This window comes from Ornithodoros turicata, chromosome 3 (assembly GCF_037126465.1).
Source record: "Ornithodoros turicata isolate Travis chromosome 3, ASM3712646v1, whole genome shotgun sequence".
NCBI classification, from domain to species: Eukaryota; Metazoa; Arthropoda; class Arachnida; order Ixodida; family Argasidae; genus Ornithodoros; species Ornithodoros turicata.
In genome coordinates, this window is record NC_088203.1 from 26237274 (window position 1) to 26305278 (window position 68005).

The following is a 68005-nucleotide window of genomic DNA, read 5'->3' on the forward strand; positions in this document are numbered from 1 at the left end:
AACCCTGATGCGCCCATGGCCTTCAAAGGGATGACGCCGACATAAATTATGTAAAAATAAAACGTTCAAACACAAACCTCTTAAAATTTGAACGTGAAAAATAAACTCTGTGATGTAAATTATGAGAAAATCCACAATGTCGAAGTAAATTTCGAAAAATAAACTCTGACGAATAAACGCTTCGGAATAAATCTTTTAAAATCCACCGCCCCTGATTCGTGGACAGCCGACGGATCTATGACCGCCGCGGAAAATAGTGCGCTCATCGCGCTCGGGGCTAGCCAGGATTAGAACTGTGAACGAGGATTTGCAAAGGAAGGATGGATTTGCAAACTGTGAACGAGGATAGTGCAAAGGGGACCCGGGTCACCGTTGCACTACAAAACCCCGGAGGCAGGCGTAAAAATTCGGATTCGAAGCGCTGTCTCCTAGCCTCAACTCTCGTTGTCACCACTTTAAATTCTGCTACGTGTAACAGATAGCTTGCATAACACCGTCACATAAAACCGTCACATTGTAAACATAACGGATGACCGTCGCCACGCAATGCGTCCACAACACCGCCATAGCCATCTTCCCTCCCTCCCCCCACAAGTCAAGGGTCAAGAGTGCGTATTCATACCGGAACCGTCCTGATCACTTTTAAACTGGATATGTCGAAATCCAACGTTGTTATTTGAAGAAATGTAATTGATAATTGATAACAGTACAAACATGAGTAAGATCCGCCGAAAAGAACATCGTGTCGTCCATACGGAACATTACCTTCCTAAGCATAACCATTTATTTTAACAGCGTTTGTTTTAAAGGAGCGTATCTTCGAGCGGTTTATTTCAGAGAATGGAATGGCTTTTGAAGGGTGGAACTTTAAGCATGCATTTTTTATTGTTTTAATCTAAAAGATTTATTTCGGCTACAGCCCCTTCAAATATGCGACCCAGACACGACTTCCCTCAAGGCGCTTCACGGACTAAGTCCCAGTATTATCGTAATACGCATTCGCTGAGACTTTACGGCCGGTCCGAAGGAGATGGAACGGCGAAGGGGCATTCTTTGTTGATCTCCAAAGGGCTCACACAATAGATAGCTTTGCCACATTGAGTGCTTACTATAAAAATGATACTAAAGAGAACCAACAATGAACACTTCTTCTTTAAAGGAGTACAGAGGGTCATCAAAAAAAAAAAATTCAGATAAAGACGTCTGATGAAAGTGTGTGTGTCATTTTACCGCATAGCACGAAAAAGTTTGATGCGTGCAGTTTGTTTTCGTTTGTTTCTGGACCTTCCTAAGATCTGTGACGAACATACCTGATTTTAAAGACACCATGACGTCAAAGAGATGCACTGATGTCCTAGAATAATTGCACCGGAATTTAATACTGTCGTGAAATGAATCGAAATGTTAAAAAAAGCTGTTGTAAGGATGATTCACTGCCTGACCACAAAAGGAAAATATCATCAATGAATCTGAGAAAGACGAGCGGAGGAGGAGGAAAAGACTCAAATGCTGCATTCTCAAAATGGCCCATGAATATGTTGGCGTACGTGGGGGTGCACGTGAACCCATGGCAGCTCCATGGATTTGAAAATAATGTTTGTCATTAAACACGAAATCGTTACAACTGAGAACCAATTCTAAAGGGGGGATAATGGCGGAGTCGTGTAGGATATCGGAGGGGCATGCGTTCAGAAATGAAAGGACTGCGATGAGGCCGTCTTCATGAGGAATGTTGGTGTAAAGCGAGATGACATCCATTGTAACAAAAAAAAAATCCGTTTCTGTCCGTTAGTGTAGCGTTAATACTGTTGATTTTAGACTGTAAATCGTTGTAGGATGGGTGGAGAGGGGGTATACAGGGTGTCCCAGAAAACGTGTCATTGAAGTATAATAAAAAAAAACTACGCCACCTAGAATAATGCGGTCAACGGCATTTGTTCTTACTAGATTTTTGCCAACTCCTGATGTGGATGCCATGTATCTTAAGTTTAATTATGTAAATATTTGCGATCTGTACTCGGAAATTTGCCAAGTAAAGGTCACTTTTTTACCCCACTAATATGAAGAGCGTGCCGAATTCACTTGAGTTAATGATAATTGACGGTGATATTCATGAGCTATCCCATTGGAAAAAAATAGCCGAACATCATGCTTTTCGTAGCACCGAACCATAACGCGCGACGACTTTTTGAGCGCGATCGCTCTCAATCCGACGAAAGGAGGTTCGAAACCCAGCCCACAGAGTGATAGTAGAAAAAGTGACAGTTCCTGAAATTGGGAGAGGGAAAGTGCGATACCACCGAAAGTCGGACGAGATAAGCCTTGGCTGTGTTCTCTCTTTATGCGATGCCGGGGTGGGCTGGGTTTCCAACCTCCTTTCGTCGGGCTGACAAATATTTCGCTGAAAAATTCATGGTGCGCTATCCTGTGGGAGCTCTGAGGAGCATGATGTTGGACCATTTTTTCTGATGGGATAGCCCCTGAATATCCCTGTTAATTATCATTAATTTGAGTAAATTAGACACGCTCTTCACATTGGTGGGGTAAAAAAGTGACCTTTACTTGGCAAATTTCCGACTTCAGTTCGCAAAAACTTACATAATTAAACTTACGTTACACGACATTCACATCAGAAGGGGGCAAAAACATAGTAAGAACAAATGCCGTTGACCGCATGATTCTAGGTGGTGTAGTTTTTTTATTATAATTCAATGACACGTTTTCTGAGACACCCTGTATGTTTTATGCAGAGGTCAACCACTAGAGACAACTTTTCTATATTTATACCAGAAATAATGGGCCTTCCAGGATTGCTTTGTTTATGAACTTTCATAAGCAGATAGAAGGAGCCGGGCAAAACATTTTTAGGTCGAAAACATTTGGAATTGTGTTCTGGAATATTTTTAGAGAGTTCATTAATTCTACTATTGATTACACGACGAAACGAAGATGTACGGTCTCAAGGGCTTTATAGAACATTGCATCGAATCGTCAAGCTGTCTAAGTGCCTCCGAGATGTACTCAGATGTATTCTTGACAACTATGCCACCTCCCTTGTCTGCAGGTCTAATGATGTCGTCATTGCGCGTCTTGATGTCTTTTAAGGCTTCTGTTTCTTCTCTAGAAAGATTGGAACAGCGAGAGTTACTGGGATTAGCTAGAATACTTTTGATGTATCATCATCTTTGGATGTTTTGCGGCATAATCGCCACTACCTAGTTCAGGCCATACATCAGAGGTCGTGCTCCTCTTACTCACAAGCTCTCCAAACACAGTGTGGTACTATACCCCGACATAGGCGGCTCAGGTCACCGCTTCCTGTCTGGAGTATGGGGATCCTGAGGGTGAGGCTAACGGTTCCGAATCTCTCTGTGAAGAAATAAATGCCTATCTGTGTCCAGCGGCAGCTGGCTGCCGACCTCATATATGTAACATCCGGGACCGAGTGGTAGTATACACAGATGGTTCCACTACAACGACTGGATCGTGCCTTCGTCATACCCGCCTGTGGTTTTGAAAGCGGAGTGCGTTTGTCCCATGCGACATCGTCGAGATCAGGGGGGGGTATGTTTACTGAAACAAATGGAGGAAAGGTTAGTCAGGCGTAGGTCGACTTGCTATTCCTTCATTAAAAAAGAAAAGGAAGAAAGAAAAGAAACACACGCACACACCCAAAAGGCCTTAGAGGCTGGTCGAGAGGCCGGTGGCACGGAGAAAGCTCAAGAGGGTAGTCGTAACCGCCCCCTGGTTGTGCAGGACCTTGCCGAGCAGGGTGGCCAAAGTGACGTTAGGGTAGCCAAGTTGTCGCAAGTGGCGTTGGACGATGAGACTTTGTGAGAGGTACCGGTTGCAGGATGGGAGGCAGTGCTCCATGTCGGCTTCCACACAACAAGTTGCGCAGTTGGAGGAGTTCAAAAAGGTTAAAAAGCGATAAAAACCGGGCTGTTTGGTGGTACATCTAAAAGCGATAAAACCCCGGTGCAGGGGACACAAAGAGACAACACAGACGAAGCACTGAGTCAGTGCTTCGTCTGTGTTGTCTCTTTGTGTCCCCTGCACCGGGGTTTTATCGCTTTTGGAGGAGTTCGTCTGGCGCATTTTATGCAGGAGTGAGGGTGTCCGTGCAACATTCATTCGAAGACGATGGAGGAGTGATTCTTCAGCTCTATTGCAACGGCAGGAAATAGTAAAGTCCTGCAGGGGGTCAAGGAGACGTACGAAATGATGATATGAGGTAGAGTCCGCTCGGAACAGCGGGGTACGGACACAGCGCCACCGGCGAATGTGCAGGGAACAGGCAGAGGTCGTTAGGGGTAGAGGGGTAGCAATGAGAGCTCTGGTAGATGTTGCGTGTCTTGCTAATTGTGTCTGCGCTGGTGTTACCAAGAAGGCCTACGTGTCCCAGGATCCACTGAAGCGTCACAGAATGGCCAATAGCCGCGAGTTGTGTCAGTGCTTGCAGAATGAGCGCGTGGAGAGTGCATATTGTGCTGGGGCGAAAAGAGAGCAGCAGATCCAGAGAAGCCTTGCTGTCAGTCAGAATAACCCACTGTGCAGCCGGCAGACCGAGCAATGCTGTACAGCCGACAGGGTGCCGAGGAGTCCTGCTTCCATAGAGGACATTGGGTAAGGGAGGGCAAATGCTTGCTGAAAGTCACTATCAGGGATATAAAATGCAGCACCCGAGCTGTCTGCCGTGACTCAGCCGTCCGTGTATACCTGGCCATGGTTCTGATACGGAAAATCGAGAGCGAGTTGGAGGGCTAAGGTGCGGGAGTGTCACGCTTGCGCTGAAGACCGGGGATCGTGGAGCAGATATCAGGACGTGCAAAGGTTCACATTGCTGGCGCATAAGAGGGCGTGGTTGAGGAGGAAGGAAGACTATCCTTCAGGCGGGCGATGGCCTTGCCGAAAGCTGAGTCAGGGCAGTCGTCGTCAATATGCCGAAGATAGTGGTGAGGGTGACGGGTGAGATAGCGAGATAGATATACTCGAAGGGTATCAGCATCCCGTAGAAGGGGAACAGGCGTCTCCCGTGCTTCAGCGAGAGTACAGTAAGTCTCTGATGTTCGTTGTACTCCCAGACAAATGCGAAGGCCGCGGGCCTGGGTGTTAAGTATGTCGCGTTCCTGTGTTTGGCTGAGGGCATGCAAGACAGGGAGGCTGTAGCGCAGTGTCCCCAACACGAGGGCCTGGTGGACGCGACGAAGATCAGAGCAGGACGGGCCCCATAACGCACCAGCGATACGTCTGTAGAGGTCTCCGCCGACGATGAAGAAGCGAGCTCCCGCCCACGCTCTCCACCACGCGGGAGTCATTCCATCTGCGGCTATCGGCCAATAAACATATCTGCACTCCGCGCTACGCTCCTGACCTTTCTCTTTTAGCCGCGCTCACAAACACCCCCCCCCCCCCCTGTGAGACGAATGTAGAGGACGATGGTATTCCTCTGCATGAGTCCCGACCGGCGAGGATGGTACGCCACGGAGAGGCGTGGCTGACGGTGGCCTGTCGCCATGGCCGCGCCGGTGGAACTGAAGCCGGTGCTCCAGGCGCGCGGCCATCTTCGTCGTTGTCCACGGCCCGCAACAGTGTCCCCCCCCCCCCCCCAGACGCGGAGCGGCGAAAAAGAAGAACGGTGAACTACGTCTACACCGGATTAAGAGAGCAAGAGCGACCGTGGATGACGCGCACTGCTGGACATGTCCACAGCACGGCACATCACCCGTTGCGTGAAACGGTCGATGAGTGGGGAGGAAGCTGCAGAGATGAGGCTGCTGCGACTGCCGAAACCGGTAGGCGAGCACATTGCTCTGGCCGGCAGAGGATGAGCGTCGAGATGCATGAAATGAAGCGGTGGGTCGTGAGTGTGAGTGTGCCGGAGGCCGTGGATAGCGCAGGTCGGTCCTTGGAAGCCGTGAAGCGATGGTCGGTGGGCGGATGCGATGATCAGTGAGCGGTCCGGTCGTTGCTGGTCGGCGGGTCGGTCGGTCGTCGACAGAAGCAGTCGGCGTGTCGGGCGGGAGGTGAAGGGCGTTCGGGATGTGATCGTGATGAGCCGAGTAGTGATGATGGCTCCAGGTATAGCGTGCCGTGGTAGTGCTCGTCGATGATGTGGTCAGAAATTTGCGAAGGTGAAAGGCCGAATTGTGCCGCACTTGATGTTCATCGTTCGGGTCACCAAATGTAGAGGACGATGGTATTCCTCTACATGTGTACCGACCGGCGATGATGGTATGCCACGGAGAGGCGATGACGGTGGCCTGTCTCCATGGCCGCGCCGGTGGAACTGAAGCCGGTGCTCCAGGCGTGTGGCCATCTTCGTCGTTGTCCACGGCCCGCCACACGTCTGAGGACGTGAACTGAGGCAGCCGGCTTTGTAGTAATCATCTTCACATTGCGGGACCATGTTAGGTCGCGATCAAGTATTAGACCTAGGTATCGGCACGACGTGGCAATTAACTCAGAGGGGAACCGTCAAGGTAGAGCGGATAGCTGCGGAAGCATTTGCGCGAGAACGCCATTGCAACAGTCTTCGCCGGGGAGTTAGGCCACGGGAGGCAAGGTAGGTGGTAACCACATGTAGAGGCAGTTGCAGTCGGCGCTGGATCGTATCTCGGCTGGTTGCAGAAGTCCAGATACAGATGTCGTCGGCGTGTATCGTGATGGATGTATGAGCAGGGAGCAACGGGGTAAGGGAGGCCATGATAAGATTAAAGGGACCATGAAATGATTTTCGAGAATTCCGAGTACTCTGCAGGAAACCGTTCTCATGATCTATCACTATCGTACACACATCGACTTTTAACCGTATTCAGTACAACGGGGGCGCAGTTATCAGACAAAAATAGCAGGGCGTGACCGCTGGATATATGCCTTCGAAGTGGGCTTACGTCATCGCCATCCAATCCTCTCAGCCAACTGTGAACGACGAGGAGGACACACCCCGCCGGACCACGTGAGTGCATGGTTACGGTTTGGACAACAACGACGTTGTACATCTCCCGTCGAAATCACTTGAAATATGGCGAAAGACAAATTATCAGCAATGGAGGAAGAGGTTATGTGACACATACAGCGTCTATGGATCGTTCGGTACGCAGCAGCTCGTAGAATGTCACAAACGAAGGTATGTTCTGACGAAGAAGAAGTTCAAAGAGGAAAACGTGCTCCGGTAACCATGCTGACAGTCAACGGCTATATTACATTTCTCGTAGGATTCTGTGTCAACGGTTAGTTACAATCTTGTCTCCAAGTCAAATTAAAACATATTTCATGACAAAGTATGCAAGCTTGTTTGAAAATTTTACACTTTGCTCGCAAAAGCCCGTCCGCGAATCGGCAACATGTTCTGTGTATGATGTCACGGCCAGTTCGCCTCGGAGGCGGGCCGTAGCAGCTGCCGTTCACGCCTGTGGTAAATATACAATATTTTCGCTATTTGTACGATTTTCAACTTCATATTTCACAGAGTGAATACTTTAGTACAGGGGAACTAATTAACAATGATCATGGGTTTGTCAAATATCTTTTCGTGGTCCCTTTAAAGAGGAGGGGGCTAAGGACACTGCCCTGCGGGACCACACGGGTCACGTGGTGCTTGGTGGTATCATCATCAGCGGTGCGCACGAAGAGATAGCGGCCTGATAAAAAGTATTGTATCCACCGCAGAGGGCAGCCGCCAACTTGAGCCGTAGCAAGAGCGTCAAGGATGGCGACATGGTAAACGCTGTCGTAGGCTTTCTTTACATCGCGGCAGGAACACAGCGGCAGTCAATAATCCCTCTGCTTTGGCTTGTTGTACCTGGCTGACTAGGGTGACCACACAGTCCAGCGCTGAGCGGCCCGCCATCCCACTTCCCGCCATCCCACTTCCCGCCATCACTTCCGGGAAATACACAGCAGTCTCAAGAAACCAACTGAGACGTGTGGAAATCATGCGTTCAAGTGTCTTCACTATACAGCTGGTGAGGGCAATGGGACGGAAAGAGTCAGTGTGGTGCGGCGATTGGCCCGGTTTGAGGATAGGAACCACCACGGCCGTCTTCCACTCGTCAGGAACTTGTCCGGTGCACCAACTCTCATTGAGAAGTCGCAGGAGGTGCAAGCGACCCAACAGGGGAAGGTGCCAAATGGCTTTATAGGTAACTTGATCTGCCCCAGGTGAGGTGTGCGGAGGGGGGTGTCAGGGGGGGGGTGAAGAGCGTGTCCAGGACCGGATGACTTGGCGCGTGGATTGGGACTGCAGGTGTCGCTGAGCTGGGGGTGCTGGTGGTAAGTCTTGCGCAAAAATCTTCGGCAATTTGTAGCTCAGACTGTGATGTACAGAGGGACAGGGAGCGGAACGGATTCCGCTGAGATACAGGGGAAGAGAGGCCTCGTAGTACTCCCGATATCCGGGAGAGTGGCGTACGAGGGGACAAAGAGGACGTGAACCTGCGCCAATGGTTCCGCGCAAGGTGACGTAGATGGCGCCCGATAGCTTTATGAACCCGCCGAGCTTCGAGGTGTTCGGGAGCGTGGCCGGTGCGTCGGGCACGGCGTTCCGCGCGACGACGAAGAGCACGAAGCTGCTCGTACTTAGCATCGACTGCAGGGTGGCACACCGGGACACGGAAGCAGCTAGTAGCAGCCTGCGCAGCACCTGCCACAGGACGGGGAAAATCCTGCTGGTTTCCCAGTGCATTGATTGACGAAGCCGACTCCAGTGCGCCAACTGTGGTGGACAGCATACCGCGACCTACCGTGCTTGTAGAGTTACCAAGGCCGCAGTCGCTGCGAACCGACGACATGTCCTGAACAGTAAGTCAAGTGCAGTAACCTTACCTTCGCGGCGTCCTCCCCCTGGAGAAGCCCACTTCCCACGGCTTCCCTGTAGCACCGAGCAGCCGACGCACCGTCCCCCGAGACCGTTAAAGACCTTTGCATCTGCTGTCAAGACTCCAGAGCCAGCTGGAAAATCGGCGCCTCAAGACAGCCCCCCCCCCCACCCCGCGATGTCCTAAGCCGTCCCAAGCTCGACCGGAGAAAGAGGATCACTCCATTGGTGCAATAATAGCTATGACGTTCACTGCCCTGCGCGCCATTGTCCAACAAATACCTGCTTCGGGAGATCTACCGGCTGTTTAAGCAGTACTAGCGCTTGAGCCTCTTCTGCGTCATCTTCCCTCTTCACCTGTGAATGGCTAATCATCGGCCTTATACCACAACCGCCAACAGCCCCTTATCACCACATGACTATCGTTCAATGGAATGCTCGAAGTCTCCAGTCGAAGACGCCTGATTTTCGCCAGTTCACATGGCGGCACAACTTCCCCTTGCTCTGCGTATCCGAATGCGGTATCACAGAAGATTTTCGGTTCTCGAATTACCTTACCTTCCTTTCTGAACCCCGAGGACGAACAAGTCGTGTCGCGCTTTTTGTCCGGTCTGACATTCCTGTAGTCCGCCGGACAGTGCGCACGCCGGGGACTGGTGACTACGTGGCCTGTTCTGTTCGTCTAGGCTCCCTTGATCTCACGGTTGTCTCCCTTTATTTGCCTCCTGGTGTTCCCTACGACATTGCTGAATTGGACACACTTATTGCCAGCCTCCCGTCGCCAATTGTGCTTTGTGGCGATTTCAACGCGCATAATGCCGTCTGGGGTAGCACACGCACCGACGCAAGAGGACAGCGCCTTGCGGACCTCTTCGCCGACAGAGCTCTAAGTATATTAAACGACGGTTCCCCAACATATCTTCAAGGCACATACCTCTCCTCATGTCTTGATCTTACCGCTGTGTCAACATCAGTGGCCCGTCTTTTCACATGGGGAGTAGATGCTGACACCCTTGGAAGCGACCACTTGCCCGTTCTTATCGACATCCGACGATCGCGTCAGCCGGCTACGTCACGTTCCGTCAAGCGAACCAACTGGCAGCTCTATCAGGCCACAATGGAGTAGGCTTCGTCAAACGATGCTGCAGGATTTTGCTCGAACTGTAGCAGGTGCTGCGCAGGCTGCTACTAGCTGCTTCCGTGTCCCGGTGTGCTTCTCTGCCGTCGATGCTAAGTACGAGTGGCTTCGTGCTCTTCGTCGTCGCGCGGAACGCCGTGCCCGATGCACAGGTCACGCTCCTGACCGCCTCGAAGCCGGCGGGTTCAGAAAGCTATTGGGCGCCATCTGCGTCAGCTTGCGCGGGACCATTGGCGCAGGTTCACGTCCTCTTTATGCCCTCGTACACCACTCTCCCGGATATGTGGAGTACTACGAGGCCTTTCCTCCCCTGTATCTCAGCGGAATCCGTTCCGCTCCTGTCCCTTTGTACATCACAGCCTGAACTACAAATTGCCGAAGACTTTTGCGTCAGACTTACCACCAGCAACCCCAGCTCAGTGACGCCTGCAGTCCCAGTCTACGCACCAAGTCATCCTGTCCTGGACAAGCTCTTCACCCTCTATGAACTCGAAACTGCACTTGCAGCCGCTCCCCTGCACACCTCACCTGGGGCAGATCAGGTTACCTATAAGGCCTTTTGGCACCTTCCCCTATCGGGCCGCTTGCACCTCCTGCGGCTTCTCAATGAGAGTTGGTGCACCGGACAAGTTCCGAAGAATTGGAAGACGGCCATGGTGGTTCCTATAACTGAAACCGGGCCAATCGCCGAACCACATTGATCCTTTCCGTCCCCTTGCCCTCACCAGCTGTATAGGGAAGGCATTTGAACGCATGATTTTCACACGTCTCAGCTGGTTCCTTGAGACTACTGAGTATTTTCCGGAAGTGACGGTGGGTTTCCGCTCGGGCCGATCAGCGCTGGACTGTGTCATCAACCTAGTCAGTTGGGTACAACAAGCCAAAGCAGAGGGATTATTGACTGCCGCTGTGTTCCTCGACGTAAAGAAAACCTACGACAGTGTTTACCATGCTGCCATCCTTGACGCTCTTACTGCGGCTCAAGTTGACGGCTGCCCTCTGCGGTGGATACAATACTTTTTTACCGCTGATGATGACACCACCAAGCACCACGTGACCCGTGGGGTCGCGCAGGGCAGTGTCCTTAGCCCCCTCCTCTTTAATCTTATAATGGCTTCCCTTACCCCGTTGCATACATCCATCACAATATACGCTGACGACATCTGCATCTGAACTTCTGCAACACGTCGAGATAGGATCCAGCACCGACTGCAAAGCTCTCTGCATGTGATTACCACTTATCTTGCCTCCCGTGGCCTAACAGTGTCACCGACGAAGACTGTTGCAATGGCGTTCTCGCGCAAGTGCTTCCGCAGGTATCCGCTCTACCTTGACGGCTCCCCTCTGACTTTCGCCACTTCATGCCGATACCTAGGTATAATCCTTGATCGCGACCTAACTTAGTCCCGCCATGTGAAGATGGCTACAAAGGCGGCTGCCTCAGTTCACGTCCTCAGACGTATCGCTGGTGCGTCCTGGGGCCCGTCCTGCTCTGATCTTCATCGCGTCCATCAGGGCCTCGTGTTGGGGACACTACGCTGCAGCCTCCCTATATTGCATGCCCTAAGCCAAACACAGGAGCGCGAGCTACTTAACATCCAAGCCCGCGGCCTTCGCATTTGTCTGGGAGTACCACGAACATCAGAGACTTACGGCACTCTTGCTGAAGCACGGGAGACTCCTGTCCCTATTCTGCGGGATGCTGATACACTTCGAGTATATTCTCGCTATCTCACCAGTCACCCTCACCACTATCTTTGCCATATTGACGACGAATGCCCTGACTCAGCTTTCGGCAAGACCATCGCCCGCCTGAAGGATCATCTTCCTTCCTCCTCAACCACTCTCAATTATGCGCCAGCAATGTGGACCCTTGCGCGTCCTGATATCTGCTCCACCATCCCCGGTCTTCAGCGCAAGCGTGACACTCCCGCACCTGTAGCCCTCCAACTCGCTCTCCATTTTTTGCACTCCACGTATCAGAACCATCGCCAGGTATACATGGACGGCTCAGTTACGGCAGACAGCTCGGGCGCTGCATTTTATATCCCCGATAGCGACTTTCAGCAAGCCTTTGTCCTCCCATACCCAATGTCTTCTATGTAAGCAGAACTTCTCGGCATCATCTCTGCTCTACAGCACCTGCTCGGTCTGCCGGCTGCACACTGGGTTGTTCTGACTTACAGCAAGGCTTCACTGGATTTGCTGCTCTCGTTTCGCCCCAGCACCATATGCACTCTCCACACGCTCATACTACAAGCTCTGACACAACTTGCGGCAACTGGCCATTTTGTGACGCTTTAATGGATCCCGGGACACGTAGGCCTCCTTGGTAACACCCGCGCAGACACAATAGCAAGAAACAGAACATCTAACAGACCCTTCCCTGCCACCCCTCTGCCCCTAACGATCTCTGTCTGCTCCCTGCACATTCGCCGGTGGCGTTGTGTCCGTACCCGGCAGTTCCGAGCGGACTCTACCTCATATCATCATTTCGTACGTCTCATTGACCCCATGCAGGACTTCACTATTGCCTGCCGCTGCAATACAGCTGAAGAATCACTCCTCCACCGTCTTCGAATGAATGTTGCACGGACACCCTCCACTCCTCTAAAAAATGCGCCAGACTAACACCCCCAATTGCACAACTTGTTGTGTGGAAGCCGACATCGAGCACTACCTCCTATCCTGTAACCGGTACCTCTCAGAAAGACTCGTCCTCCAACGCCACTTGCAACACCTTGGCTACCCTAACGTCACTTTGACCACCCTGCTCGGCCCGGTCCTGCACAATCAGGGGGCAGTTACGACTTCCCTCTTGAGCTTTCTCCGTGCCATCGGTCTCTCGACCAGCCTCTAAGGCCCTTTTGTGTATCTGTCTGTGTGTATGTGCGTGTGTGTGTGTGTTTTCGTTTTCTTTCCTTTTTTCGTTTTCTTTCTGTTTTTCTCGTTTCCTTTCTTTTTTTTTCGTTTTCTTTTTTTTTTGTTTCTTTCCTTTTTTTCGTTTTCTTTTTCGTTCCTTTTTATGAAAGGATAGCAACTTGGTCTTTGCCTGACTAACCTTTCCTTGCTTTTTTTTCCTCAATAAACATACCCCCCCCCCTCCAGTGTTGTCTGATAAAGCTGCCAGTTGGTTCGCTTGATGGAACGTGATGTAGCATGCTGACGCGATCGTCGGATGCCGACTAGAACGGGCAAATGATCGCTTCCAAAGGTGTCGGCATCTTGTCGGTTGCAGCTGAATTTTTCAAGCGCGTAATTGGGGAGGGGTGAGGAGGAAAGCTAATGTGCAACCTAGCGTTTAAGGGGAGGGCGCCACTGATCAGAGTGTATGTCTCAGAGGCGATTTTGTCAAGCGCTCCCTCTCAGGGTGCAACAGGAGAAACAGGATACGCCTTAGCACCATGATTAAAAGGATTTCGCACGTTTCAAAGGGCTCTGCTGTCCGCCATTTCCGAACGTTGCGGTCGCCTCAGTTACAATCCCAGTTGAAGGGCGTAGCATAGCCGTTGATAATATCTCTTTGGCACCATGATACAGGTCGTTCCGGTCGCTTTGAACATCATTGATTTTATTTTTATTTTACACCATATTAAGCGGAACAATCGATGAAATTCGCCATTTGACCCTGACGAGCGCAGTTTTGCAAAGGATTTAGTCAAACGCGACCTCTCAGAGTGCAACAGGGGAAAGAGGTACGGCAGGGGCTCTCACGCTGTGACCTTAATTTCACATGTACTTGTTACAAAATCAGCTTAGGCCATTTTTAATATTTTTATATCAAATGATATTGTCGTAGCTCTCTCATGATGAAGTCAGATGGAATATATCAGCTTTTACCCCGTTGCGCACCTCGTATCAGCACCAAAGAGCAACAGCAATTTCTTCGTTGTCATTGTTGTTGAGGCTGGCGCTGCACTAGCTTTTCTTTTTCCGATTCGGCGTTAGCGCCGCGAAGCAGCTGTGGCTATGAGCGGCGCACAGATGTGGACCAGACGGAGAGAGGACAGCAGGAAGGAGTGGGGGGCAGGGGGCTAGCTTTACATGCAAATCCGGTTTGCCCCACAGACGTCTTTAACTTTTCGTTCCTTCATCGCGCACAGTCCGCGATTGGAACAATCTTCCTGCTAACGTTGCTAATGAACAAACTGCCTCTGGTTTTGGGACTCTGACCAGAAACTGTGGGAGCTCTTTCGTACTTGTAGTCGATAAAGCACCCAACAAGGACTCTCCATGCGAAAATTTACGCATTAAAACCCCACGGTTTCTCTAAACTCGAATTTTAAACATTCGACTTCATCCGAGTGCAGCACGCCTAGCGTCAAACCGAGAAAACATACGTTTGTATAGAATATCCACCCCGGCCCACCATCAAGATGACGTCAACACGGGGGCCACTCGCAACACCCACAATTGGCTCAAACGCGTCACGTGGTCACGCAATATCTGTCAATTTCCTTCATGAAATGGCATTTCTACGTTAATATGTTTTTGTTACAGAGCCTCAAAAAGAAAAATATACCCTGCGTTTATCACCTGCAACAGTTTCTACGATTTTCTTTTCAATCTGTACACGGCGTTCGATATATGCTTCCGTATCCGGTCAGCTGTAATGGATGCCGTATGCCGAGCTTGCGAACTGCGAACTTGTGTGACTCCCGGTTCATCCTCTTTGTTCGGGTCATTGGGTTGGTGTTGGTCACCATATTCTGAACGTTTCACCTATCGTTGCGGTGTACTGTTCTTGATCTGCTGCGAAGCGACGAACCGCAACGGCAGTCACTCGCCTCAGCGAACTTCTGTCTGCTGCATCTCAAAAAAAGCATGGGGACCTGATAATACCTTCAACTAAAGAAACCAAATGTGCTCTCGTGTGGTCCTGACGGAAAAGTAGTATCAACAAGGTTAGCACATTTATTTTTCAGTTCCAAGTCTAGGTACTGAAAACCATGCAGGTGCAGTCGGTCATTCTCGTAGCTGTTGTGTAACGCGTATGCTTTCTTACCTATCCCACAGAACCCTCCACTTTTTCAACCAAGTTATCTTTATGAGATCCTTCTGATGGCTTCTTACTAGGCTATGCCGCTCCGAAGCATTGAGATGATTTGATGATTTGATTGAGATGATTGAGATGCCTTTTCTTCAATTGCTTATTTTTATCATATCATGTTTTTGTCTATATCTCAATTTACCAACCAACAAAGTATATTATTTTAGTATAATCGTCTGATATTTAACAAGTCACAGTTTTATCATGGTTTTGGCGCACTATAGCCCGAGTTGCTTATGCGTCATTAAATTGAATGATCATCATCTTCAACTGCCATTATTCAGTTGAAGTGCCAGGTGGATATAATGATATGGCGAGATATATTTCTTGCTGTCATCCTGGAATTGCTCATTTCATAGTCACCGTGAAGTTTGTTTTCGTTTTCAGAAACATTAAGAGGACTAAAACCAAACACTTTTCTTTCAGAGCATCCCTTATGCACCTGCATTTCAATTCCAATCTGTATTACAAGAATGACAGACCACTCAACAGAGATGAACATCTGAAAGTGAAAGAGCTGGAATGAAGATACGTTAATCTGTGTCAAAGGTTCTTAGTATGTGTGCGAGTCGAGGACATAGGTCTCAAGCTTATTCCTGTCTTCAGAAGAGGTGACAACTATGCTCCTTCTATCTATTAACCAGCTCCACTTTTTAGGGTTCCCTGTAAACTAATGGAGGACATCATGTACTACCATGTCGATTTCTTTTTTTAAATTCCAGCATGGCTTTAGAAAAGGGTATTCAGGCAAAACTAACGTAGTGGAATTCATTCACAGCATTTCAAACTGTCTTGATTTCTGGGTCCACGTAGGTATACTATTCTTTTTATTTTGTAAGGGCTTTTGACACTGTGCTCTATGCTCGCGTGTTGGCCATAGTAGCCTAATTAAAATTTGATCCTGCTACCTGGATATGCAGTTTCTAACCGTAACCGTGGCAACAACTCGTGAGGAGAACCTATCATATCGCCACCATGCAGCATTTGTTATGTTACAATCGCTTCACATTTTAATCTAGTCAAAAGCAAGGACTTTTGGTAACCGGTCTTGTATGATTACGTGCCCCTCCGTTATGTAACACCACACTGGGTTCTTCAACCTATGATAGATAAATAAATATATTGCCAAGTAAATTGTCTACAAGGCTCGTTATTCCATTTCGCCACACTACCACAAGCAATTGTTAGAGTAGTGGCCCAGGGTATGAAGCTCGCCACTAATCATCATTCAAACAAAGTTCATAATGTAAAATCCTTTACTCAGAACACTGGCTTAACACAACAATTAAGAATAAAGAGAGTAAACATTTCATTGCCTATCCAGGTGGCATCATCCCTCCAACAGAGAACAATGAAAAACATCAAAGGAGTCAAATCGGTGGTCCGCATTCCTTTCATCCAACGTAGTTCATACGCTATTTGGAGGGCACTGTGCCCATCAGGCATTTTGACTGTACATATCAAGTTGAGTGCATAGAATGTGATGCAACCTACATTGGCGAGATAGACAAAAGACGTGGGACAAGACTAAAAGAGCCAGTTGCCAGGGCTACTAATGCTTAGCTTAACTAAACAGGACCGAATCAGTCTACCACTGCTGTCCTAAGGGACATATATTTTGATGGTGCAGTAACCTTTGCTCATGACTTGCGATGGGGCCCTAGAAAGTCCTTAGAATCCTGCTTTATCAGGCGTGATGCTTCAGCCTGTAATACATACCGTGGCCCCCTATCGGATGTGTAAGATTCCCTCTTAGATAGGCTGATGTGCTCATCTTCGGCCTCTGTTGTACTGATGATGCCACCCGGATAGGCGACAAAACGTTTACGCTCTGTTTTTATTCATTGTGTTGAGTGGTGTTTGCAGTAAAGGACGCTACATTATGAGGTTGTCACCCGGCTTTTGGAATATATTTTCAAATAAAGTTGTTGTTTTACAAAGCTCAATACATTGCAGAAATCATTCTTGCTGCCTATTGTTTTGGGGGTGCCATTCTTGCAGTCACATGAAGCACTGAAGGGCCAACTTAAAAAGTAAAGGCAATCTGGTTTATGTTCTTGCCGACATGGCACAGCGTATGTACGAGGTAGCTCCATTTCAGAAGCCTGAGAACACTCAAAGCAATTAGTGTGCTAGCATCAGATATGGTGTACAGCATTACATATTTGCTTTTGCTAGGGCAACTAAGAAGGGTGGATAGAAAGGCAGTTACAACCTGTTTCCACAAAAGACACTCAGATTCATTAGCAATTTCCTCCAAGAGAGCCAAGGCTTTTTCTAGATTACTAGAACATGGGTACCTGGTTATAAATAACAAAAATTCATCTACCAGAAGTCAGTGTTTCACACACCCTGCTTTCCATCAACACTATTAAAAGCTGTGTCCCCCAAACCTGCACAAAATTCCTGGAGAGTCTTTACTGGACACTGTTGCTGTCCCTCTCACCAGGTGCTCTCTATGAACCCGATTCACAGTTCTCGATGCACTGCCTGAGCCAACTTCAGCATGCTTTCCCAACACGAATGGTAACTGCTATGAGGAGTGTTGTACTTACTGAAAGCAACATGAAATGCTGTACCTTGACAGGTAATGTTGATATCCTTCTTAAGACCATAGAGGGATGTTCCTTGCTCCCTTTCTTCAAAATCTTACTATCAGACGCAAGCCCACTTGCCACCAAGCCAATGAGTTGTGCCTCACAGTCAGTGCAATCAAGGGAATCTATCACTGAGGCTCAGAAAAGCTGTTTTCCATCGGGATCTGATCCAGCACTGAGCCGTGAGTAGCCCTGTGAAAGTACCGGGGTTTCTTCGAATTTTAGATGTGCCAGCGTTTGTTTTCCTCCCCTCCTTCTTTTTATGTAGTAGCTGACTACTTTAGCCTTGTACTGCTTTGGAGATTGAAGATGTGGAGATGATGTAAGAGGTGGAACTAGGCTTTATGCAAAATGAGGCAAAGTGTGACTACGTACAAATCTTATGAGAATGTTTATGTATCATTCACACAAAGAGAGGATACGTGTTACATCTTTTTCCGGTTTTGATATTTATTTATTTATGGATATATCTCAAAGGCCATTGCAGGCATTACATGAGGGGGACATCAACATGGGTCAATTAACAAATACGGAAGTTACAAGGAACATACATATTTGGAAGACAAGACTATTTTTCGTTCGTTCATCAGTCTTGCTCAAGAAATTGTTCACTGTAGCAATGGTACACAATGTCACGAAAGGAGTGCTCATCTATCGTTCCGCAAGACTCATTAAAAAGCACTAGTGTTGTGTTTCAACACTACATGTTGAACTCATGAAGCATGCATCATCCTGAGAGCTATAGATCATCCTAAATACAGATGCTGAATTATTTTAAATGTGATAGACGAGCTGTGCGAAGAGGTATCCCCAGTTAGGATCTTGGGTACTTGAATCCTGTGGCATTTACTGTGGGAAAGGCTTGCCAGACCCTCTTCACTGCACAGGCTGGGATGACCATGATCTTGTTTTTCCCAAGCTTGTGCCATACTCACCTTGCAAACTGGCGATACGCAGTGTATCTGCATGTACACAGATGTACATAAAATATAGTTTAGGCAAATAGGTAACCGGTTACAGTACAGTGTGTGTGCAATGTCATTTCTACATGTACCTGAGAGCAACTGCAGTTTACCTGCCCACACCTTGTACATTACTACACATGCTGTGTTCTTTTAGAACCCAACGTTGTTTTACTTTTCACTGAATCGACAATCAAGAACACTCAATATCGCTAAAAACCTACGCTAAAACCTTATGGACAGGGCAATACATAAAAACGTGACTCAGGACACAGCACACTGACAATTACAAAATTGCCTACATTGGTTTTCTCCAGTTCAGAGTCGTGTACTGCATAGCCTTTTTATGTGCTGCGCCCTGTACTGGAGTTTTTAACGACTTTATTGCAGGACCAAACCAGTTTTGGGCGCCCAAATTTTAACATCGTTCGACAAGGACACATGTGACTTACTTGTGAATATAGTCGCTCATAGGTTCGCGATGCCCACGGAGTTCAATATGCGACCTTCAGGACAGTCATATTGAAGAATAGAAGTTGGAAATCTTTGTGGGTTGTAATGCACTCCTACTGCAGTCATTCGGCAGTGTTTTCGAGCTCCTTGCAGCACAAGCATTCGATCTCCTTCGGCATTATGACACACCAGCCACACCGGCAACATGAACAGCAAGTGCGCATTAGATATCAGAACACGAAATTTCTGAGAACGTTTACATGTTCGATCACAGTGTGCGTTAAAAAGCTCATCGCTTACCTGAAGACAGGCGACTCATGCTGTTTGCTTCATCTGTGACTGATGTTCGTAGAGCTCTAACTTCGTCTCGCATTCGCGGCATCGGCGACGTTTCGAAAGCTTACCGAGCTGTTCAGCACGCAGAATTTTCCTCTCGATCGCAGAAAGGTCAGAAAGAAGTTCCGGGCTCGAAGTCTCTGCATTTCTTCCTTCGACGTCCATATTGAAGATCGCTTTCCGGACGGATGCCGGCGCCCCGGCGCTCTCACAAACTCACTAACAACAGAACTTCCGGTCCGGGCGCCCAATGAAACGTGGCCCTCGTGATTTCGTCACGCACACGGAAATTGGCGGATGTCCACTGCAAAGAGGCTAGATTTCGGCCCCGATTGCGCGAGTTGAGGGGGAAAAGCGAAGCCAGTTTTCAGCTCCCCGTTTGGCAAACTTTGCCTCCGCGCACAGCCAAAATATTTCGCGTGTGGCTTGGAGGCATATTATACCTTCGTAATAGATGCAAACGAAATATTTGTCGAACTTCTGGTCAGAGTCCCTTTAAGCTAGAATCTGCAACACCTGTTGTAATTGTCTGTTCTTGTTTTGCTGTAAATTGCCCTGTGACCTATCCAACAAGTATGGTTCAACAGTATTGTAAATACGCTAAAATAAAATTCCCTCAGGGTTCTGTATTTCTCCACCGCCTCGTGTGTCGGTTACCTTCTATATTCGTAGCCACTGCAGGGATATTGGAATATACCCCTGTCACACGACAAGCCGAATGACATTCCCAGCGAATGTCATTCGTTTGTCGAACATTGAGCTACACGAAGAAACAGAATGTCATTCACAAACGACGTCGGTGTCTAGGAAACCACGGCCGAACATATGAAGCATTAGTTATATTTTTATTTGTTTTGCTCGAAACTACGGAGACATTAGATTATTTCACAGTATCGTTGCGTTTTCAAAGGCATTGTTGTTTTTTATTTATCTCTACTGCGAGGGTACGCAGTCGGTGCGAGAAGGAAAAGCGAATGAGTTCCCCGAACTCAATCGCTAGGCGAATATCATTCTCATGTATTGCCATTTTATTTCACCGTGTGACACGAAAGGATTGTCATTCAGTGCGAATAGCATTTCCTGGGAATGACGTTCAATTTGCCGTATTTAGTTCTCCGCCAAAGAAGTCGCTTTTTCATCAAATCCTCGCACAGATAACACTCGCAGGCGATAAAATGTCCATGTCTTCCATTTTATCTTATGGTAACTCCTGATGTAAACATGATATCGAAGATGTCGTCGTTTGAGTACGTGGCCTGTATATGCATTTTTATGAGTCCGCGCCCATGGCTGCTTCCCCTGCTGCAGCCTGAGAAGTAGCGTCATTTTCACACGACCAAAGAACAAGAATACGACACGGAATTCGCCGTGTTGCTGTTTCCTGTTGTTCTTTGGTCGCTTGAAAATAGATTTACGCCAGCTAGCCCAAACTATACTTTAGACATTTGGTCAAATCGTCGCACAAGTGGCACTCACTGGCGCCAGATTGTCATTTTCCCCTATTTTACCCATAGCTGGGCGAACTCACTCATGAGGGCCCTCATGAGTGCCCCTCACCCTCACCTCACGCCTTTGAGGTGAGGGTGAGTGAGGGCAAGCCCGCGATCAGGCCATCCGTGAGTGCACTCATGAGGTTCTTACCCTCATGAGGTCTCCTGTGAGTGCACTCATGAGGTCTTACCCTCACGAAGCCTCCTGTGAGTGCACTCATGAGGTTTTTCCCCTCATGAGACCTCCTGTGAGTGCACTCATGCGGTGTGAGGGGCGCCAGGTCTGTGTGAGTGAAGTCACTGGTGAGGCCTGAGGGGTGTGAGGTCAGTATGAGTGCATTCAGAATTGAGGTCAAATGACGCTTACGAGACGTGGGCTACTTATGAACGCACTAGTGATATGGTTCCAGCGACCCAGCTACCGGCAGGGTGCACTCTAAAGGGCTGATGTCTCCGTTTTTAGCAATTTTGTCTACGTCGCGCTGCGAACACAGCCAAGCGTCCTGAGCTGACGGATTAGTTGTTGATATGGTTCCAGTGACCCATCTACCGGCAGGGTGCAGTTTAAAGGGCTGGTGTGCCCGTTTTTAGCAATTTCGTCTACGTCGCGCTGGGAACATAGCCACGTGTCCTGAGCTGACTGATTACTTGGTGATATGGCTGCATTGACCAACTACCGGCAGGGTGCACTTTAAAGCGCTGGTGTGCCCGTTTTTAGCAATTAGTGGAACCATATCGCCAACAATCAGTCAGCTGAGGAGGCTTTGTTGTGTTCCCAGCGCGACGTAGACGACATTGCTAGATACGTGCACACCAGCCCTTTAAAGTGCACACAGCCGGTAGTTGGGTCGCTGGAACCATATCACCAAGTAATCAGTCAGCTCAGAACGCTTTGCTGTGTTACCAGCGCGACGTAGACAAAATTCTAAATACGTACACACCAGCCCTTTACAGTGCACCCTGCCTGTAGTTGGGTCGCTGGAACCATATCGCCAAGTAATCAGTCAGCTAGGACGCTTTGCTGTGTTCCCAGTGCGACGTAGACGAAATTGCTAAATATGTGCACACCAGGCCTTTAAAAGTGCACACAGCCGGTAGTTGTGTCGCTCGAACCATATCATCAATGCCTTCATAATTTGCGCACGTCTGGTATGCGTCATTTGACCTCATTTCTGAATGCCTCACACCCCTCAGGCCTCACCAGTGACTTCACTCACACAGACAGACCTGGCGCCCCTCTGACCTTATGAGTGCACTTACAGGAGGTCTCATGAGGGGCACAACCTCATGAGTGCACTCACGGGAGACCTTATGAGGGTAAGACCCTCATGGATGAGGGCTTGCGTTTGTGAGTGCCGTGGGGGTGAGGGCGAGTGAGGGCATGTCCCCGTGAGGGCCATGAGGGTGAGGGCGAGTGAGGGCATGTGCCCATGAGGGCCGTGAGGGTGAGGCCGAGTGAGGGCATGTGCTCGTGAGGGCGGTGAGGGTGAGGGCGAGTGAGGTCATGTGCCTGTGAGGGCCGTGAGGGTGAGGGCGAGTGAGGGCATGTGCTCGTGACTGCGGTGAGGGTGAGGGCGAGTGAGGTTTCACCAAAAGGCCCACCTATGATTTTACCTCGTAATAACTATTGATATGAACCTGATATCGACGATGTCACCATGTAGTTACATACTCTGCATATCGTCTTCGGACCATAGCTCTTTCCCCTGCTGCGCCATTAGATGTCGCATTTGTTCGATTTGTCCAGAAGGCAATCATAGGCGCCAAACTGCCAATTTCATCCGGCAATCTGCCGATAGCTCGAAAGTCTCGTATGTACTCGTTTCCACAGTTATACATCACTCGTTCACTCGTTCATCGTTCTCGTTTACTAATGCCCAAGTTCCCGGGTGTGTTATCGGTGTTTTTATCAGGTCGCGCTGCGAGAAGGGAATTGTTCGCCTCAGGTATGTCCTCCTCTCTCTGCCCAAATATTTTCCTCGTCACGTGACTCACGCACCACCCTGTAAACTTAGCCTCCTTGCGTAGTCCTCTGCTATCAGGTCAAGCCGGGTTTCAGAGGGGGTGTCACGGAATTCTGCTCACGAAAACAAACTTCACTGCGTAACACACTCGTAGAGAAACATCTTTCCGAATAACATCGTTCTCTTCAGCGATTTGTAGAAAGCTGGAGGCGTACGCCTTTTTGTGCACATATGCAGTCATGTTAATTGCTCCAGAAGGACGCGCACCCCGCACTCTTCAAAAACCGGGAGTGAAAAAGGTATCATTCTGTGCAGCGATTATTCTTCAGAATGTTATGGGGTGAAGTTCTCACTGGAAGCCAAAGCAGCTGCTGAGGCAATTACTTAGTGACAATTTTCACGCACACACTCTGGTGTTCATAGACGGCTGCGTTGACGCTGAGTGTAGGAGCGGTACTTCCTCCTTTTATATACCACTCTTAAATATGGCATGGCAGGGATAATTACTTCGATTCTCATTATGCTCTACAACGGCTGAGCTTCTCGCAATATTACATGCAGCAACTGCGGTGCAGGCCAAGGGAATCACCAAGGCTGTCATCCTCGCGGACTCGCCGAGCGCTGTCCAAATGGTGATGAGCCCCACATGCAATAGCATTCTAGCCCGGTGTATCCGAACATCATGTGCCCAACACAAGTGAATCGGTGGAGACATCTCCCTGCAATGAACCCCTTCCCACGTCGGCACCAGTGGCAACGAAAAATCGGACCAACTAGCATCTGCTGTTGTAGATTGCACTAGAAACGAGCAGCCAGACTTTATTGTGGCAGTTTACCAAGATGTATGAAATCAGTAAAAGCACGCGGAAGAAACAATAAGATGCAATAAAGCGAAACCAGGATTCGTCCCTGAAGTGTCATGATGTGTCTCTGTCCTAAAGTTGTCCTCAAGGAAGGTCTGAGGACATTCTTAATACGCCATAAATAGTGCCACATTGACACGATGAGGAGGATTTGAGGATCATATTTGACCCTCCTCGGGATATCATCCCTGCCCGTGCATGATGTTCTTAGGATATCCCTGTGATCGCAGTGTGTTCTTGGGGCACTAGCACCAGTTCGCCAACCCCGGGAGACAGCGACAGAAAATTTGTTATCAACGAGGTAGTTTTTACACAGCACCCTGGGATCCGAGACATCTTGCAAAATCAACCCATTGAATTTCCCATTGAAAGGACTTTCCCGCAGCACACAAACCGTGCTCTTCAGGTTGCGAACAAGAAGCGCGCTCACTAAATCTCAATTGTTCAAGATTGGCTATCTGGACAACGCAAATTGCATACATTGTCAGCAAATTGAAACCATCGAACACATATTGCTTCACGCCCCCCCCCCCCCCCCGCATCGGACTGAACACATCAACAGATCATCCGAAGTTCTTTACGCGAGATTGAGGATTGGGCACACATGGCTCACCGCTCACTCATCACCACCTACTGAGAGGTCAGGATCCGCCAGTTTGCGCGCACTGCGGTGACAGCTTGACTGTCTTGCACGTACTGGCGGCATCCTGCCCTCACTTCGAACACCAACGCCACGGTATTTCACCGCATTCTACAGATACCATGTCCCACTCCACCCAGCCCTTCTACTGGGTGACACTCCTCTTGTGCCGTTTGATAATGTCATCCAATTTTTGACCATGTGTGGATTACATAGTCAGATGTAGATTTTAAGCATTGCTCCGCTTTTATCCAATATCACCGAACTCCTCATGTAAACATCTCATCCTGGATGACCTCATTGCTCACACTTGTAGATACTCACTTGTTCTCGTCCGCCAAGCACGTTAGCCTGTTCACCCTCCTCACTTTCTTATCCTGGTCCATCTTATCGCTCATACCTGTAGATAGCTTTTAACTACCACACACTCTCACATCCCACTCTCACCTCTCCCATAAGCATCTCTCACACACTCACCGTAGTTTTGGCGCTCTATGGCCTTTGTTGCCTTTGTGCCATTAAAACCATAATATCTCTCTCACTTCATTGCTGTGCATATATACTGTAGTGCAGGAATAATACCTTTGCCATTGTAGGAATTGTACGGTGGATGATGTCCTACATCCGAGAGGCTCTTTCACGAAAAGACTCTCCAAGACTCGCAGCCTCGTCTGCTTTCTCCAGGAGTCTGGCCTCGCTCAAAGACTATGATTACTGCTATGACTTCTCTCCAATTCTGGCAGTGACTGCCCAAGATCTTAACTTTCGGACGTCATCATTCCTTCATCTGTTATCACATCATCTCATCTCATCCTGGCTACAGTCGTGATGCTGCCCACATAAGTGAGGCCAACGACAGCAAGCCTATTTTCGCCACCGTCACCACCACCATCTATTTCGCCTTGTTCTCTTTCTGCAGGAAGCGGATATTTCCCAACAACCCCTTTAGCACTTTGCACTCCCCGACGGTCCCATGCACCCTCTACGCATCTCCACCCTTCACCCTCCGTCCTCGATACGTCTCTTTCTTTCTTTCTTTTTTTGCTATAGTCGTGACGATGCCCACTTGTGTGCTCTCCAAAGCCAAAAATAAAGTTGTTGTTGTTGCACTTATGTGTTGCCAATAACGGCGAGCCGATTCTGTCATTACTCACCCCTCTATTTTTAGAGTGTAGAAATTATGTTCCAGTCTTCCACATCACTTAACAATGTGCTTAGCAGTGATGGCCAGTAGTTAACTACATGTAGTTAAACTACTACTTAAACTACCTGATTGTAGTTAAAAAGTAGTTATCAACTACTTGCAGAAATGTAGTGGCAACCACTAGTTAAACTACTATTTTAAGTAGTCAACTACAGTAGTTATGTTACTGAAGGCGCCAACTACTTCCGATTTTGCCGCAAGCTTTACGGCACGATTGTGCTTCCGACTTTTACCTTGAGCTACTTGTTTGATGAGAACGGAGGTGAAGAGCAATTGTGTCGTGCATGTGTACTAAATCTTCACTTTTAATGCTTGTCTAGTGAAGCCTCATTTGCTGTAAAATAATTCTGCAACTTAGTTTATCGCGTAGGCACTGAGAGAATCCCGCTGCAAGCTTTGTATTTGACGATCGTAGCAATGGTTGAGTCAAAGCTTATCATTGCTCGTGATACATATTTAGGTGTCCACAAACACTACAAGGGATTGGTGTTGGTGGACAACGTTAAGTAGTTATAGATGTAGTTAAACTACATTGCAGTAGTTAAAAAAGTAGTTTTAACTACTCCCCTGAAAAGTAGTTGAATTACTAGTTAAACTACTCAATCACAAAGTAGTTAGTAGTTATAGTTAAACTACTGTAGAAGTAGTTAGTGGCCATCACTGGTGCTTAGTACGAGCAGAAAGGGCGTTTCGAGGCAAATAGAAGGATACCATTCATGTTAAGAAGCGCCCATTTGGAGCAAAGCAGTGAAGAGCAGAAAAAAGTGTGAAATTTTTATAAATTGCACAATTTTTTGATCATCTAGCTACACGTTCGCACAACCAAGAGCCGCAAGAAGCAAACAAGCAGTACGTCGTTACACCGACACTGTGTAGGGAAAACAATCAGCAGCTGCTTTCATCTGCAGCAACAAATCATCTGCAAACATCTACATCTTCAATCATCTACAAACAATCTGCAGCAACAAATCATGCTTTAATAGTTAAAACACACAGCGCCTGTAATTTGGGGAGAAGCGCAGTGCTTAAACCTTCGCTTTTGAGTGTTTTCTTTTTGAAAAAACTAGCTGTAGACTATTTTCAGCATTTTCACTATTGGTATGCGTCCACAGCCACAGCTCCAGACGCAAGGCTTCCACATATGCTGGAAGGGAATTAACCGGAGAGGTCAGCTGGACTTCCCTACCTGATATGGTGTAAAGTTACCCTGGGTAACTTTTTTGTTATTCCCAGAGGAACGTCGTACAAGTAATGTATATATATTTAAATGCAAAATGAAATGCCTATGCTTACCAGAAACATAAGAACAAACTCAAACTGAGGCAGCAAAGGCATCTCAGAAATTTAGTTAACGCCCCAGTAAAGTGTCGGAAAAGGGTAGACAGCATATAGGGTAAGTTGGAGCAAGATGGGACACGGGGCAAGACGCGACATTTTTTGCTCGATGCCGCCTGTCTCAGAGACGCGTTGCTCCAGGTGCTTGAAACTTTACTCATACGTGGCTCCGCATGTCCGCCTGCCTGGAATGTAAAGACCCGCCAAAAAGGCTCGATTTTCTGTAGTCTTTTTTCTTGTCATCTGTGCAGCAGCGTTTCGCAGGCATATATTGTCAATGTAGATCCACATTCTGTTCATTTATTCATTCATCTAGATATATGCAAAATATGGGCACTCTTGGTTATCCCGTGTTTAACTGAAAAATTTGTGCGTCCAATGACATGCTCGGGGTAAGACGCGACAACTTAAAGTAATTTAAATGTTATGCCATTTAAATGTAATGTAATTTCGAAACGGATAAGTCAACTATTAAGTGGCTTTATGCTTGTTCCTCGGACATTTCTTTTTTTGCGTACTACCTAGAATTTTACAGCAGATTTTCCTGTTTCCTATCATATTTCCAGCAAAGCAGAAGCGCACGCACCACCGACACATGAGACTGGCGGTGCCTTCATTTGCAAAGGACGGTGAAGCAAAATAGCGCCAGTTCTGTGTGGTTTTATTTCACATCATGTGGGCGGTAGGCTCAAGGGGGTTGTGTAGGGGCCCACGGGCTTTACCTTGTCACCTTGGATTGCAAAAACTAATTTCTGTAGGTCATTACCACGGCGTGTGTCATCTTGCCCGAGAGTTGGGGCAAGATGAGACAAACTGCATTTTCGAATTTCTTGTTATATGTTTATTAAAGACCGGCTACGTCCGTTCTGTATTTACAGGTGAGAGGCTCTAGACCCCTGAGAACGTGCCTACTGTTAGTTGTTTTTTTTAACACTAAGAATAAAAATTTCACATTCAAACGCAAATTTCTGTCTCATCTTACCCCACCGTACCCTACTAACGAATATTATTGGAGTAAATAATAAACATTTTACGAGCCGGTACATGGAATTTTACCGCACGATAGCGTGCCAAACTCAAAGAATAATTGATAGTAGATTTGCATGTAAAGTGAGTTCGCCCACAATTGTGTGGCTACATGCTGGCTACATGCTGCACGTCCTCAGTTGTCTCGCGACGTAAACCCCCAATTATTTATTTACATGCTGGACGTGCCGCAGGGTAGGCCTGCGGATAATTGCGACCGTCTGCGGCATATAGAATTTGTTGCATCAACTCTTCCGTGTTTTTCCCAATGAAGAGTTACTCAGTATTACTGTATACGTGTAGAATGTACAGGTGAGCATATATATTACGTCGTTGTCACTAGCTCGTTGGTGATGCCACCTTCTCAGTGTTTTTCTTATTTTCACTCAGTAGCTGTATTTTTCTTTCTTTCTTTTTCGCTTTTTGCTTTGCTTTTTTGCTCTCGTCCCTGATCCTGTCGCAGTGTGGGAATGTGTGCGGCTGAAATGTTGCTACACAGAATACCCTCTGGGACAACAAAAATTAAGTGAAATCCGCAAGCCTGGATGATCCAGGCACCCAGCCAACTGAGGAACACGTACACTACGCAAAACGTAACCATACTTCAATAAACAACTGCGGGCGCTTTATCGAATCCACCGTATTCCATGTTTGTCTTTCCACTATTTTATAGCCTTAATGTCACGACTGGTTATAATGTCGCAATGTTCGCAGTCTACGTTAATCGCACCATACCACGTCGTACAAGTGTACAGAGTGTTTCACGGAAATCCCCCAGCTGAATAATTCGAAAACATGCGCCACCTATCGGGGCGCATTTTTTTTTTTTTTTTTCGAGGGGGGGGGGAATATAACTCTTAGGCGAAAGGGAAAAAAACTGGGGGAAAGTCAGCTAAACGGGACGTCGGCCTGCTATTCCGCAACAAAAAGACAATTAATGAAGATGAAGAAAGAAGAATGAAATAAATAAAAAAGAAAAGAAGAAGAATGAAGATGAAGAAAGAAGAATAAAATAAATAAAAAATAAAAGAAGATGAATGAAGATGAAGAAAGAAGCTAGCATGCTTGATGCGCCGGCTACAAACTGGCCGCTCAGTTTCTCGTTTGCATGCGCTCGTTAATTAAATAAACATCCTGACTTTTTTTTTTTTACTTCGTCGTGCCTTGGTAGCTGTGTCGTAGTAATGGCCACTCTGAGACAGTGCCAAACCAGTAAAAAAATAGCTTCGACTTTTAGTGGTTGTTTCGAGTAATTAAATGGTTTCGGTTTACAAATTTCTTGCACAGAGCCGTGCAGGAATGCGCTCTTTCGCTAAACTATCCTGCGCTGAAATTCGTGTTGATCCGCTTGCATTGGTGGCGGGGGAGCCGCAAGATAAAGAACAGTCGCGAGCGAGGTTTTCATATCGCTTCTCGTTTTCAAGTAAACGCGTAAACAGGATTGTGGTCATGTCATTGGACGGGCCAGACAGTGCGCCTTTATCGCCATAATGACAATCACTTGCCAATGGCGATAAAGCTATTTGTGGTTTTATAAAAATAAATTATTTCTACCTAGCCATCCTTCTGGAGATAGTACACTGCCATATGGTGGTGAAAGGGCTTGTGGTGAAAAGGTGGTTGTCGGCCTCACATAGGTGGGCAACGTCACGACTGTCGCCGTGGGGGAATATGCGTCCTGGGCCGACTTCTAAGGGAATTGTGCCGACATATGTCTGAAAGCGTCTGAGGAAAACCCCAAAGAGCACAGCCGCCACGGGGATTCGAACCCGGGTACCTCCCAGTCTTGACGTGATACGGCCAGCACGCTAGCCACTGAGCCACGGGAGCTGGTGGCACACACTGCCATGAAATGATTACCGATTGCGTATTTCGCTACAAAAGACTTCATCTAATAGCAATGCTACCCACGTTAACAGCAACCCACTTTCGTCCGCGCGAAATAGCTTTATCGCCATTGGCAAGAGATTGTCATTATGGCGATAAACGCGCACTGTATCGCCCATCCAATGACACGACCGCAATCCTGTTTACGAGTTTAGTAGAAAACGAGAAGCGATATCAAACCCTCGCTCGCGGCTGTTCCTTATCTAGCGACCGGCCCGCCACCAATGCAAGTGGATGACACGAATTTCAGCGCAGGATAGTTTAGCGAAAGAGCGCATTCCTGCTCTGCTCCACGCAAGAAATTTGTAAACCCAATCCAGCTAACTACTCGAAAAAATCACTAAAAGTCCAAGCTATGTTTTTACTGATTTGGCAGTGTCTCACGGCACAGGTACCAGAGCGCGGCGAAGTAAAACAAAAAAGTCAGGGTCTTTACTTAATTAATGAGCGCATGCAAATGAGAAACTGAGCGGCCAGTTTGTGGCCGGCGCATCAAGAATGCTAACCGACAAAAAAAAACAGTTTCCCGATAGGTGGCGCCGTTTTCGAATTATTCAGCCGGGGGATTTTCGCTGAAGTTTAACTGCTAATCTTGGAATGAATATGAGGTTGATGTTGATATGGCAAAAAAATTCAAGATAGAGGTTTGACTTCAGCACAGGACGAATTCGTCTACTACCATAAACAGACCTGTTTCCCAAAAATAAAACAGAAAAGAAAACGAAAGAAAGAAAGAAAAAAACGCCTCTTTCGCATGTCCTACGTGGAGGCGATAAAAGAAACACAAACCAAATCAGCGATTAGCGTAGTGCACAGTGAGGCACATGGTCCCAGTAGACTGCGTTCAATGTACTGCTCTTGATAAAAGTGACAAGCGCTGACATGGCAGCATCCCGTGTGCCAGGTAGCCAAGTACTCAGCAAGCACTTTTAATACCTCAAGGTTTCTGTTGTCCAATCGGTCGGGAGCAGATTTCATAGTGGCTCTTCCAGATGCATATTTGGAATGGTGCACGAGAATGTGCTCAGTGTCCTCCACGGTTGCACACAGTGTACAGTTCGCTGAACCAGCCTTCGCAATTTTATGGAGGAGTAGACGAGTTCAGAAAATCCCAGTGCTCTTTGCGCACGCATTGCATCCTGGGCGCTTGCTGAGCGGGGGAACGAAGAATAATATCCTTCACATTTCGCTTTCGCTGACCTTGAGACGTCGCGGACAATGGACCGGTAGGGAGAAATCTGAACAGTTTGGAGACCACCCGTGTTTTTTTTTTTTTTTTTTTTTTGTATTGGTAAACTCCCACAGTTCAAAGCGACGCTAAGCACTCTGGGATTTTCTGAACTCGTCTATTGACGCACGTACGGTACGTTCAAACGGAGCCGGTGCAAAAGCGTCTAAACAAAGCGAGGTAACGTGGACGGAACACTGAATTTCAGATCCGGGTCTACTAAATATAGCCGCGAGGTGTTCCCGTCACCCTGTAGTCATTGCTGTCTACTCATAGTCTGTGTAAGAGAACTCAATAGACCTTGCACACCTGCTCTGGCGTATGGAGTAAGATGTTTTGATGAGAACATATGTACAAGGCCCACTACTTCATGAGCCGCTTCATTCCCTCGTATGCCTGTTTGTTCAGGCAAGCATGGCTGGCATTCCTGGATTGCGTCTATACAGTCGGAGTGCCCTTGATTGCGGGTACCATACATCCATTACGTAGGAATTATATTACGGCTTGAAGTCCAGCCTCTGAACCACCGTATATGACCCATTGCGCCGCAGACGGGTATACGACCACATATTGAAGAGCGAGCAGCACGGCGGCTAGTTCTTGCATTGTTGAGGGTGCTCTGTGGGACAGCCGTGTCATTCATTCCCTCTCAGAGCCAACTCCAAATAAATAAATAAAGGGAACTTTATTTTGTGACTATGCTTGGGGAGTTTCATCCACAGGGGTGATACTCTACCCCACTGCTGGTGGTAATGTGGTGGTACTGCTGTCGTCGATCGTGTGTGGTTATTTTCCACCATGAATAGATAGCACTGTCTCAGTGCAGCATACGGCAGAGATGACCTTCGGTGCTCACCGGGTACTGTTACACAGATTTCAGGTAGCAGAAATGTCCAAGGAGGATGCAGGGTTGATTTTGGAGGGACTGTTTTGGGGAAAACTAGATTATGTATGGCAATTGTGGCGAGGAAACGAGATAATGATGATGATGATGATAATGATGGGAAATGAAAAGTTCCTCTTGGGGCTCCCCATTTTAGTCTCTGACTTTTCCGTTTTAGACTGAAATTTACTCCACGACACTGGAAGTAGTCCCCAAACTTCAGTGGGACTAACTAGGACTAATGCAACAGACTTCAAAAGGACTAAAATTCCTGTTCTTTTTTTAGGCTGTACGTATCAGTTAAAACCTGTTCGATGTGTGAAATATGTGCTACCAAACACGGCCGGGACTGTGCAGCAAGAAATTTTAACAGTAACAGAAACGAACACATGTACAGCACTCTTCCTCCCCTCACTCCTCTCCCTCCCCAAATATTTTCGTTGTCACGTGGCTCACTCACCACTCTGTAAACTTCCTTGCGTGGTCCTCTGCTACCAGGCCTAGGCCGGGTTTCAGAGGGGGTGTCCCGGAATACTGCTCATGAAAACAAGCTTCACTGCGTAACGTGCACGTAGAGAAAAATCTTTCCGAATAACATCGTTCACTTCCAGGATTTGTAGAAAGCTGGAGGCGTATGCCTTTTTGTGCACATATGCATCCATGTTAATTGCACCAGAAGAGAGCGCGCCCTGTGCTTTTCAAAAACCGGGAGTGATAAAGCTATCATCCTATGCAGTGATTTGTCGTCAGAATGTTATGGGGTTCTCATTTTTATCCAAGGCAGCTCCTGAGGTCCTACCCAGTATGCGCTTCACACACACACTCTGGTGTTGACAGACAGCTCCGTTGACGCCGAGTGTAGGAGCGGTACTTCCTCCTTTTACATACCACCCTAAAATATGGCATGGCAGGGATAATCACATCGATTCCCATTATGCTCTACACGGCCGAGCCTCTGGCAATTTTTCATGCAGCAGCTGCGGTGCGGGCCAAGGGAATCACTAATGCTATCATCCTCACGGACTCGCTGAGCGCTCTCCAAATGGTGATGAACCCCACATGCAATAGCATTCTAGCACGGTGTATCCGAACATCATGTGCCCAACACAAGACAATCGGTGGAGACATCTCCCTGCAATGGATTCCCTCCCACGTCGGCATTAGTGGCAACGAAAAAGCGGACCAACTAACGTTCTGCTTTCCACCACAGCACTAGCCCCACTTTGCCAACCCCGGGAGACAGCGACAGAAATTGGTCACCTATGACATAGTTCTTACACAGCACCCTGGGATCCGAGACATCCTTCAAAATCATCGATTTGATCTACCATTGAAAGGACTTTCCCGCAGTACACAAACCCTGCTCTTCAGATTGCGAACAAGAAGCGCGCTCACTAAATCTCAATTTTCGCCGCCATCACCACCACCATCTATTTCGCCTTGTTCTCTTTCTACAGGAAGCGGATATTGCCCAACGACGTATTCCCCCCCCCCCAACGACCCCTTTAGCACTTTGCACTCCCCGACGGACCCACGCACCCTCTACGCATCTCCACCCTTCATCCTGTATCCTCCATGCGTTTTTTTTTTTTTTTGCTTTTTCTTTTTTTCTTTTTTGCTATAGTCGTGAAGACGCCCGCTTTTGTGTGAGCAATAACGGCGTTGTAGATTCTGCCACATATTTTCAGAGTGTAGAAATGATGCTCCAGTCTTCCAGATCACTCAAGAACGTGCTTAGTAGAGCAGAAAGGGCGTTTCGAGGCAAATAGAAGGATACCAGCCATGTTAAGAAGCGCCCATTTGGAGCAACGCGGTGAAGAGCAGAAAAAAAGTGGGAAATTTTCATATAGTGCACAGCTTTACGATCATCTAGCTACACGTTCGCACAACCTAGAACCGCAAGAAGCAAACAATCAGTACGTCGCAACATCAACACTGTGTAGGGAAAAAAAAACAGCAGCATGCTTTAATAGTTACAAAGATACAAGGCCTCTAATTTGGGAAGAAGAGCAGTGCTTACATATTAATTCTTGAGTGCTTTCTTTTTAAAAAGCTAACTATCGATGATTTTCAGCTACTTCCATTAATGGTATGCTTCGCATACGCTAGGTTTCCACATATGCTGGAAGGGAAATAACCGAAAAGGTCAGCTGGGCTTCCCTGCAGATATGGTGTGAAATCACCCTGGATAACGTTTTTCTTCCTTCCAGAGGAACGTAGTACAAGGAACGTATAGGTATATTTAAATGGGAAATGAAATGATTATGCTTAGCATAGACAAAAGAACAAACTGAAACTATGGCAGCAAAAGCATCACAGAAAGTTAGTGAACGCCCCAGCAAAATGTTAGGAAACGGGCCTGTTTTTAACTTGTGCAAAACACAGAGGGAATGATTTCCATGTAGACAGTGTTGAGTCAGAGAAGGGACTGCAACGGAAGGTTCTTTATTGCCGGCTGGGTGCCAACTGACCTCGATCAGGGTGGCCTAGTAGAATGGCCAAAGGCTGGCGCGTAACACGAGGGGCGTGCAAAACTCGATGTGCCTGCGCACGGCGCACGCCATCTGTGTCGTCTGCTACAGGGCCCTCCCGCTGGAGACAGCCCAGGCTGTCCGGCCATGAGACATGCTTAGAGCGGCCGGGTGCAGAGGAGCGGCTGTTAGGAGCGACGGACGACGAGGAACCGGGCGCAAAGGAGGCGACAATGCCGGGGTTTTCGAGGTACGCCGGTTTCAGCCGGTCGACCGAGACGGTATCCTCTTTCCCGTTTACCAAAATGCGGTATGTTTTGTCGTTCCTGGCGAGGACAGGGTGCGGTCCGGAGTAAGGCGGAGAGAGGGACTTGCGCACCGAGTCTGTCCGCAGGAACACGTGGGTTGCCGTAGGCAGGTCTTGGGGGATGTTGGGGCTATGGTGGGATGCAGCTCTCGACGGGGTTGCTCGCACAATGCTGAAAGAGCGATGAAGGCGCTGAAGGAGGGCCGAATGTGATATGTCGGGTTTCGACGGGCTAAAGAACTCTGCGGGGAGGCGGAGTGAACAGCCGTAGACGAGGTCGGCGCAACTGCATCCGAGGTCCGGCTTAAGGGCGGCACGAATACCCAAGAGCACGAGAGGGAGGTGGGAGACCCAGTGATCTCTGTCTTCGTGGGCGATGAGTGCGGCTTTGAGGTGGCGATGTAAACGTTCCACCATGCCATTAGAAGCAGGATGATATGACGTTGTGCGTAGCCTGGTGGTGCCGAGGAGGGTAGCGAAAGCGGTGAAGAGCTGGCTTTCGAACTGCCGCCCCCGGTCAGTTGTGATTTGGGAGGGTACGCCAAAACGCGATATCCACATAGACAAGAAGGTGGCGGCGACAGTTTCGGCTGACATGTCTGGCATGGGGAACGCCTCTGGCCATCGAGTGTAACGGTCCACGGTGGTGAGGAGATAGCGATTGCCGGAGGACGGGGGCAGCGGTCCCACTATGTCCAGGTGGACCATGTCGAAGCGGGCGTCGGGGAGAGCGAAACGCCCTAGTGGGGTCACAGTGTGGCGGTGAGTTTTCGAGCGCTGACAGCGTAGGCAGGCACGTGCCCAGGTTCGCACGTCGCTGTTCAAGGAAGGCCACACATAGCGGTCAGCTACGAGGCGCTGAGACGCACGGATGCCAGGATGGGCCAGGTTGTGCAGCGCAGCAAAGAGTGACCGTCGGAGGTGGGCGGGGACGAAGGGTCTTGGCCGGGGCGTCGTGGTGTCGCAGCAAATGGTGCGGGAAGAACCGGGTACAGGGAAATCCAACAGCTTCAGCGAGGAGCTCGGGCGGAGGCGCAAAAGGCGGAGCTCTTCGTCGTGGGCTTGGGCTTCGGCTATGACGTCCGGCGACGAGGGGTCAGTGACTGTTGGAATGGAGGAAATGCGACTGAGGGCGTCGGCAGGACCGTTGCGGGAACCCCTAACGTGCTGGATGTCGGTCGAAAATTCAGCCAAGAATGCTAAGTGGCGAATCTCTCTCGGAGAATACCGACTGCTGGCTGACTGGAAGGCGTGCGTGAGGGGCTTGTGGTCCGTCAGGATGGTAAATGCGCGACCTTCCAAAAAATGGCGGAAGTGGCGAACGGCCAAGTACGCCGCGAGAAGTTCCCGTCCGAAGGTGCTGTATTTGGTTTCGGGGAGCTTCAGGCCTTTGGAGAAAAATGCGATAGGCTGCCAAGCGTCACTGATCCTCTGCTGGAGAACTGCGCCTACAGCGGTCCCCGATGCGTCAACCATGAGGACTGTGGGGGCATCATGCTTGGGGTGGTGCAGCATAGTGCACTGTGCGAGGGCGGTCTTGATTCGCTGAAAGGCTGCGTCGACTTCAGGTGTCCAAGGAAGTGAGCTGGACGGTGACTTCGTGCACTTAAGGAGTTGTTCGAGTGGGCGAAGGGTCTCGGCGCAGCGCTGGATAAAACGCCTGTAGAAGTTAACGAGGCCCAAAAAGCGCCGCAGCTGATGGAGTGAGTGAGGCTGCGGGAACGTCGTAATTGCCTGGACCTTTTCTGGTAGCGGATAGATGCCTTCGGGTGTTACCTTGTGGCCAAGGAACTCGACCGTTTGCACCCCGAACTCGCACTTCTGAGAGTTGACAACTATTCCGTGGGCTTCGAGACGTTCGAACAGGACACGGAGGTGATGTTCATGCTCTTGAGGGGTGGCGCTGGCGACTAGCAGATCATCAATATAGGCGAAGACGAACGGCAGACCGCGCACGACGCAGTCGATGAACCGCTGGAATGTTTGAGCCGCATTGCGCAGGCCAAAAGGCATGCGCGGGAACTCAAACAGTCCAAACGGGGTGGTGATGACGGTTTTCTTGACGTCGTCGGGCGCTACCGGAATTTGATGGTACGCCTTCATGAGGTCGATCTTGCTAAAGATGGTGGCGCCTTGCAAGTTCACGGTAAAGTCCTGAAGGCGAGGCAGAGGGTAGCGGTCGGGAATGGTGACTAAATTCAAAGCACGGTAATCGCCGCAAGGGCGCCAGTCGCCGGTTTTCTTAGGCACCATATGCAGTGCCGAAGACCAACTGCTTGAAGACGGACGAGCGACACCCATTGCAAGCATATGGTCGAATTCGGCTCGTGCGATCTTCAATTTTTCGGGCGCCAGACGACGTGGGCGGGCGAAGACGGGGGCGCCGGAGGTGTGGATGTGGTGGACTACGTCATGGGCCACGGGCTTCGACCAATCCGGCGCTTGAGTTAATGAAGGAAAATCCTTCAGCAGCGCAGCGAAGGGAGAGGATAAGGCACCGATCACCGTGGCAGTGCTGATGGGTGTCTTCTGGGCATCAAAGGCGCGCACCGACAAGCTTGTTGATGTGTCCACCAGTCGCTTCCGTGCCATGTCCACTGTTAGGCGAAAATGCTGAAGAAAATCAGCGCCCAATATCGCGTGGTCGACGGCGGCGACTTGGAATAACCAAGCGAAACTTCGGCGCAGTCCTAAATTGAGAGTGGCGGACTGCTGTCGGAAGACAGGGATTCCCGTGTTATTCACAGCCGTGAGGTGAAAAATGGGCTTGCGTCGCTTATCTGCCGCGGAGGCTGGGAGCACGCTAACCTCGGCCCCCGTGTCGACCAGGAAGCGGGTACGAGAGGTCTGATCGACGACGAAGTATAATCGGCTGCTGAACGGGGCGGAGACGGCCGCAGCCGTTAGCGGCCTCCGGAAGAGTTTCCCTCCCAGGTACAAGGCAGAATGCAGTGGCGGGCCTCTGCGCCGAAACGGCGATGGTACCTACAAAGGCCAGGAGCAGGGGAACCGTCGCGGGCATGACTTGGTGGGCGGGCAGTGGGTCTGTTGCTGGGGGAACGGAAGCGCCGGGAGCTTCTGCGCCGCGAGCGTGCCCGTGGTTGTTGTATGGCAGAGACGACCATGGCCGATAGGCGATTGAAATCTTCCCTCAAGTGGGCAAGGGAATCGCCGCCAGAAGGGATCGGCACGGAGTGGGTATGGGCTGGCTGCACGCCAACTGCAGCGGGGATGGCGGCGATGTGTGGAGAAGAAACCTCCATGATTTTGTCCGCATGAGCAGCCAAGTCTGGAAGAGGAAGGCTGGTAGCTGTAGCTAGTATCATCTGCACATTGGCAGGAAGTCGTTGGAGGAATAGCTCCTTCAAAAGGGAAGGGTCGAAAGATGGAGCCCTGTCTCCAAGGAGCGACTGCATGTGGCGAAGAAGCTGGCTGGGCCGGCGGTCGCCCAGCTCTTCGGTTGTCAAAAGCTGTTGCAATCTTTGCCGTTCGGAGGCTGTGGTCCGGTCGAGAATAGCAGTTCGCAGCGTGTCATAAGGGTTCTGCGTGGGGGGAGTGGCAAGCAGGTCGACCAGCTGGGCGGCGACATCCTGAGGTAGGACGCTCACGACGTGGCGGTACTTCGTGGTTTGGTTGGTAATGCCAGCCAGCGCGAACTGGCACTCCACTTGCAAGAACCAGACTTGCGGGTTTTGCGGCCAGAAGGACGGGAGGCGCACGGCGAGATGCTGCACTGTCGAAGGGGTCGATGCAGCAGTTGAACCCTCGGGGTGTGGGGCGATAGCGGAGGAGGTGGCAGGGGCGGCGGACGGCTGCCCTGCACCGGGTGCTACGTTGTAGTTCATGGACGTTGCGAACGTTCGGGTCACCAGTGTTGAGTCAGAGAAGGGACTGCAACGGAAGGTTCTTTATTGCCGGCTGGGTGCCAACTGACCTCGATCAGGGTGGCCTAGTAGAATGGCCAAAGGCTGGCGCGTAACACGAGGGGCGTGCAAAACTCGATGTGCCTGCGCACGGCGCACGCCATCTGTGTCGTCTGCTACAACAGCATATAGGGTAAGATGGACCAAGATGAGACACGGGGCAAGATGAGACATTTTTTGCTCGACGCCGCCTGTCTCTGAGCCGCGTTGCTCCGTGCGCTTGAAACTTTACTCATATGTGGCTCTACATGTCCGCCTTATGTCCGTCTGACCTTCCCCCCCCTCTCTATCTTTAATAAACATATCCCCCCCCCCCTCCGCCTTATTGCACGTGAGAATTGTACAGATTGGGGTTTGCGTTGAAGAGAAGAAAAAAATCGGATACTTCTGCCTGGAATGTAAAGACCCGCAAAAAAAGGCGCGATTTTCTGTAGACTTTTTTCTTGTCAGCTGTGTAGCAGCGTGTCGCAGGTTTATTCTGTCAATGTAAATCCACATCCTATTCCTTTATTCATTCATCTAAATATATGCAAAATATGGGCACTCTTGGTTATCCCGTGTTTAACTGAAAAATTTATGCATCCGATGACACGCACGGGGCAAGACACGAGAACTTAATGTAATTTAAATGCAAGGAAATTTAAATTTAATGTAATTTAGAAACTGATAAGGCAAGTATTAGCTGGCTTTATGCTTGTTCCTCACAGATTCCTTCTTTTGCATATTGCCTAGGATTTTCCAGCAAATCTTCCTGTGTCCTAGAATATTTCCAGCAAAGCAGAAGCTCACTTAAAAGCAAGCGACCAGTGTCACATCAGACTGGGGGTGCCTTGTTTTCAAAGGACGGTGGAGGGAAACAGCACCGGGTTCCCTGTGCTTTCATTGCACTTCATGTAGGCGGTGGATTCAATGGGGCTGTGTAGGTGCCTGAACTGCAAAAACTAATTTGAATAGTTCATTACCACGGAGTGTCTCATCTTGCTCCACGCGATGTCTCGTCTTGCCCGGAGGGTTGGGGCACGATGAGACAATTTGCATTTCTGAATTTCTTGTTATGTGTTTATTTTAGAACCGGCTACTGATTTACAGATCAGAAGCTCTAGACCTCCGAGAATGTGCCTATGGCTAGATTTTTGTTTTGTCTTTTACACGAAAAATAAAAATTCTATATTCAATTGCATCTCATCTTGTCCCATGCTGCCCCACCTTCCCCTAATGTCCTCCTTCCTCTTCAAAAGCAGGTCATTCCTAAAGTTTTTGTATGTCCGAAACGTCGCGATAATATTGTCTTTCGTGAATACGTAAAAATCGCAAACAGCGTGAAAATCATTCGAGATTTCATAGCAATTCCACAAGTAACTGCAAGTTCATTGCAAGTTACTCGCATAAGTAATTAAGTTGAAGAGACAATTACACACTATCGAAAGTGATCCTCGAAGTAATTAATCTCTGAGGACTTTACTACCCACAGAGAACGTAACTAATTACAGTAGCTATAGGTCTTTTTTAATTGATTGCTTTGCAGGTCTGTTATACAGGGTGTCCCAGAAAACGTGTCATTGAATTATAATAAAAAAACTACGCCACCTAGAATCACGCGGTCAACAGCATTTGTTCTTATTAGGTTTTTGCCACCTCCTAATGTGAATGTCATGTACTCCAAGTTTAATTATGTAAATATTTGCGAACTGAACTCGGAAATTTGCCAAGTAAAGGTCACTTTTTTACCCCAACCAATATGAAGAGCGTGCCGAGTTCACTCCAATTCATGATAATTCGCAGTGATATTCACGAGCTATCCCATCGGAAAAAATAGCCGAATATCATGCTTTTCGGAGCACCGAACCATAGCGCGCGATGAATTTTTGAGCGCGATCGCTCTCAATCCGACGAAAGGAGGTTCGAAACCCAGCCCACAGAGTGATAGTAGAAAAAGTGACAGTTCCTGAAATTGGGAGAGGGAAAGTGCGATCCCAGCGAAAGTCGGACGAGATAAGCCATACCTGTGTTATCTCTTTCTGCGTTGCAGCTGTTTTTCCAGGTTTCCAACCTCCTTTCGTCGGACTGACAAGGATTGCGCTGAAAAATTTGTCGCGCGCTACCTCCGTAGAGCATGATGTTCGGCTATTTTTTCTGATGGGATAGCCCCTGCATATCCCTGTTAATTATCATTAACTTGAGTAAATTAGACACGCTCTTCACATTGGTGGGGTAAAAAAGTTACCTTTACTTGGCAAATTTCCGACTTCAGTTCGCAAAAACTTACATAATTAAACTTACGTTACACGACATTCACATCAGAAGGTGGCAAAAACATAGTAAGAACAAATGCCGTTGACCGCATAATTCTAGGTGGTGTAGTTTTTTTATTATAATTCAATGACACGTTTTCTGGGACACCCTAGCTGTATAGCGTCGAACGAAGCTCCTAAAATACAGCGATTGTGGCGATGATGATGATAATTATAGCAGAAATGTGAAAATATCAAATGTCTCGCTTCTATAGGAAATTTTGACATGCTATTCGCTTCGACCTTTATCTTAATACTAATGAATATTATCTTACGAGCCGGTACATGGAATTTTACCGCACAATAACGTATAGAACTCACAGAATAATTGATAGTAGATTTGCACGTAAGGTGAGTTCGCCCACAGTTGTGTGGAAACATGCCGAACGTGCCGCAGGGTAGGCCTGCGGATAATTTCGACCACCTGCGGCGTGTAGAACTTGTTGCATCAACTCTTCCGTGTTTTCCCAAGGAAGAGTTACTAAGTATTACTGTATACGTGTAGAAGGTACAGTTGAGCATATATTACGTCGTTGCCACTAGCTCGTTGGTGGGGCCACTTTCTCAATCTATTTTCTTCTTTTTATTCACTCACTCACCAGCTCGATTTTTCTTTCTTTGTTTTTTGCTTTTTGCTTTGCTTTTTTTCTCTCGTCCTTGATCCTGTCGCAGTGTTGGAATGTGTGGGGCAGAAATGTTACTACATACAACACCCCCTGGGACAACAAAAATTAAGTGAAATCCGCAAGCCTGGATGATCCAGGCACCCAGCCAAATGAGGAACACGTACACTGTGCTAACGTAACCATTCTTCTATAAACAACTGCGGGCGGTTTATGGAGTCCACGTATTCCATGTTTGTCTTACCACCATTTTACAACCTTAATGTCACGACTGGTTTTAATGTTGCAATGTTCGCAGTCTACGTTCATCCCACCATGCCACTTCGAACAAGCATACTTACGCTTATGTTTAACTGCAGATCTATCTTGGAATGAATATGAGGTTGATGTTGATATGGCAATATTGATATGGATTGATATGGATATGGGAGAGATTTGAACTCATCACACGATGAATTCGTCTACTACCATAAACAGACCCCCTCCTCCCAAACAAAACATAAAAGAAAATGAAATAAGAAAAAAACGCCTCTTTCGCCTGCCCTAGTGGAGGCGATCAAACAAACACAAACCAAATCAGCGGTTAGCGTAGTACACAATGAGGCACATGAATACTACTTCGGATAAAAGTGACAAACGCTGAGAAGGCAGCATCCCGTGTGCCAGGTAGCCAAGTACTCAGCAAGCACTTTTAATACCTCAAGGTTTCTGTTGTCCAATCGGTCGAGAGCAGATTTCATAGTGGCCCTTTGAGATGCATGGAACGGTGTACGAGAATATGCTTAGTGTCCTCCACGGTTGCACAAAGTGTACAGTTCGCTGAACCAGGCTTCGCAATTTTATGGAGGAATTGGCGCTCGTACGGTACGTTCAAACGGAACCTGTACAAAAGCATCTAAACAGATCGAGGTAACGTGGACGGAACACTGAATTTCAGATCCGGGTCTACTAGATGCCCCAGCGAGGAGTTCAGGTCGCCCTGTAGCCATTGCTGTCTAGTCATAGTCTGTGTAAGAGACCTCAATAGGCCTTGCACATCTGCTCTGGCGTACGGCGCAAGATGTTTTGATGACGACATATGTACAAGGCCCGCTACTTCATGAGGGCTTCATTCCCTCGTATGCCTGTTTGTTCAGGCATGCGTGGCCGGCATCCTTGGATTGCGTCTATACAGTCGGAGTGCCCTGGATTGCGGGTACCATGCATCCATTACGTAGGAATTATATTACGGCTTGAAGTCCAGCCTCTGAACCACCGTATATGACTCATTGCGCTACAGACGGGTATACGACCACATATTGAAGAGCTAGCAGCACGGCGACTAGTTCTTCCATTGTTGAGGGTGCTCTGTGAGACAGCCGTGTCATTCCTTCCCTGTTTTGTACGGGGACAACCAGACCAGACGCAGAGCGAACTCCAAATAAAAAAAAAAACTTTATTTTGTGATTACGATTGGGGAGTTTCATCCACAGGGGTGATACTCTACCCCATTGCTTGTGGTGGTGGTGGCACTGCTGTCGTCGATCCATCGGTGAAAATACTGTCCCTTGTGGTTATTTTCCACCATGAATAGATAGCACTGTTTCAGTGCAGCAGTCGGCAGAGCTGACCTTCAGTGCACATCGCGTACGGTTACACAGATTTCAGGTAGCATAAATGTCCAAGGAGGATGCAGGGTTGATTGTGGAGGATTGCTTTTGGGAAAACTCGATGATGTATGGCAATCGCTGCGAGGAAACGACGTGATGATGATGATGATAGGAAACGAGAGTTCCTCTGGGTTGCAATGACTCCGTGGTGCGTAGACAGCAAACCACCTGGTGGTGGCGACCAGTATGTATCCCGTATATTCACAAGTTATCCCACAACCTAAAGAATGTTGCTAGTAGACATGCGTCCCCGTGGTCATGTCTGCGCCCATCAAGCTGAATTCCGTCTGTGCCAAGGTCAACCGCCCAAGAGAGAAGCAAAACTGTAGTATTCGCGACAAAAACCCACACGTAGAATGCCAGCAGTATGTCGTCTACCGAGCTCCACTACGTTGCGGAAGTGTGTATACAGGACAAACCAGCAGATGTATCAACATTAGGCTCCAGGAACATTGTGCATCCATGAAGTGGACACCATCCTGACACCTCCCACTACCATTTTTATATTTCCCCCTCCCCCATATTTTAGCAAAGCACAATAAACAAATCACGAGGGAAATCACGGAAGCCTTTTTCATTGCTACGCACCAGGACTATCGATGTGTCAGCACGTCATCGCTGAACACTTCGATCTCGGAGCGAATATCGCTCCGAGATCGAGCGGTGTCGGCGCCCTGCGGAGAAACGATGAACTACCGTAGTGCGGATAGCTTCCTCGCGTCGTCTGCTTTTACACGTTTTATTCCGCGTTCAGTGCAGTTGCAGTAGGGTCAGTAATAAACACGCAGTCCGAAGTGCCATATTTCCTGGTGTGTGGCCGTCTTCTTAGTGACCCCGAAGTGACGTACGTCATTTCGGGCGACGACGACGTGCGCTACGTTTTCCCGCAGATATAAACCCTCCCAACCTCACCACTCCAGGGAAATTCCACGGTGCTGTCTCATCGACTGGGTATCCAATTAGAACGCGGGAATAACGTCACCCTAAATTTTAAGCGGTTTATGTCGGTTGCACAGCTCCCTGTGAAGTCGGCCAAGGACGCACGGTCCCCTGAGCAACACAGGCAGGCAGGCAGACCGCTCGGAAATAGCACAAAACCACCAGCAGCACCACCAAACGGTTTATTTTGAATCGGTGTTCATGAACAGTCTGTTGCGGATTTTTGATCGGTTGATTTCGAAGAACACCTATCTCTACCATCCCATCAAAGTTGATGGCGATGATGATAAAGAAAAGAAAAAATTCTGCCATCATGTAAGTTAATATTCCTGTTGTTCACACAATAAGTTACTGTGAATCGTTCTTTCCTCTCAGGAGCAAGGGCGGGAATGACCTTCTCCGAGTCTTAGTTCCCACCGACGATCCGTGCGAGTTCCGTGGTAAGTTGTGTTCATTTTTATTTCTATTAGTTTTATGTGCGACTCATCACGTGCCCGCTTACTGTATCCTTGCCAACCCGCTGTGTCGTCATCTGACAGCGTAAGAGCCCTGCAAACATCCCCGTAAGCAGATCGATAAATAAATCACTCCGTTCATTATTGCGTCTCTTCCTCATTAGTATTTGGCGCGTATAGTTAAGCTCATAGTCAAGGTTACTAACGTAACGTAGTCGATATTTAAAAACAAACGGGCGGCTTTGGGGTGATAGGTTAACTATATAAGACTAGCTGTGGAGTTATGCTTCCTCAGCTACCCAGTAGAATAAGAAGTTATGGTTCAATCCGGGTTAGCACGCGCGGCTTCAACACTCTCATCTCGTGAGGTAAGGAGTAGCCCACCGTTTCTTTCAAACATTGCAGGCTTTATTTTTCGTCGCTGTGCCATTTTTATTGCCTATTTATTTATATATTTTGGCGTATTTATTTATTTTTACTTCTTGCCATTTCGGGTTGAAATTAGGACTGAACATCCACCAATGATTTGGGCTATCCCGGCAGTGGGCAGTAATTATCTCTTTGTGTTTATTGAATTCAACTTCAACTTCATTTTATTTTCAATTTCGAACATACGATACAGTGCTGTCCCGCCGAAGCCGAGTAAGACTCTCTATGTATTATAAAGACTCATTCTCTCGATGTATCGCTCTCTGTATTGTGATACACAGCAACAACAACGGATAAATTGGTGATGATGAATGGGGAAATTCGCCATATGAGGTGCTGCCCACTACCCGAAAGGCACAATGAACGGAATGCGATGCACAAAACTGAAGTATCGCATGCACTTTGTCGCAAATTTTTCCCAAACTCGTGCCCGACAAATATCTGGTCACAAAACAAGGCAGCTGCTATTCACCTATTAAAACGTGATTGGAGAATTACTCTCTCAAGTAGCACACATACCATGCATGTCTGCAACCTACGGGTTGAGTATCAATGCACTACTATAGTGTACTACCCACGTAACACACAGAGTAGTGCATATTATGTGTAATGATAATACCTCAGAATCAATGTGTGTATTATTTTTATTTCTTGTATAATACGGGTTTCTCTGGTATTACGCATATTTGTATTATAATGCAGCATGTGATTATTGCGCATGTTACTAATTAGCTCCTCTTTCACGTAAAAGCGTTTGATTTTTGTTTTTATTCCTTAAAAAAGCCGGTAGTCCCGATACGGAACTACATCCGTAATATATTCCGAGGAACATTTTCGTCCACCATATACTGACTGGGAAGACTTAGCAGTCAGGCTGAATGCTGTTCGATGTGCCGTGAAAACCGTACAGGCGAAAGCGGCCCCACTTTTTCCGAAGCCATGTATTATACCAGTATCTGTTCTCCATTAAATCCTCCCACGTTGCTTCCTGTGTTGCGAATAATCTGCAGGAGCTCCCCTCTTATACGTTTTACACCTGCATATTGTGAATATGAGTTTGTGGGTACGTTTGTGTGCGTTCGTCTCCAGGCATTTTCTTTCTCCCTTTCCTTCTCGCGGTAGTTGATGCTATTAAAGCACTTGTCGCTCAATATTATTTTGTTCTAATTTTGTTACGAGCTAGATCATGAAAGTGCCACTCTTATATAAATCGCTGAAATAAATCGAATATACCAGTTTTCCAAGATCAGACACCGGGTTTGAAACTACACATTCAAGGGGATATATGTCTGTACCATTAGGTGCAAATAATATACCCTCAGGGGGTATAAAATCACTTTTATACCTGGGACAAGCTGTTTATACCCTAAAAGGTATAAAATTTTCTAACAGTGTAGTACGTGGGCTGCTCTTTTTGACAGGCGGAATAGCTTCCTAAAATCTATTTCATCTAACTGAAATCCATCTTGAAGGTTACGGCTGCGTGGTTCACGGTTCACAGCTTCCGCTATCTTCCAGGCAAAGAAACCTTCCGCCAAGTTCTTGTTCTCTGTGGGCGCATGCAACGTTAACGTCTTTTTACCTGGGTTACCCTCTCGTATAATACCGATCACGGTATGTAGTTTGCCTAAGCCAAAGATTGCGCCACTTTTAACGAAAACGAGGAAGTGTCTGTCCACTCACACTCTTCTTATTTGGTAGAGGAACCAATGAGGTTGCTTCACAGAGAATAGGGGAGAGTGGGAAACAAGAAAAGTGCGCAGACATGTCACCCACTTGCTGACCGCGTTGTTTCTGCAGCAATACTTGTTTTTCGTGTGCAACTGCCATATTTTGCTTACAGAGCGTACAGGGATGTTGAAATAACAAGAGTCATACTATGTGTACTCGGTGTACTACTCCTACACCGTACGAGCAACTGTGTTGTCCACACCACTATCGTGGATTTCAATCCGGAATCAGAGTGTATGCGGGATCAGAGCGGATTTGAATCCGGAATATCTCAGTGTACAGTGCCCAGTACTGTACAGTGGCTTCGTTGTTGATATAATAAATAAACATCCTGACTTTTTTGTTTTACTTCGCCGGGCCTTGGTACCTGTGTCGTAGCAATGGTCACTCTGAGACAGTCCCAAACCAGCAAAAAAATAGCTTCGACTTTTAGTGATGTTTTCGAGTAATTAACTGGTTTCGATTTACAAATTTCTTGCGCGGAGCAGTGCATGAAATGCGCTCTTTCGCTAAACTATCCTGCGGTGAAATTCATGTTCATCCACCTGCATTGGTGGTGGGGGAACCGCAAGATAAGGCACAGCCGCGAGCAAGTGTTTCATATGCGCTCTAAAAAACTGAACTTCACCGCATAGTTGCCACGAATGATAGGGTTATCGCCTCTGATTTGAAGAGAGAGGGGGGCGTACGCCTTTTTGTGTCAATTTAGTTACATGATAATTGACACAAAAAGGCGTACGCCTCCCTCTCTCCTTCAATTGCAAGGGATAACCCTATCATTCGTGGCAATGCTTGGCGCAGAGCGTGCTGTGCGGTGAAAACAACAACAACAACTTTATTTTCGGCCTACACTCTTAAAAATGAACTTCACCGCATAGCACGCTCCTAGCCAACCATTATCTCGAATGATATCGTTATCTGCCCTGATTTGTTGAAAACGGGGGGCGTACGCCATTTCTGTGACACTTATGCGGCTCATAATTGTCACAGAAAAGGCGTACGCCCCCTGTTTTCAACAAATCAGGGCAGATAACGATATCATTCGAGATGATGGTTGGCTAGGAGCGTGCTATGCGGTGAAGTTCATTTTTAAGAGTGTAGGAGAGTGGGGAGTGGGGAGTGAAGTTCACTTTTTAGCGTGTGGCTTCTCGTTTTCTACTGAACTCGTAAACAGGATTGCGGTCGTGTCATTGGATGGGCAGGACAGTGCGCGTTTATCGCCATAATGAGAATTACTTACCAATGGCGATAAAGCTATTTCACCCGGGACGAAAGTGGGCCGCTGTTAACGTGGGTAGCATTGCTATTGGATTAGGCCTTTTGTAGCGAAATGCGCAATCCGTAATCATTACATTACAGTGAACTATCTCCAGAAGGATGGCTAGGTAGAAATAATTTATTTTTATAAAACCACAAATAGCTTTATCGCCACTGGCAAGTGATTGTGATTATGGCGATAAAGGTGCACTGTCTGGCCCATCCAATGACACGACCGCAATCCTGTTTACGAGTTTAGTAGAAAACGAAAATATCATATCAAACCCTCGCTCGCGGCTGTTCCTTATCATGCGGCTCCCCCGGCACCAATGCGGGCGGATAAAGAGAAATGTCAGCGCAGAATAGTTTAGCGAAAGAAGCACAGCTCCACCCAAGCAAAATTGTAAACCGAGACCAGATAATTACTTGAACAATATCATTAAAAGCGAAGCTTCTTTTTTACTGGTTTGGCACTGTCTCAGAGTGACCATTGCTACGGCACAGGAACCATGGCCCTGCGAAGTAAAACAAAAACGTCAAGATGTTTATTTAATTAATGAGAGCATGCAAATGAGAAACTGAGCGGCCAGTCTGTGGCCCGGCGCATGAAGGATGCTAAACAAACAAACAAAAAATTTCCCGGTAGGTGGTGCCGTTTTCGAATTATTCAGCCCGGGGATTTTCGTGAACATGTATATGCATACAGGGTGTCCCAGAAAGCGAGTCATTGAATTATAATAAAAAACTACGCCACCTAGAGTCATGCGGTCAACGGCATTTGTTCTTACTAGGTTTTTGCCACCTCCTGATGTGAATGTCGTGTAACGTAAGCTTAAGTATGTAAATTTTTGCGAACTGAAGTCGGGAATTCGCTAACTAAAGGTCACCCCACCAATGTGAAGAGCGTGTCTAATTTACTCAAGTTAATGAAAATTGACAGGGATAGTCAGGAGCTATCCCATAGCAAAAAATAGCCGAACATTATGCTCCGAAAGGAAAGTTAGGTAGCAAGCGACCTGGTGGTGACGATCCATGACTTGCAAACCCGGGACGAGGTAGAGGACGCTCCACAGAGTACTCTGTGGACTGGGTTTCGAACCGCCTTTCGTCTTACTAAGAGCGATTGCGCTCAAAAAGACGTCGCGAGTTATGGTCCGGCGCTCCGAGAAGCATGATGTTCGGCTATTTTTGCCCAATGGGATAGTTCGTGAATATCACTGTCAATTATCATGAATTTGAGTGAATTCGGCACGCTCTTCATATTGGTGGGGTAAAAACGTAGCTTTCACTTGGCAAATTTTCGAGTTCAGTTCTGAAATATTTACATAATTAAACTTACGATACATGGCATTCACATCAGGAGGTTGCAAAAACATAGTAAGAACAAATGCCGTTGACCGCGAGATTCTAGGTGGCGTAGTTTTTTATTATCATTCAATGACACGTTTTCTGGGACACCCTGTATGTTATCTGCGTCAGAAACGAAAGTGAAACGTCAATGAGTTCATTTTAGAAATCATCAAGTACTAGTTCTAGAAGGTCTCGAGCACATTCAATTTCTTCTTTCCCACCCTACCAACGTTCCCGAATCGCACTCTGTGGGTCTCTTAATCAGCTGGACTCTCGCCCCCTTATCTATCAAAATTGCTTTGTCCCTGGCCAAGTACAGCCCACCAACGCTCTGTCCTCAAATCTCTTTTGACCTCTTTGGACTCTATCGGAGCTCCTCCCTTGGTGTGAAAGGCCTGATTACTTCATTCCCCACATCAACATCTCTCCCTCCCCATTCATCATCTCAAAATAAAGTCGTTGTTGTTGTCATTAATTACTTCTGTTAGATTTCAACGGCAGCAGGGTAGAAGGTCAACTGCAGAAAGGTAACTTTGCTAGTATTCCGTGGAGGTCATAAGCGATTTGTGATCCTTTTTGGTCCTTTCAATCTTTTCCTCTCTTTTCTTTCTTTTTTTTTTTTGTTTTGTTTTGCCATTGTCTGCTAAGTCTCGTGTCTGCGGGATCACACCGAAATTACGCCATTGCAATCTCGGTGTACGTTCGCACTGTATTGCCCCACAATATTGTTTCCTGTGAACAAAGAATGTGGAAGCACGCAAGTGTGAGCATGAAGTCTTCGTGTCTACCTTGTCTTCGTGTTGTCTTCCCCTCACACTTAAGGAAATGTTATAAACTGTTTCTTCATCTGCTTGTTTATGTTTCAACATGACCGGAAAGTGTCATAAAATTAATTTTACCAGTTTTGAGAAGTATGACGTCATAGTATACTCAACCTTGCCGCGCATCTGGAGATATCGCTCCTCGAAAGTCAATTTCTGTCTTTCCTCTCCACGGCTGCGCTGACTGTCTCTCAAAGTGAGGCGGAGAGCGGAGAAGCGCGATGTTGCTGGAAGACGGGCGCTACAATTCTTCGTTGACGTCTCCTACTATACTGGTGAATCCGAAACTGAAGTTTTGCGGGTTTGAGCTAGGTCCATTTATAATGCGGAATAGAATAAATATCATTTTTTTAGGCCATAGTGGTGTCACTTCTCGAAGTCAGAGGAAACACGCTACACTTATTGCCTAGGACCATCTTCATGTGAAGTCTACTTTCGCACGCTCCTTTCTCCTTTTGTCATACTAGGATGGTAAACGTTAAAGTCGTAGGCCTGCGGTCTTCACAGTGCTTTCGGGTATCCTCCTCCCCCCTGGTTTGTTGAAAACGGGAGACGTGTATGCGTTCTCGTTACCCTTACGCAGTTATGATAATTGTTGCAACAAGGTCTGCGCACCACGCTTTCCAGAAATCAGAAGTGCTCACCGTACCATTATGTACAATGGTTGTCATCCTGCGTGTTTTGTGGTGAGCTTCCCTTTTAAGAGTGCAGACATAGACAGAGGTCGTACCAACAATCTCAGCAATGCATACTCCAAAGTCGAGGCGTGGGCAGCCTGGCACACACTGATGCTCCGTGGATTATCACACGGCCGCCGTGCTATCTCTGCAGGACGAGTCGTTGATTACCTAAACGCTTGAGCACAAGTGTCAGGCATTTCGCTTTTGGGGAGGACACATCAGCTAAGGTCGATGACACTTGTTGCTAGGCAAGTGGATAGACAGCAGCAAGGTCCAGGACGAAACAAAAATCAGGTTTGCTCGAAGCGTAGGACGTCTTTTTGGGATGGTGCGCTTCAATTGCTTCGCGATTCCATCAGAGAAGGATAAACAGCATGTCTTGCTGCAGGTAGGGCTTTCCTTACGTCGTTTGCTGTAAAATTGCGCGTAATTGCACATGAGGTTGCTTAACCAACCTTGGTGCATAGCAGCTGATGGCCCTATACTGCAGACAAGTCCCCGATGCGTTCAGTTTACCGATGCGCCGTGGATATCTACATGATTTATTTTTAACAGTTTATCGTGGAAGTTGGATTTTGAATATATTTATTTTGCAACGTTTTATTGTTATATGGTTTGTATCTGGCCATGAGAGCGCAATGACGCACTATAGGGACTTCGATGTATAGTATCATCATTCCCCCTTTATCCCATAGTTTCATGCATCACTCTAACCAGTGAACTCCGGGATAGTGAGCCGAAAATTTAGTGGCAGCTTCCCGCATTCATTGTCTCTACATGTATCTGTTCTTGTTGTTCCTTGTTGTAAAGAATCGTCGGTTCTCATCTCCTCATTTATGCAACGGATTTGACGTGCTCCAACCTATGCCCACTCACGCTCGTTGTATCTCCAGGATACCAGGCTTGGCGAGGCCGCTCAACTGCGCCGAGGATCCAACCAGGCTATACAGAGACAGAAGATCTTCATTCAACCTCATGTCTACAGCACGCGACACTCCATTCAAACTGCCCATAACATTCAGGTACTCGACGAGTTGAGCTCCGCTTTTAAAGCGGGTGACGGAAATCAACAGTACCTGGACATCGGATGTGCCAATGGAGACTTCACGCGGGATGTTCTTCTCAACAAGTGTGGGCCTTGTAAACGGATAGTCGCTGTAGATATTTCCGGAGATATGATAAGGTACGCCAGAGAACACTCATCTCATCCTAAGCTCTTGTACGAGGAACTGGACATCGGTGGTGACGTGTCCTCGTTCAGGAAGGAGTACGGGAGCTTTCACCGTATTTACTCTTTCTACGTGCTTCACTGGTTGAAGGATCAAGCTCGAGGATTTAAGAATATAGCCGACCTGCTGGCACCTGGCGGGGAATGTTTGCTGTTGTTTTGTGGGAAGGCGAAAGTATTCGACGTTTGGGAGGAGCTCGCTGGAACCGAACGCTGGAACTCTTATGCGGAGGTGAGTAGCAATCTTCATGCACCCGTCTATAGGGATGCAAAATCCCGGCGAATTTTGAACTGCTGGAGAAAAAAAAAACGTTTCTTCCTCGTGTCTCTTTTGTTTTTGTTTTTTAGTAATTGGAAATAAGGGACAAAATCTTCACTGTAGCACGCTTGGATTTATTAGCGAACATTCAAGAACAATTCATAGTATAATATAGATATGGTACATTTTAACATTTTATCCGTTTAGCACACAAGGCTTGGCTATAGCTAGTAAACTCAACAAGTGCATGTGGAGATGCAACATTTCTGGCCATTTTGCTTGCAGAAGGTAAAATGACTTTCTCGGATTTTCTCTTGAGAAAGGATTGAAAAAAAAAATATGCAGATATGGTAACTTTTCGTTCTTGAGTGACTAACAAAATGGCGTATATATGCAGGCAAGCTGGTGGAAGAACTCCATTATGTAACAGCCTGAGCCTGTGCACACAGAGGGACGACACGAACACACGACTCAAAACGACTCTTGTCGTCCCTCTGTGTGCCCAGACTCAGGCTGTGACATAATGGAGTTCAGTGACTAACTTCTATTCTGCTACAAAACCGAGGATTAAGAAAACTAATAAGAACAAAGCTTGTATCTGGTTTTTGATCAACAAATTAAAGACGACGTCAGGTGTTTCTGCTAAAATTTGTATTTATTTAGTGTTTAACGGTGTCGCATTCTAGTTCTCTTCGCCTCACGAGAAAACAAGTTATAGCAGGTGGCTAACATCAATGCATAACTTTATCGTTTACACAACAGGATCTCCTCAATGCTATCCCGCAAAGTCACTACATGGAAGACCAGGACGCGTACGTCTCCAAGCTCCTAGAGTCTGCTGGACTTAAAGCCCACACGAGTCAAGCACTCGCGAAGATGCTGCGGTTTCCTTCAGAACATGTTTTAAACGGTAATTATGTGTCGCAAAACGATGCCGAAGCACTGTTCAAAATCATCGTTAAAAATCATCACTTTGGGTAACATGCTCAAACACGCGGTAAGCGGGACACAATAGGGAGTTTTAGAGAATCGTTTAGAGTTTAACGTTTCGCGAACGGATTCGCGTATGTCCAAAGAGAAGAGCACTCTAAAAACCGAACTTCACCGCATAGCACGCTCTGCGCCAACCACTGCCACGAATGATAGTGATATCACTTCTGATTCGAGGAGAGAGGGAGGAGTACGCCTTTTTGTGTCAATTACCATGTATCCAAATTGACACAAAAAGGCGTACGCCCCCTCCTCTCTTCGAATCGCAAGCGATAACCCTATCATTCGTGGCAGTGGTTGGCGCAGAGCGTGCTATGCGGTGAAGTTCGGTTTTTAGAGTGAGGGACTGACTCAGAACGGAATCCTCTGATCGGGCGGGGGCGAAACCGCTCGCGAATCGTTTGATCGAAAACGATGGACTAAAACTCCCTAATATTTACTTCATTTCCGTTCATTTCTTGTCATGGAGTCTTGAAAGTTGAATCGAAGCACTAACGTATCATGTACCTAAGGAACACCGTTGGACATAAGGTTGCTCTGCAGCACTAATGATATTAGCGTGGTTATGGCAGTGTTAGTAGCAATAACGTTGCGTATGGGTTCACAGGCAACTTCATAAAATGCACTTTGTCCCTGTCATGTCTGACACAATAAATTTCTCATGTCGTTCATGATATCGCGCTGGTATTTGGTATATCGCACAAGTTATTCTCACATGACGTCACCATTACTCTGTGTCCTGATGCATACGACTGTCTCATTACTGTTTCAGAAACACTGAAGGCAGTTCTGCCAATCTCAAGCTACGTTAATTCCGAAGACAGAGATGAACTGCTTGAAGACTTCCTTGCAAAAGTAATTACCGCCAGTAGCAGGGAGGCGTCGGGTGCCGTATGTTTCTTCACGTCATATTTCCTTGTTCACGCTTACAAGCCCAAATGAAGATAACGTTGTCGTACACTATATGTCGTGCAAGGGAAGAATTTGTTTCAGAATAAAGACGAAGTCAACAGTGCAGTTGAGCTGTGGTATCTGCTAGATAATTACCACATACGGACCGTAAGGTGGTTTATCGAGAGATAATCCAAACTGGGTTTTCCAAACTTTGTAAGGTCATCATTTGAAGTAAATGTTTGCTTGCGATAAATAAAAAGGAAACAAAAAGGAAACGTCATCTATACTCAACGGTGCTGACATAAACGTACAAGACTTGAAACGTCGTGAGACCTCGTAGATGTAAAGTAACTGTTCTGAGGCTTGTCGTACAACTGACAAACGCAAGACAGGACTCAAGGCGCTTATGAGCACAATATATTGAAATGTTGGCTACACAGCGAGGTACTCGAGTCACACTCGGTATGTGCTGCCTCCTATGATCTTTCGGGGGGGGGGGGGAACTCAGCATTTTCTAACCGCTCAAGATGTGCTCATAAGCGTTCTTCGCGCATAGCTCATGACGCAACCCGGAATCGAGTTACAACATCAGCTGTGCTTCCCCACCGGGTTTCGCATTACATATTCCAGATGAATATCAGCAGCGTTCCCTCGCAAAGTATGCAAATTAACTTCCTGAATTATGTCCTCTTTGCATATCGGAAAATATAGTTCTAAGTGGCGCTGAGTGGAATGAAATAAAACGAGCTAAGGCTGGTCTATGGGACGACAATTGATCGCTTTTACTGCGCTATGCTGTGAAGTATTGGTACTATTCGAGTAGTAAACCGGCTTCTACACGTAATGGTGCCCAAGGGAGCCGATTCCGTTGCGGGTGTCTGCAAGTTTAAAAGTGTCGCTCATATGCAATTAGTAGCTTTATTTGCGCTGCAGTTTTCGTAACATGACAAAAGAATTTTGGGAAACCTACGTGAGAGCTACCGCTTTGAAACTCTGGGGTGGTTCTTCGATTTCGTCTTTGCTCTGCACCAGGCGAAGTTCAAGTTCATAGCTGCTATACTTTAGTTCCGGCTCGCAGTGCATGTTATGAGCATGTCTGTACGTCTTCTTCAGCACAGCCTGTATCGTGGACACAGCTTTCTCCACGGACACTCTGAGATTATTATTGGACTTTGTCATCCAGCCGACGAGCACCGCCGAGAAGAGGTCCCCCGTACCGCAGAAATGCGCGTCGATCCGAGGAACGTCAACGCGCAGGGAGGTCATGCGATCGCCCGTGCGCTTGCTAGCGAAGACGACCAGAGTGCCCGAGTTTCCATCCACCGTAGAAGACGTAATGACCACCGATGTAGCCCCAATGACATGCAATGCTTCCATCGCGTCCAGAGCACTGCTTTCGTCCTTAATCTGTATACCGGTGAGGAGCTCCGCTTCGAACTGGTTGGGCGTCACGATGTCGGCCATTTTAAGGAGGTCCTTCTTGTAGAGTGGGACGATCTCCGCCGGAACATACAGGAAACCGTTGTCGCCCATGACCGGGTCACAGACGTACACAATCTCGGGGTTGGTGCGTTTCATTTCTGCGATTAAGTCGCGAACACGCTCTAGCAGGCTGTATGAAGAGCCGTACCCGGTCATGACGTGCGTGTAGGCCGAAAAGTCGAGTTTCTCTAAGAGCAGCTCCATGTCTTCCGTGTCCGATACGACGCCCTTCCATACGGGGTAGCCCGTGTGGTTGCAGAACTGTACCGTGTCGATGGTGTCCACGTCGAATCCAAGGATCTGCAGAGGAAAAGTGACACACTTGTTGCCCACGTAGCCGGACACGACGTGGCTTTGTATGGACAATATGCGGCAGTCCTGGATAGATATCATCGTGCTGCTTCTGTACCTGCTGACGGAATGCACGTATTTCCTTGCTTCGTCTTCTTCCTCGCACAAAAATGGCCGTGTTTATACTTCTGTTTGAGATGCATGTGCACGTGAGCTTTCCTGAGCGTCGTTATCGCTCGTGGTGAATCGTTTCTTTTACCTTCGATCAGCTGTTCGAGCACAGACCTCTGTTGAGAACAACAACAACAACAGACAAATTGATGGCGATGAATGGGGAAATTGGCCACATGAGGTGCGGCCCACTACCCCAAGACACAGTGGACGGAATAGCGAGTTTTGGTACACCGGAGGAACTCTTTGAAAGTGATACGATAAAGGAAGTTACCAAATCCAAGCTTATAGCAATGTGATGTCGCCCGTTTCAAAGAAGCAAGGCAATTCACCTATCATGTTTTTGGAATTGTTATTGTGAACTAAGCTAAATATCGCTGATGAGATGTGATGTAATGATGAGAAGATGAACGACGCTGAAGTGAGTGCATGGTAGACGGTCAGCGGAGTCGATGAGTCAACATTAGGGCCCTCCCTTCACATACACAACATACAGTATATCGGGAAAACTGTGATATCTGTGAAAAACGGAGTAAAAACGTGTCTCGTTGTTCTGTTTTATAAACTCAACTTGCAATAATAATAATAATAATAGTCCTTTATTGACAGTGTGCCTGCAAACAGACAAGCCTCAGTAGCAGTGCACATTCAGGCTGAGGTGACGAAGCACCATATCTAAAACATTTGAAAGATGGATAAAAAGGTCAAGTTGATCAGATATAAGGTTAAAAGCAATTTGAATCCGTCTAGTAGGTGATTCACACGCGGCAACATCATCCACATAAAATAAGATAAGACGACGAATAGAGCGAGTCGGAGCATGGAAGCAAAGTAGTTCGATCACAGATGGGACATCGAAGATATTACGTAGACATTTGTATAAAAAGTGAAAACCACGACTGGCCCTACGGTTTGACAGAAGTGACATAGCTGAGTCGTGTACAGTGACTTGTGGAAATCTACGTTTCACAACATTCAAATAGCGCTTGAGGATACTATCCAAACGTGTCACGTTCGTTTTCCCAACATGCAACTGAGCCAAACTAAATCACAGGCAAGAGAAGAGAGGCAAAAAGAGTGTGTAAGCAGTCAGGGTGGTTTAGGTCTTTAGTGATACGACAAATGAGGCCAAGTATATGATAAGCCTTTTTGACCACATAATCAACATGTAATTTAAAAGAAATGCGCCGATCAACCCACACGCCAAGATCTTTGACGTTAGTTAGCTTACACAGCTCAGAATTGCACAATTTATACGTGAAATGTACCGGCTTCAGCTTATTGGTAAGCGACATTATTTTAGTCTTACGACTATTTAGGACTAAACCGTTACGTAAGCACCACATAGCAACAGCATCTACATCCTGTTGAAGAGGAACGCAGTCTGACAAGTTTGTGACACCAAGAAATATCTTGAAATCATCAGCGAACTTGAGAACTCTAGCGGAGTCTGCAACATCGTCAATGTCGTTAATAAATATATCAAAGAGTAGTGGCCCCAGACAGAGCCCTGAGGCACATCCGAGCACGCTGTATAACAAGCGGAGAAGGCGTCACGTACTTTCAGAGCATTTTGTCTGCCCCCCAAGTAACTTAATTGACATCCATTTAGCAAATTGACCGGGAAAACCATAGTGACAAACTTATGTACAAGCAAGGAGTGATTTACCAAATCAAAAGCCTTACTGCAGTCAAAATAGACACTGTCCACCTGACCCTGGTCGTGTATAAGGGGCTACATAATCCAAAAAAGCCACAAGGTGGGTTTCAACATACCTCCCAAATAAGAAGCCTTGCTGTGAATCATGTAAAAAGTTTTTGTCATTTTTTATTACTCAGTCGCAATTGCTGCGACTGAGTCTTACTTTGTCCAACATTCATCTGTAGACGGACCTTGGTGCAGTTGTGATACCTTTACTGTTTATATTTTGCTACCACACTCAATACCTTTTCTGACTTGTATCAAAGCGACACCTTTATTATGGGACCAACCAGGTTAGTCCGCCGGTGACGTACAACCACGTGACAGAAATCGCAAGACCGCGTTTGCTGTTCGTTGAAATTGTGCAACCAATGCTGTACAAAAGAACATTAAAATTAAACGATTTCACAAAACATTAAAATGATTTTTTAATGATAGCATTTGAATAAGAGTTTCATCAAAAATTATACTGCATACGGCGGCCCTATCGAGCTACACATTTAAACGCGTTTGACACGATGGGTCTTCGTGAGATACAACAGCGCTGTGCCAACAGGTGGATCCGCCAATGAGAGTACACGTCTTTAGCTGAAGATTGACAAAACGCCGGGAAAACACTTGTTTATTAAAGCGATGAAAACTCTCTGCGTACATAACAGGCTAAAATAAAACAAAGCATTGACGTTTCGGAGACTATGAGGGCTCCCTCATCTGAGTGAAGCATGACGGCCTATCTACGTATTAGGGTGACGTAACGGTCGGGAAGCGGTCCAGTATGTTTGTTCGTAACGCTATCAGTCTGTTTTCTTTTTGTTTGTTTTTCATAAATCAAGATTCAAGCTGTTTGCGAACCCCCCAACGATTTTCTCGTGCAAGAGCAACAGGATTATCTAAATCCACATGGTGACCTGTCTTGTGGGCGTCCTCGCATGGTTCATGGTGTTTATCAGTGTTCTCGTAGATATCTGTAACGATCCTTCATTGTCGTGTTCGTCTTCCTTTTCGTTTCACCCACATACACCTCTTGACAGTCGGTGCACGAAACACGATATACAACTCCACGTTCGTCACCAGTTTATGTATTGTCCTTAGGATGACATATAGTAGATTGCTTATCGTGACATGGGGTCTGAAAGCAGTCCGTACTCCAACTTGCGTTTGGGTCCGTCTTATCTGTTCAGTTCGCAAACAGCTTGAATCTTGGTTTACATAGAAATAAAAAAAGGACTGATAACGTTATGAAGAAACAACCAGGACCGTTTTCCGAATACGCCCCCCAAATACGTAAATAGGACATTCAGCTTCATTCCGACGAGGGAGCCCGCATAGACTCCGGAACGCCATTGCCTCGTTATATTTTAGCCTGTTGTGTGCGCCGTGAGTTTTTATCATATTCCAGATTTATTTAACAAAAGCAATATGGCACAAGGGGTTACAATATACATATAGGGGTCCCGTAGTTATCCACTTGTGTGGGGACCCCCTGATGATATCGCTCTTTATCGCCTTTTATCACTTTTTAATATTTTATTACTTTTATAAACACGTCTTTAGCGTGGGTGGCGACGTTACTCCAATGTGATTGTAGCTGAAGAACGGAGGTGTTGAAATACAACTCCCATTAGGAGGCAACAAAGCTTACGCTTAAATTAAGGAAAGAACGTGGTAATAGACCTCTCCCGGGATCCGGAAAAAACGTCTCCCGGAAAAAATGTCCTCGGAAAAACCGTCCCCAGTGGGAACCTAGGTTAGAACCGGGTCCTAAGTTAGTTTTCAGAGGTTAGGTTAGTTTAGGCTTGTTTTTGACAGTTCACCATGCGGTTGAGGGGGGCTACCCACAGCTGGGCACGCGCCATTTGACGAAAACTACTTTTCTTGATACTTTTCTTGCGTCAATATATTTTTTCTTGCGTCAAATCAATAAGTCACAAGAAAGCCACGTTTAAATATATCAAGGGAAGTGCCTCAGGGCGAGAGACGCCGATATTTTGAACTCCATAGCAAACCGAGCACTCAAGAAATATTGATTCTTGAATCCTTGAAATATTGATTCAAGAATATTTATTTTTTGATGAAATTTATTGAACGTCTACACGTCCGTTAACACTTACGCTATTTACAATTCATTGCGAACACGATACTTATCGCGATGAGAAAATGTGCAACGTACTGTGTACATATGACTGCATGACTGTGGCTATGTACACATGATGAGGGTTCTGTACACATTTATGGAGGCGCACTAGCGAACCCCTGATAGACGGTCACGTTTGGACTCCTTTCCATTAGGGGTATTTTACAGCTGCAAAGGACCCCTTTGCGAAAGGAGTTCGTGTCGGTGACACACGGCAAAAGCGAACACCGTTTGGTGTTTCATTTGAAAAATATACCCAAAGATGTCGCGCTAGATATTTCAATTAGGACTAGCCTACACGTACGACATAATAACAGTAAACATAACGTTATACGGCCTATTAATTCAAAATACGTACTGCAACAGCAATATCTGCGCGCAGATTTCGACCACCGCCCCTCTTACCATAAGGAAGGTGTTGGGCCCACGGTCTAGTAGCGTTCATATGCACCAAGGTCTCCGCCGCCAGTGGGATTTCCTGTCATCAACACAGTCGGTGACAGGATTCGAACCGGTGTCACCTCCCAGTCTCGGCGTGGAAAGCGGCCACCCTAACCACTATGCTACGGGAGCTGCATGCTGCGGGGGCAGGAGCAGCATTTTCACCACTGTGTGGCGAAGAACAGTATTTTGGAGGAGACAATTAAACAAAAAAAAAAAAAAACTAGCGTTGCGGCTAGTTCTGACTGATCGTTAACAAAATCCTTACCTGTTGAACACATTTTTCGTGCCTGAATTTTCTTTTAAATAAAATCATTTCATTATTATGTTTTGAGCGCAATTGTTTCGGCAGTTAATTGTTGACGCAATTGGTATAGTACTCGTGCTGAAAACCATATCACGCGCCCTGAAAACATCGTCGTGAGTATTTTAAGAACACGATTGCGAGTCTATATGTGCGTTCGCATGGGAGCTGGCTTCATGAACCTGGAAAGCATCTTCAGAAGGTTGTTGGGGTATTTCCACACCTATACCACTGCCAGTCTGAGGGAGCTGGCTCGAATATCTCTTCTATTTATATACTTTTACTCTTCTTACTCCGAACCAAAAACTTCTTACTCCGATTGTTTCTTTTAGTAAACAATCCTAATAATATCTGAATAAGTTTCCGGCGATGCAGAATCAAAAGTAACGAAGATGGTAAAGAGCATCAACTGCTTACTATATACAAATTAAAAACAAGACTTTCGTGCAGTAGGCTGCACTTCTTCAGGTTTGAGGACCTGTTACAAGCGGTGAAGGATACATTGAAGTCATGTCACATGGTACAAAACAAAAGGGTGAGGGCTGAGACAAATACAAACTAATGCAACGCAAATACAAACGAAAGCAGAATGCAATCAATAGGAGGTGGCTAGACAAGTTCGGACAGACATACAGATGGGTTGGAGGTACAGGTGGAGGAAACCATTGCATATCAAATGAATTGACACAGCGGCCGGTTACCAAAAAAGAGCCTTAGAATGCGTTCGGGGAACTGGGGCTCAAAGCGAAGGATTGAGGACACGGAAGACTGTCTACTAAAGACAAAAGACAAGTAGCATATAGGATAAAACCAGTGTTGGTCGAGTCACGTTGATAAAAATACTGTAAAGGCATCTCATCAAATTTACTGAAGAATGGATATCTCCTATTGAGAGTAAGTTCGTCCTTCCTGACGGAAATTGTTGTCAGCGGTCAGTGTTGGAGGTTACCAACAATAACTACTTTGATCTGGTGATATGAATCAGGAGTGTATTCCTGATTAAAATACTGTTGCCATGAGTGACTGTGTGAGGAGTGATGAAGTTGAGAGTCCGCGAATCCGTGTCCAACAGCCTAACTCCTTGTTTTATGCTCTATGCACTGCCATGCGTCTGTAACAGACAAAAGGTAAGAGGAATATGTGCTTAGTCAAAGAAAAAGGACAAAAGTCAGTCAAACGCAAAGTGGACTTGCTATTCTACTTTCTTTTAAAAAAAGGGGGTAAACTACGAATAAAAATCAGTGTACAAAGAATATGCATTAAAGACGTCTCGAAACTGTTGATGATAGAGCGCTCGGTGTGAGCTTGCTGAGCAAGAGCAGAGGGTGTAGGTAGGATGACCCTGCCCATCACACTTCGCATTACAAAATAAACATTTGTTGGTTTTCTAAAGCTGTGCAACACCTTGGCTCACTAATCGCAGTAAATGATGTGAAGAAATACGATGTAATCATGTCACGTAGAGAACGAGTTGGAGCCGCGTAGCAGCTCGCTTTTTTTGTTGCTAATTTTTACTCGGAACACGGTAAAAAAAAAATTCCTAATACGAGTATCTATCAATCACATTGCGCCCAACTATGTAGCAGTTGTTTGCACGGCGAACGCAATGCAAAGAAACCGCGAACGCCAATGTTAGACGTGATCCGCTCTCCTACCGCCGCTGACGAGCGCTCCGTAAGATGGCGCTTCGTTTGGGGAGAAACACGTTGGCTCGATCCCTACACCCACGCCAGTAACCACCCATTCTCATTATGGCCAAACGTTGCATTACTCCTATTCCTAAACCTATCCTAAATTCTGAACAAATGTGTGCATGTCGCAATGCGACCTCGATGACAACAAATTTTTGTTCATGATCTGGTCACCAAATAGTAACTCTTCATCTGCGCCATGAGGATCGAGCCATTTGATTTATAGCAAAACGTTGAAGGGCGATTGATGTAATTAATGTGGCGGAAATTCTTTTGCATTAGACGTGTTAGAAACTGCCCTTCCGTTGTTCCACTGTCATACCGGAGGAGTCACTATCATGTGGGTTTCGCCTGTCACATCGCACTTCGTCGACCTATGTGGAGCTGTTTGCCATCTTGCTATCTCTAAAGTCTGTCTTCAGCTACTCTCCTCGCTCCTGGGTGATATACACTGACTCAAAATCAGCCCTGCAATGTGTAGGAAGCATGGGCATCCGCGGCTCGTTGGCCCCGGTGGTAGTTAGTATCCTGACGGCGCTCAAGGATCCCCGGCGAACAGGGACACCGGGTGACCCTACAATGAGTCCCCGGACACACTGGCATTCAGGGCAACGAAGAGGCAGATTTGGCGGCTGCTGCGGCCCACCATGTCTCCAGAGCCGTGCCCATTATGCTCTCCAACGGAGATAGGCTCTTCTACTTGTCTGCGTTGGTGTCACCCTTGGCCCGCTAGCAATGGCTCCATGACATCACTCAACGGTCGCTCCTCAATGCAGTGGACCCGTCATTATCATTTAGGATGGCAGGTGGCTTCCCTCGCAGCTTTACGACACTCCTGCGGCGTCTACGACTCAACGTCGCCTTCACCCCTGTGTTCCGGGTTAAGCTGGGTTAGAGTAACACGGCGCTCTGCCTAGCTTGCCATACCCCAGCTACGATCCTCCATATCATCGAGGACTGTGACCGGTACACGTGTGAACGCCGGGTGCTTCGACGCCAACTTGAACTCCTTGACCATAGACCATTCAGCTTGTCCAAAGTACTTGGCCCATGGAGCTCCCCTGCGCATCAGTGCCGGGCTCTTCGCTCCATTTTTGCTTTCATGCAAGCCACTGGACTCTTCGAAGAGCTCTAAACAGAACTCCGACCTGTCGTCGCTTCACTTTCACCATGATTCATCCTCTCATATTAACCACTGCTAAGTGGGGTAGGGCCCTGTGGCTACCACGGGGAAACATTCCATGTCGTCATCACTTCATTTATTGTTGTTGTTTCGGCTTCACGACGTCGCCGCCGCCTCATCGGGGAGGGGGGGGGGGGGGATTCGAGCGGTCTGCCTGGCTCGATTGGTGGTACGTTGCTCGAGGAAGGGATGAAAGGGAGTGGGGGAATGGGGTAGGCGAAGAGGAAGGTTCACACGTCGGGTTCTACGGTTTCCTGCACTGTACAACCGACCGTGAAGGTACACTGTCTTCAGAAAGTTCAGCAGGGCTTTCTGTACTGATTTGCGGCGCTGGAGGTTGCCGCGCGGATGGACGATCTCCTCAGTCTGTAGCTCTGATGTTCCAGGGTGCTGCACTGCTTTTTGGAGTTCCCGTCTTGCCCTCTCCTTCTTTTTCTTTCTTTCAATAAACGCACCCCCCCCCCCCTCCCACTCTGGCGTCGGATGTAGCCGGCACACCACTATAACGTGTTCCTCCTTTTCTGGCTCACCGCATTGGCGACAATTTGGACTGGAAGTGCGGCCGAGTTTGAAAGTGAGGGCGCACGTGTAGGCAGTACGAGATCGGATGCGAAGCAGGAGGGAAACCTCAGCCTTGGAGAGACCACTCGCTGCACAGGGTGGGGGTGTAGACCCGTCTCCCGTTCGCGTATCAGGATGTAGCCTGTATGCATGTCTTTTGAGAGGGCATCCACTGCAGAATCTCGCTTCGCAGCCACCATCCGCACTTTCACCAAGGTATTGCCCGCGCCACCTGCAATGCCCCAGAAGAAGCCGCCTTTTTCCCTAATTTTTTTTTTTTTCCGAAAACAATTTCCAAAATTCACAGCGAGCTATACTTGGCTGGACTTCAGGAAAAAGTGAGCTCTCTGACGCCACCCACATTTACACTGACGCTAGCGTTGACAACAGAATGGGCAAATGTGGCATAGCGTACTTGCATACCATCATTGAAGCTAGAATGGGCAGAAAGCTTGGAAGGACAGCTAACATCTACCAACGCAAAACTGATGGCAATAACTGAAGCGCTTCGGGCTGCAGCGACCGCGAAGTTGTCAGATATCGTTGTAACCACGGGTTCACGATGCGCTATCTCACGCGTCGGCCGCCACTTTGAGACATACGCTGTTTCGCAGGAGAGGCCCGGCACCAGCTGACAAGACTTACATCCCGCGGTACCGCCGCCGCATTGCCTCGGCATTCCTTCGGCGACGCTCTTGTGAGCGGTCATCTACACTGCTCGTACAAGGGACCCCATTCATTTTATGGGACGGGACCCCACACACGCACACACACACATAGCTACACAGGTACGAACGTGCCCAAGAGGCAAACGCCACATACACAGGGAATTTTGGCCTCGCGCCAACCTCTCCTCCGCGTGACGCCCTTTCCACTCCTCTGTACTCTGTATACAGACGGGCGACACCGGGTTTTCGTTCGCATTATCGTTCTAATGCTAACGCATTAAAAGCGCCAGGATGATGAAAGTCCTGGGCAGCGGGTAAGTACCATCCAGTTCGATTTTAATGAACATTTGTTGATACTCTGCATTATTGTTTACCGGTCCGCAAAAGAAAAACGGGTTAACCATTGTTACCCGGGACATTGCGCCCCGAGACCTGGGAGCCGTTGATTTTAGATCGCCTCGTTTTAGAGATCACGTTTTAGAGAGCTTCTATTTAGATAATAGCGTTTCAGAGAAGATGGCGGCAGGTTACGTTTCAGCGAAAACCGTTTTAGAGAATAACGTTTTAGCGAAATCTACCCCGATTTTGGTTTACGTTTAGGTTTCGCTCCCAAAAATCATGAACGCATTTTTTTTTCTCTCTCTCGTTTATTTGTATGGCCAGTTTAGCAGCCGGTGTTTATGTACGTGGTGTTTAGGTATGGCTGGTTGGTGATGTTTATGTATAGCAGCATCCTAACTAATTTTTTTTAAGTTCATTAAATTTATGAAATATTATTTGCCCGTTTTTCCCCACTGTGAGCAATATACAGCGTGTATTGTCCTGGTTATTTCACTATTATTCATTTTTTTTTCTTTTTTAACTGAACGCGGTGTGATGCGTTTCTAAATATAAATAACACCTCCTGTATTCTCACGTGGAGGATGCCACGATGGGGAAAGCAACCAAAACAAACACAACCACACAACATCAGCTCAACGGCTCAACCTGCACAAACTAGCCCGTCTTGATACGCTTATGGAGGATGCAATCTCAAATTTATTTGATAGAATCTAAAATTCGAGAACGCTATTATGGAAGGCGTGCGACTGAAAGCACGAAAGTTAACGCATAGGAAACAGAGAAACAAGGAAAGAACAAGGGAAGCAGAGAGAAAGCAAAAGGAACTGCTGCGGCAACTGAAGTTGCACTGCGGTACTGCGGACGACAGACGCATTTCGGGCAACCGCGAGCCACTTTTCTTCATCACGGACTTGGACCTAGCGAGGAGCCGAGCTGCCAACTCAGCGGTGAGCCACGAAGAGAAGGGAAGAAGCACTACGGCGAGTATTTGACAGACGTCAAGAACAAGAACAACAACTACATGAATGATTATGGGATGAGGTGATTCACCGCCAAGAAATGAAGAAATTAGCTCTGCCGATTACCCACGAGCTATCACTCATCGCTTTAGATAGGTGTCTCGTATACTGTTAGTTATTACGATGTATTACATGTAATAAAAGAATTTAAGAAATGATATTGTATTTACTATCATTGTTTTTTACCCAACGAGACGCACTTCTGTCGAAGACATTCACATTTACGAAATGTATGCTTCCTGGAGTGACGGTTGCAAAAATAAAGCATCTTCTCTCGAACCAGCCTGCAGCCTGCTCTACCGAGGGCAACACTTCCCACCTACTCCTCCACTGTCGCCTGTTCGCCGCTCCCCGTGCGACTCTGATGGAACGGCTAGCTGCCCTAGGGCTGAGGGAGGTCTCGCTGGCAACGCCCCATTCAGTGGCGCGTCGGAAGGGAACTCGTACGCTTCCTTACTGACACGTACAGGGCTCGCGCTGAGCCTGTGACTGCGCCTCTTTTCTTTCGCTCTTTTCGTTTTTCCTTCCTTTTCTTCTTTTTATTTTTCCTTTTTTGTAAGCGGGAATAGTAAGTCGGCTTCTGGAGCCAGGCTAACCTTTCCCTTCTTTCTCTGTTTTTTTTTTTTTTTTTGCAATAAACCTATATCCCCCCCCCCCCCCAGTAACCAGAACTATAGGGTTAGTCTAGCAAACGTTATATATTTCGATCACATCGTAAAAATAGAAGACTGTGTTTAGCCAACCCCAAACTTTGCAGACTGGTAGCGATTTGTCAGAGTTTTGTTGCAATTTTTTGTGAGCGGTATGGTCCTGTAGAGGAAAAATTAAAAATCAAGCGAAATCTCACTATGCATTTGCTATGGCCCATTTCACTCAAAAGCCGCAATTTTCTCCTCTGTGCGCTTCATTTTCATTTCACCACACACAGGTGGCGCCAACATACAGAACAAGGATTGGTGCATAACGCCAAAATGGGCATGTGACATCATTGTAGGCAGCGCCGCCTGTGTAAAGCGATGTGAAGCAGACACAAGAAAAAATGGCGGTGTTTGTGTGGAATAGGCCTTTGAAAATGTATGGGGTGAGATTTTGCTCGGTTTTTAATTTTCCTTCTATATGACCATAGCGCTTACAAAAAAAATCCAATAAAACTTGACACAAATGACTATCAGTCTGCAAAGTTTGGGGTGGGCCGAACCTCATCTATTTTTACAATGCGATCAAAATGTGTAGCATTTGCTAGACTAACCCTGTATTTTCTTCCCTCTTCTGTGCTTCCCACTTTTTCTTTATTTCTTCATGCTCTTCGGAGCTAGAGATACCAAAACCGAAATATGTTTTCTCGAAAACGGCATTCCCTAAAACGCAGGCCGTGACTGCAGTGTGAAAAATTTCTACTTTGTGTACGTAACCCTGTCTAGATTATTCAATTTCATCAGTTCATTAACGTCGCCTTCCGTGAACGAGATTCGACCGTTTTAGACTGATAAAAGTCTTCATTTTTGCTGCTCTGCACCTGAACTGCACAAATATGCTTGAACCCATAGAGAGTATCCACAAAAAAAAAAAAAAAGGCTTTCCAAACCCCTCCCAATAACGACCCCCATAGTTGCAGTTTTAAATGAAGCACTTTATATAAGTGCAACAGGCATCTTCATATTTAGGTAGTGTTAGTACGTGACGAAAAGATGCTTATATCTTATTACTCTGTTCCAGCATATACAGCATCTGTATTTGGGCTGTCGGATGACACCAAGATAAAAAATACTTTGTGCAGCCTCCTGGTTAGGGAGTACAAGTAAGGCCTAGTCAATTTTCTTGCCAAATGCACATAAATGCTCTGTT

At 47.2% G+C, this 68005-nt stretch overlaps 2 protein-coding genes across 2 annotated transcripts; one reads left to right on the plus strand and one right to left on the minus strand.

Annotated features, from left to right (window-relative positions):
• The first annotated feature begins 44849 nt into the window (after positions 1-44849).
• On the plus strand, positions 44850-54360 carry LOC135390093 (juvenile hormone acid O-methyltransferase-like). The gene is made up of 4 exons (XM_064620102.1): positions 44850-44900; positions 51694-52260; positions 53050-53197; positions 54050-54360. The coding sequence occupies exons 1-4, from the start codon at positions 44850-44852 to the stop codon at positions 54217-54219; spliced, it is 936 nt and encodes a 311-aa protein (XP_064476172.1). The 3' UTR covers positions 54220-54360.
• Positions 54361-55075: 715 nt separating this feature from the next.
• Positions 55076-56152, minus strand: LOC135390094 (pyridoxal kinase-like). The gene has a single exon (XM_064620103.1). It carries the CDS (start codon positions 56044-56046, stop codon positions 55138-55140), a length of 909 nt encoding a protein of 302 aa, XP_064476173.1. The 5' UTR covers positions 56047-56152; the 3' UTR covers positions 55076-55137.
• Between the last annotated feature and the right edge of the window lie 11853 nt (positions 56153-68005).

Coding starts and splice junctions, on each gene's coding strand:
- LOC135390093 (XM_064620102.1), top strand. CDS start 44,850: ATGGTTCAATCCGGGTTAGCACGCGCGGCTTCAACACTCTCATCTCGT. Junction 44,901..51,693: donor CAACACTCTCATCTCGTGAG/GTAAGGAGTAGC, acceptor TTGTATCTCCAG/GATACCAGGCTTGGCGAGGC. Junction 53,198..54,049: donor TTCAGAACATGTTTTAAACG/GTAATTATGTGT, acceptor TTACTGTTTCAG/AAACACTGAAGGCAGTTCTG.
- LOC135390094 (XM_064620103.1), bottom strand. CDS start 56,046: ATGATATCTATCCAGGACTGCCGCATATTGTCCATACAAAGCCACGTC.